The 72089-nt window shown below is 37.4% G+C and overlaps 3 protein-coding genes, 1 non-coding gene and 1 pseudogene across 4 annotated transcripts; 2 read left to right on the forward strand and 3 right to left on the reverse strand.

Moving 5' to 3' along the window:
* Positions 1–8052: 8052 nt before the first annotated feature.
* Positions 8053–22207, reverse strand: LOC112748152 (E3 ubiquitin-protein ligase RGLG2-like; annotated as a pseudogene).
* Positions 22208–26991: 4784 nt separating this feature from the next.
* LOC112750023 (uncharacterized) lies at positions 26992–31540 on the forward strand. Its single transcript, XM_025798513.3, has 4 exons — positions 26992–27329; positions 27682–27959; positions 28030–28157; positions 31188–31540. Exons 2-4 carry the CDS (start codon positions 27796–27798, stop codon positions 31205–31207), a joined length of 312 nt encoding a protein of 103 aa, XP_025654298.1. The 5' UTR covers positions 26992–27329; positions 27682–27795; the 3' UTR covers positions 31208–31540.
* A 17436-nt stretch (positions 31541–48976) lies between these two features.
* LOC112752804 (small nucleolar RNA R71) lies at positions 48977–49084 on the reverse strand. Its single transcript, XR_003177219.1, has one exon. It is a non-coding gene; the product is annotated as a small nucleolar RNA R71 (small nucleolar RNA).
* A 14838-nt stretch (positions 49085–63922) lies between these two features.
* On the forward strand, positions 63923–66505 carry LOC112750024 (uncharacterized). The gene is made up of 4 exons (XM_025798514.2): positions 63923–64931; positions 65111–65329; positions 65423–65514; positions 65608–66505. The coding sequence occupies exons 1-4, from the start codon at positions 64155–64157 to the stop codon at positions 66287–66289; spliced, it is 1770 nt and encodes a 589-aa protein (XP_025654299.1). The 5' UTR covers positions 63923–64154; the 3' UTR covers positions 66290–66505.
* Positions 66506–67344: 839 nt separating this feature from the next.
* On the reverse strand, positions 67345–69786 carry LOC112750025 (U-box domain-containing protein 19-like). The gene is given in 2 exon segments (XM_025798515.3): positions 67345–68082; positions 68085–69786. Coding segments are annotated over 2 exon segments (2085 nt in total). The 5' UTR covers positions 69682–69786; the 3' UTR covers positions 67345–67594.
* Between the last annotated feature and the right edge of the window lie 2303 nt (positions 69787–72089).

Consider the following 72089-nt stretch of genomic DNA (forward strand, 5'->3'; position numbering starts at 1 on the left):
ATCACTTACATCCATCCACTCTTCCCCATAAACCTACCTCATAAACTCCACCTACCTTCAAAATTCAAAATCAATTTCCCACCCAAAACCCACCCTTATGGCCGAACCTTACCCCCCTCCCTTCCCTATATATAGCCCTCCATTCTTCCTCATTTTCACACAACACAACCCTCTCTTCTCTTCTTGGCCGAATACACCACCCCCCTCTCCTCCATATTTTCTTCTTCTTCTTCATCTATTCTTTCTTTTCTTGCTCGAGGGCGACCAACATTCTAAGTTTGGTGTGGTAAAAGCATAAGTTTTTTGTTTTTCCATTACCATTGATGGCACCTAAGACCGGAGAATCCTCTAGAAAAGGGAAAGGGAAGACAAAAGCTTCCACCTTCGAGTCATGGGAGATGGAAAGATTCATCTCCAAAGCTCATCAAGACCACTTCTATGATGTTGTGGCCAAGAAGAAGGTGATCCCTGAGGTCCCTTTCAAGCTCAAGAAGAATGAGTATCCGGAGATCCGACATGAAATCCAAAGAAGAGGTTGGGAAGTTCTAACAAAACCCATCCAACAAGTCGGCATCCTAATGGTTCAAGAGTTCTATGCCAATGCATGGATCACTATGAACCATGATCAAAGTAAGAACCCGGACCCAAAGAATTATCTCACCATGGTTCGGGGGAAATACTTAGATTTTAGTCCGAAAAATGTGAGGTTGGCATTTAACTTGCCTATGATGCAAGGAGATGCACGCCCCTACACTAGAAGGGTCAACTTTAATCAAAGGTTGGACCAAGTCCTCATGGACATATGTGTGGAAGGAGCTCAATGGAAGATTGACTCCAAAGGCAAGCCGGTTCAACTAAGAAGACTGGACCTCAAGCCTGTAGCTAGAGGATGGTTAGAGTTCATACAACGCTCCATCATCCCCACTAGCAACCGATCCGAAGTTACTGTGGATCGGGCCATCATGATTCATAGCATCATGATTGGAGAGGAAGTAGAAGTTCATGAAGTCATCTCCCTTGAACTCTACAAAATAGCCGAAAAGTCCTCCCCCATGGCAAGGCTAGCTTTTCCTCATCTTATTTGCCATCTCTGTTACTCAGCTGGAGCTTTCATAGAAGGAGACATTCCCATTGAGGAAGAGAAGCCCATCACTAAGAAAAGGATAGAGCAAGCAAGAGAGCCCATTCATGGAGCTCAAGAGGCGCATGAAGCTCATCACCATGAGATCCCGGAGATGCCTCCAATGCATTTCCCTCCACAAAACTATTGGGAGCAAATCAACACCTCCCTAGGAGAATTAAGTTCCAACATGGGACAACTAAGGGTGGAACATCAAGAGCACTCCATCATCCTTCATGAAATTAGAGAAGATCAAAAAGCAATGAGGGAGGAGCAACAAAGACAAGGAAGAGACATAGAAGAGCTCAAGGACATCATTGGTTCCTCAAGAAGGAAACGCCACCATCACTAAGGTGGACTCATTCCTTGTTCTTACACTCTCTGTTTTTCGTTTTCTATGTTAAGTGCTTATCTATGTTTGTGTCTTATTACATGATCATTAGTAGTTAGTAACTATGTCTTAAAGTTATGAATGTCCTATGAATCCATCACCTCTCTTAAATGAAAACTGTTTTAATTCAAAAGAACAAGAAGTACATGAGTTTCGAACTTATCCTTGAACTTAGTTTAATTATATTGACGTGGTGACAATGCTTCTTGTTTTCTGAATGTATGCTTGAACAGTGCATATGTCTTTTGAAGTTGTTGTTCATGAATGTTAAATATGTTGGCTCTTGAAAGAATGATGATAAGGAGACATGTTATTTGATAATCTGAAAAATCATGAAAATGATTCTTGAAGCAAGAAAAAGCAGCAAAGAACAAAGCTTGCAGAAAAAAAAATAGGCGAAAAAAAATAGAAAGAAAAAGAAAAAGCAAGCAGAAAAAGCCAAAAGCTCTTAAAACCAAGAGGCAAGAGCAAAAAGCCAATAACCCTTAAAACCAAAAGGCAAGGGCAAATAAAAAGGATCCCAAGGCTTTGAGCATCAGTGGATAGGAGGGCCTAAAGGAATAAAATCCTGGTCTAAGCGGCTAAACCAAGCTGTCCCTAACCATGTGCTTGTGGCGTGAAGGTGTCAAGTGAAAACTTGAGACTGAGCGGTTAAAGTCAAGGTCCAAAGCAAAAAAAAGAGTGTGCTTAAGAACCCTGGACACCTCTAATTGGGGACTTTAGCAAAGCTGAGTCACAATCTAAAAAGGTTCACCCAATTATGTGTCTGTGGCATTTATGTATCCGGTGGTAATACTGGAAAACAAAGTGCTTAGGGCCACGGCCAAGACTCATAAAATAGCTGTGTTCAAGAATCATCATACTGAACTAGGAGAATCAATAACACTATCTGAACTCTGAGTTCCTATAGAAGCCAATCATTCTGAACTTCAATGGATAAAGTGAGATGCCAAAACTATTCAAGAGGCAAAAAGCTACAAGTCCCGCTCATCTGATTGGAGCTATGTTTCATTGATAGTTTGGAATTTATAGTATATTCTCTTCTTTTTATCCTATTTGATTTTCAGTTGCTTGGGGACAAGCAACAATTTAAGTTTGGTGTTGTGATGAGCGGATAATTTATACGCTTTTTGGCATTGTTTTTAGTATGTTTTTAGTAGAATCTAGTTACTTTTAGGGATGTTTTTATTAGTTTTTATGTTAAATTCACATTTCTGAACTTTATTGTGAGTTTGTGTGTTTTTCTGTGATTTCAGGTATTTTCTGGCTGAAATTGAGGGACTTGAGAAAAAATTAGATTCAGAGGTTGAAGAAGGACTGCTGATGCTGTTGGATTCTGACCTCCCTGCACTCAAAGTGGATTTTCTAGAGCTATAGAACTCAAAATGGCACGCTTCCAATTGCGTTGGAAAGTAGACATCCAGGGCTTTCCATCAATGTATAATAGTCTATACTTTGAACGAGTTTAGACGACGTAAAAGGGCGTTGAACGCCAGTTATATGCTGCTGTCTGGAGTTAAACGCCAGAAACAAGTCACAAACCAGAGTTGAACGCCAGAAATACGTTACAACCTGGCGTTCAACTCCAGAAAGAGCCTCTGCATGTGTAACATTCAAGCTCAGCCCAAGCACACACCAAGTGGGCCCCGGAAGTGGATTTATGCATCAATTACTTACTTCTGTAAACCCTAGTAGCTAGTTTATTATAAATAGGACTTTTTACTATTGTATTAGACATCTTTGGATCATCTTTGGATTATATTTTGATCTATTGATCACGTTTAGGGCTGGCCATTCGGCCATGCCTGGACCTTCATCACTTATGTATTTTCAACGGTAGAGTTTCTGCACTCTATAGATTAAGGTGTGGAGCTCTGCTGTTCCTCAAAGATTAATGCAAAGTACTACTGTTTTTCTATTCAATTCAACTTATTCCGCTTCTAAGATATTCATTCGCACTTCAACCTGAATGTGATGAATGTGACAATCATCATCATTCCCCCACGAACGTGTGCCTGACAACCACTTCCATTCCACCTTAGATTGAATGAGTATCTCTTGGATCTCTTAATCAGAATCTTCGTGGTATAAGCTAGATTGATGGCGGCATTCATGAGAGTCCGAAAAGTCTAAACCTTGTCTGTGGTATTCCAAGTAGGACTCTGGGATTGAATGATTGTGATGAACTTCAAACTCGCGAGTGCTGGGCGTAGTGACAGACGCAAAAAGAGGGTGAATCCTATTCCAGTATGATCGAGAACCTCAGATGATTTGCCGTGCTGTGACAGAGCATTTGGACCATTTTCACAAGAGGATGGGATGCAGCCATTTACAAGGGTGATGCCTCCAGACGATTAGCCATGCAGTGACAGCGCATCGGACCATTTTCCAGAGAGGATAAAAAGTAGCCATTGACAACGGTGATGTCCTTACATAAAGCCAGCCATAGAAAGGAGTAAGACTGATTGGAAGAAGACAGTAGGAAAGCAGAGGTTTAGAGGGACGAAAGCATCCCCATACATTTATCTGAAATTCTCACCAAGGATTTACATAAGTATTTCTATCCCTATTTTATTATTAATATTCGAAAACTCCATAACCATTCTATATCCGCCTGACTGAGATTTACAAGATGACCATAGCTTGCTTCATACCAACAATCTCCGTGGGATCGACCCTTACTCGCGTAAGGTTTATTACTTGGACGACCCAGTGCACTTGCTGGTTAGTTGTGCGAAGTTGTGATAAAAAGTTGAGATTACAATTGAGCGTACCATGTTGATGGCGCCATTGATGATCACAATTTCGTGCACCAGGTTGTAAGCTTCTATAACACCATTTTAAGACTTTTGGGCCTAATATTGAGTATTAGAACATGGGATATAACCTAAGGGTTCTAGTAGATGATTTTATGATAAATTAGAAAACAGAGGCCTAGGTTTTTGGCATGCTGAGAATGGTTTGGTATTAGGGGAAGGATGATTGATATATGAGATGAGGAATGATGAACTGTTGATATTTGGAAACTGAGTTATGAATGAGCAGTGGTTGAGATGAGTCGCGGACTCTGAATGAAATAATGGATCCATGTATATTGAAAATATTTTCTGAAAACCACTGAAATATTTTTTCACTGAGATTATGAGACGTTATGCGCCCGGCAAGGACGGCGGTTGGATCCCGCCTGTCGAGGTAACGGCGGCGTAAGGGCGGTGGTTCGTCCACTTGCGTTGAGATGTGAGGTCTGTGGCATGAGTATCCCACTCGCATCCCTTCGAATCAATAGAGCGTGCAGGCGCCGATACCTGGACAGTGATCTGGGCACTATATCTCAGGGGTTCCCATATGAGAAAATCCGAAGGGCGACGTCTCCATGGAGATGTGTCGGGTTGTCAGTTGAACCGACAATGTGATATCATAGCCAATAGGGCAAGCATTCATCATATGCATTTTCTATCTGTTTGTTTGCTTGGCCGACTTGTAATTGTATGCCTAATTGAATAACATGCCTATTTGCTTACTTGATCTACTTGCCTTGTACGCTTTTACTTGTGAATTACTTGCATTGTTATTAATTGTGCTTTCTACTGGGATTGAGGAGGTTCGGAAGGCGGTGGCGATGGGATCGTATGGAGGATAGGTTGGTGAAGGCTGTGGGACTATGGTGTTTGGTTAGAATAGTATTCTCCTAAGATAGAGTACCCTGTTTAGTTATGTTAAGGTTTCATATAATTATGCTTATTTGTTTTAGAATGCTTTAAATTGAATCTTGTGATGGATATGGAGCTAGGATTGCCTTTGGCATCCCGGGGTCTTATATCCTTTATCACTGGGAACTGTTACCATACTGAGAACCCCCGGTTCTCATACCACACTTCTGTTGTATTTTTCAGATGCAGGTCGTAACCCACCTCGGTGAGTTGCTTTGGATGGTGACAGAAGCGGAGGATCTTGGATTCTTTTGGAGTCTTTTTGGTTTATCTTGTTTGCACATCTCTCTTTTTGTATTTTGTCTTTGCCTAGAGGCTTGTATTATGAGAGAAAAACTTGTATAAGCTGTTTTTAAATTGTCAGGTTTCTGCACGGTTCTGTATACCTGTATATGGATAGCCGGCTTAAACTCCGCGAGCCGTGGCTAGATTCTTATGATATTATACTACTATCTTTTGATATATCTTATCTGTACCTTGTGTTTTAAGCTAGTACCTTCGTTAGTACGTTTTGCGCTTTTCAAATCCAAAATTTGAACTATATCCTTTATCGGGCTTCTAGATTATACTATTCTTTCTATATATATATATATATGTTATGTATGAGCTTAGAACTGTCGTAATCTCTGATTAACTTTCGCTTTACGATGCGAGGTAAAGCTTAGGCTAAATAGGGTGTTACATTTAGTGATATCAGAGCGGTTCGTCCTCGTGAGCCTGAGGAATGGACCGATTGTGCTTCATTGCATACTCTGATGCTATTAGGTTATCTGTTTGATATTGCATAGCATGCTTGTTTGTGAGTGCATGTTTGGGATAATTAAAGTACTAGGCTTTTGATATTGAGACTGATCACCTTGATATCGATTGTTTGGTGTAGACAGGAACCCTACATAGCCACTCGCGGGCGAGGTAGCGGTGGTGGCGTAAGGGCGGTGGTTTGTCCCACTTGCGTTGAGATGTGAGGTCTATGGCAAGAGTATCCCGCTCGCATCCCTTCGGATCAATAGAGCGTGCAGGCACTGCCGGTACCTGGACAGTGATCCGGGCACCAAAGTCATCTTTGTAGCCAAAGCCTACCCAAGCTAAGTATCACAGTTACACCAAAATATCTGACAAATAACAAGACATGCAAATTTACCAATAAAATTACCTAACTATCATAGTATAAATGCCTTTTCTTTTTAAACAAGGCATATGCCAAAACATTCAATAGCTAACAAAAGAGTAAATTAGTTCACCAACTACTACTACAGTCATAATCAAATACATTCAAAAGCAAAAACATACTATTCAAATATTTTCAACTCCCTGCTCAGCAGCACCATCTTCTTCCACCATAACCCCATTTTGGACTATCTTCCCTGGGTTCATTTGGGAAAAGTCCACCTCCGGGGCTAGAAATTTGGCCTGAAGAGAAGTCCTCTCAAATCCTTTAACAAAGGAATCCATAATTTCTCCCTGCTTGTTTTTCTCCATATCCTTCAATTGACCAGTAACCTCAATCACACAAGAACTCATAGCAGAAAGATCGGCCTCCTTTTTCTTCAAATCCTCCACTTCTTTTGCATAATTCTCTTTCATCAGCTTCAATTGTTTTTTAGTTTTGGATAGCTTAGTCTCCAGTTCCGAGATCTTAGCACTTTTAACCATCAGTTCTTCCTTTAAAGTCGGATCCTCCTTTTTCTCAGCAATTTTTCGATGCATCTCCTCTCGGCTGCGCCCCAAACTCGCCAGACGAAGCCCAACCACCTTCAACACATACGCAATAACAGATATATATACCCATATACATCAATTTATAACACACAAAACAAATGAAAAACACAAATACCTATAAATACTGGTCAATAGCAACGTCACCAACTTCGTCTGCCAGAGTTATATCAGCCGGCATTTGACAAACCTCGTCGGCGACGACCATATAAGGAAAGTTCCTGCCCTACAGCGACGAGCCATCACTTTGATCGGCAACATCATGTAACTTCCTTTGATTATCGTAAAACCTCTGCAACTATTCCACAGGCACCTCCATCCTATCATCCTCAGACTCATCCGACAAATCCACTACATCACCTTTTCTTTTCTTCAAAATCACCTTCGTCCTGCCTAGTTTAGGTTTAGGTTGGTTTACTGGTGCACGAAATTGTGATCATCAATGGCGTCAACAACTTGGTACGCACAATTGTAATCTCAACTCCTTGTCACAAATCCGCACACTACAAGAAAAAGGCGTATTTGTAACAAAAAAATTGTTACAAAACGTCAAAATTTTGAAACAAAAGTTTTTTGTAACAAAAAAGGGGCCATTGCAGTAAGTCCTGTTACAAAAAGTTTTTGAAACAAAAAATGGAACTGTTACAATTCAATACGATATTTTGTAACAATTTTTTCTAATACAAAAAACCAGAAGCCGTTACAAAAGTGGTAACAAATTTTGATCTTGAAGGTATTTTTCATGACAGTCTATTTTTTTCCTATCAAAAAATTTTGTTACAAAATGTAACATGATTTTGTAACATTTTTTTCTTTAGTTACAAAAGTAAATTAATTATTTTGTAACAACTTTTTTTTATTACAAATTACATGCATAATTTACTAAATTATTTTTTAAATTAACTAATATATTAACGATTTTAATAAGCAAGTTTACATGTATATAATATGCAAAAACATACATAAGTCAAACAAGATCCTTTTAGCTAAAATTGTTTTAAAACAAAATAACATTAGTGAGTACATTGATTAGTTCAACCAAAACATAAAAGTTCTAACATAGATTAGTGTTTCTATGCATCAAAATTTGTACTCAACCAAATCTAACCCTAAAATTGTACACAACCAAATCTAACCCTAAAATTGAATTTAAATAAAAAAATATTCAAAGAATTTTAGCTTAAACCAAACAAGTTTCTAATAAAGCTTAATTCTGGTGTGAATGATGCTCCTGCAGATGGGGCACGTCTCAAGATCTTGTCCACATTCGCAACATGTCTGTCATGCAAAAGATAAAAGGTGTCACATGCACTCTCCTTGGAACCTTATTAGAAATCAAAATAATTAGGCAACAAATTCAACATTTTATTCTTACCTGATGACCACATCCAAAGGCCAGATCTTTTGCATTGTTCAAACATATGGGGCAAAGCTGTACATAACCAACTTAATTCGTTAAATGTACATTGTCACAACTAGAATAATCAATGCATAAGATGAACGAATTCAAATTCATACTCTATCCTAGGCCCTACACCACATATCTACAATATGAACAATATGAACAATAAGAGTTGGAAAAGAAGCAACAAAACCAATCAGGTAACTGATGCTTTCTACACAAGTCATCTAATTTCTTAATTGAAGCATGGGAAGATCATGCCAAATGAAGGAAAAACTTAGGTCACTAAAAGCAAAAGAAACCCTAGTTTCTCGGAAAGACCTGATCATGGAACATGACACGAAAATTAATAGCAGAAACATTTTTTAGTTTTTACTAGATTGTCATAATTCGGAGTTGGGGCCGGATGAGTCGTGCCAGATAGGCTGCTGTCACTCGGATAAGTGGGAACACTTGGCTCAAAATTAGCAGCATGAGGTTTTGAAGTGCCAAAAGATGCTGACCCGTAAGGTTTTGAAGCACCAAGAGATGCTGAACCATGCATGGGTGGTGGAAGGGCAACTCTCTGTGGAGCATTGGCTTTCCGAGTGCTACACAAATTATAAGCAGAAATGAGTAGATGGAATCTATATTAAAACCAATAGAAACTGTATGGAACCAAAAAACTTACCCAAGTAGATTAAGCTCTATAGCTGCCTTATACTGAGAAGGAATTTCTATCAATGCTGCAAGAGCAAATGCGGCCTCTTTTCGTGAAGGAGGAACGTTCTTTGACATAATCTCTGTGAAATTCACAAACTAAAGAAGCAAAGAGAAAGCCAGAATATCAATATCCACTAACAAAAGTATCTAAGTTATTATTAATAAATAAATATGATGTACATTCTTTCTACGGACCTGAAAATTATCAAAGTCCCGAGCTGGAATATTGTCATCAAACTCTCTCATCATGTCCTAAGGTCTATCTCCAACGCCAACCAATATGATTGAAAGAGGATATTTACTGTGGCAAACCAGGCACATAAGAAAATGTATTTTATGTTTTGACGAAATAAAATATTCTAAGGCAAAAACTACCGCACAAAAACCTTGCCTCAACAATGGCATCTACAGTCTTCTGTTCCTGTGGACTTAGTCTCCCACCTTCAGTGTCAACACTTCTTGTAACCTGTATCAGATATTTTTGGAAGTGGGCATATAGATATAAGATTAAAAAAAAATTGTGTGTAAATCATACACATTGAACCTCAAAAGGCAGAACAAAATCCCACCTCAAGCACCTACTAAGCCTAGGCTTATGTTTGTATTAAAGCAATATGAGGAAGATGAGAAACTTCAAGGTGCATTGCAGTTGAGAGAGGGAACAAAAAGGAAGAAAGAAAGAACGGAAGGGAAACAAAAAATAATCGTGGAACTCGAGTCCTATGACTTGATATACTGGGTTTAGAATAGAATACCTGGCCATCTGCAATTATAACCAAAACATGGTACTAGCCTCCACTCTGCTCAACAATTGTCATGGCCATTTCAACAACTGGTGCAAACGAAGTGGGACCTAAAATAAATCCATAAGTGTGATTAGGCTCAGTACTACAATACCTAATATGATTCATCAGAGATCCCAGAAGATTAACAGAACATGAAGTAGAAATATAACCTGCAAGTCGAATATGAGGAACAATTTCCCTGTACCGACTCAACACTTCCTCAAACTCAGCACTCAGCGATGGGTTGGGGCCGTTCCACCGTCGAAGACGCAGGCCACCGGCGAGGAGAGGTGACCGCACGAGCAGAGCTTCGGCACGAGCAGAGCTTCGGCACGAACAGAGCACAGCCAGCAGAGGAGTCAACCAACAAGACGACGACAGAAATAGAGGTAGCAGATACAGAAGAGGCACGACGCGGAGGCAGAGAAGGCGGAACGCAGCGGAGCCAAGATGGCGAGGACGACACAGACGGAGGTGAGTAGTGGCGCAGAGGAAGCAGATTCGAGGAGCGACTGGAGGCGCTTGCGACGGAACAGACACTGAGGAGGACCACGACGCCGCCAGAGACGTTTCTCAGGGGCTATGCCGGTGACTCTTCCTCCGGCAGCAGCTCCATCTTCCCTCGCAGATAGGGTTTGTAGATGGCGCGATGAGAGTTGAGAGTGACTGAGTGAGGCTTAGAGTGAGTTGGGGGAAACTTAGGGTTTTTTTACAATTTTACATTCACTATCAGCCCTTGGATTTTTACAGATCTCCTTTAGTTTTTTAAATTTCACAAATTAGTTTTAAGTTACTTTAAAATTCTGATTATTAAAAATTATATACTAATTTTCTAAAGGCATATAAATTAATATTTACATCATTTAAAAATTAATGAATATGTAAAAAATAATATATAAAATATATTTTAAAAGAATTATATGAACAATTTTTTTAATTTCTGAAATAAAATAAAATTATTTTAAAAAATTATATAGACAATTTTTTTAATTCTTAAAGTTTTTAACATTTTGAAATAAAAATTATAAATTACATATTTTGTGACACAAAAAAAAACTTGTTACAAATAATGTTAAATTTTATGAAAAATTAATTTTTTGTTACAAAATAATTTGAGTTTTTTAGACAAAAAGATATTTTGTTACAAAACATTTGGAGTTTTTGAAACAAAAAACTATTTTGTTACAAAATACTACGAATTTTTGCAACAACTTTACTTTTTGTTACAAAATATTATAATATTTTGTAACAATACACCAGCGCGTTACAAATACTACCATAATTTGTAACAAAATAAAATAGATTGTTACAAAATATCTGGATGTTTTGTAACAACTTGTAATGTTGTTATAAAACATGGTTTTTTTGTAACAATCAGCAATTATTATTACAAAAAAATACTTTTTTGTAACAATTTTAAATTTAATACAAAATTTTTGTTACAAATGTTCCATTTTCTTGTAGTGGCACAACTAACCAGCAAGTGCACTAGGTCGTCCAAGTAATAAACCTTACGTGAGTAAGGGTCGATCTCACGGAGATTGTTGGCTTGAAGCAAACTATGGTCATCTTGTAAATCTCAGTCAGGTGGATTCAAATGGTTATGGAGAATTGATAATTAAAATATAAATAAAACATAAAATAAAGATAGAGATACTTATGTAATTCATTGGTGAGAATTTCAGATAAGCGTATGAAGATGCTTTGTTCCTTCTGAACCTCTGCTTTCCTATTGCCTTCTTCCAATCATTCGTACTCCTTTTCATGGCAAGCTATATGTTGGGTTTCACCGTTGTCAATGGCTACCTCCCGTCCTCTCAATGAAAATGGTCCAAATGCGCTGTCACCGCACGGCTAATCATCTGTCGGTTCTCGATCATGTTGGAATAGGATCCATTGATCCTTTTGCGTCTGTCATTACGCCCAACACTCGCGAGTTTGAAGCTCGTCACTGTCATCCCTTCCCAGATCCTACTCGGAATACCACAGACAAGGTTTAGACTTTCTGGATCTTAGGAATGACCGCCAATAATTCTAGCCTATACCACGAAGGTTTTAATCTTAGATTAGAAACCCAAGAGATATACATTCAAGCTTGTTTTCATGTAGAACGGAAGTGGTTATCAGGCACGCGTTTATAGGTGAGAATGGTGATGAGTGTCACATAATCATCACATTCATCATGTTCTTGAGTGCGAATGAATATCTTGGAGAAGAAATAGATTTGAATTGAATAGAAAAACAATAGTACTTTGCATTAATTCATGAGTAACAGCAGAGCTCCACACCTTAATCTATGGTGTGTAGAAACTCCACCGTTGAAAATACATAAGAACAAAAGGTTTAGGCATGGCCAAATGGCCAGCCTCCAAAACGTGAACATACAAGTTCCAAGATGAAAAGTATAATGGTGATCATTGGCTTCGGCCCCAGAGAGGGAACCAGAAGATCTAAGACGATCCGAAGATGAAAATACAATAGCAAAAGGTCCTATTTATAGAGAACTAGTAGCCTAGGATTTACAGAAATAAGTAATTAATGCAGAAATCTTCTTCCGGGCTCACTTGGTGTGTGCTTGGGCTAAGCATTGAAGCTTTCACGTGTAGAGACTTTTCTTGGAGTTAAACGCCAGCTTTTGTGCCAGTTTGGGTGTTTAACTCCAGCTTTTATGCCAGTTCTGGCGTTTTGACGCCAGAATTTTTATGCTGACTTGGAACGCCAGTTTGGGCCATCAAATCTCGAACAAAGTATAAACTATTAAATATTGCTGAAAAGCCCAGGATGTCTACTTTCCAACACAATTGAGAGCGCGCCAATTGGGCTTCTGTAGCTCTAGAAAATCCACTTTGAGTGCAGGGAGGTCAGAATCCAACAGCATCTGCAGTCCTTTTTCAGCCTCTGAATCAGAGTTTTGCTCAGGTCCCTCAATTTCACCCAGAAAATACCTGAAATCACAGAAAAACACACAAACTCATATTAAAGTCTAGAAATGTGATTTATATTTAAAAAATAATAAAAACATAATAAAAACTAACTAAAATATACTAAAAATAATGCCAAAAAGCGTATAAATTATCCGCTCATCACAACACCAAACTTAAATTGTTGCTTATCCCCAAGCAACTGAAAATCAAATAGGATAAAAAGAAGAGAATATACTATAAATTCCAAAATATCAATGAAACTTAGCTCCAATTAGATGAGCGGGACTAGTAGCTTTTTGCCTCTGAACAGTTTTGGCATCTCACTTTATCCTTTGAAGTTCAGAATGATTGGCATCTATAGGAACTCATAATTCAGATAGTGTTATTGATTCTCTTAGTTCAGTATGTTGATTCTTGAACAAAGTTATTTTATGAGTCTTGGCCGTGACCCTAAGCATTTTGTTTTCCAGTATTACCACCGGATACATAAATGCCACAGACACATAACTGGGTGAACCTTTTCAGATTGTGACTCAGCTTTGCTAGAGTCCCCAATTAGAGGTGTCCAGAGCTCTTAAGCACACTCTTTTTGCTTTGGACCACGACTTTAACTGCTCAGTCTCAAACTTTTCACTTGACACCTTCACGCCATAAGCACATGGTTAGGGACAGCTTGGTTTAGCCGCTTAGGCCATGATTTTATTCCTGTGGGCCCTCCTATCCACTGATGCTCAAAGCCTTGGATCCTTTTTATTTTACCCTTGCCTTTTGGTTTAAAGGGCTATTGGCTTTTTCTGCTTGCTTTTTTCTTTTTCTTTCTTTTTCTTTTCTTCTCTTTTTTTTTCGCATATATTTTTTTCTGCAAGCTTTTCACTGCTTTTTCTTGCTTCAAGAATCAATTTTATGATTTTTCAGATTATCAAATAACATTTCTCCTTTTTCATCATTCTTTCAAGAGCCAACAATTTTAACATTCATGAACAACAAATTCAAAAGACATATGCACTGTTCAAGCGTTCATTTAGAAAACAAAAAGTATTGTCACCACATCAAAATAATTAAACTAATTTCAAGGATGAATTCGAAATCATGTCCTTCTTGTTCTTTTGTAATTAAAACATTTTTCTTTTAAGAAAGGTGATGGATTCATAGGACATTCATAACTTTAAGACATAGACACTAAGACACTAATGATCATGTAATAAAAACACAAACATAGATAAACCTAAAGCATAATTTTCGAAAAACAGAAAAATAAAGAACAAGGAAATTAAAGAACGGGTCCACCTTAGTGATGGCGGCTTGTTCTTCCTCTTGAAGATCTTATGGAGTGCTTGAGCTCCTCAATATCTCTTCCTTGCCTTTGTTGCTCCTCTCTCATGGCTCTTTGGTCTTCTCTAATTTCATGGAGGAGGATAGAATGCTCTTGGTGCTCCACCCTTAGTTGTCCCATATTGGAACTTAATTCTCCTAGGGAGGTGTTGATTTGCTCCCAATAATTTTGTGGAGGAAGATGCATCCCTTGAAGCATCTCAGAAATCTCATGATGAGAAATTTTCTAATGCTCTTGTCCATGAGTGGGATCTCTTGTTTGCTCCATCCTTTTCTTAGTGATGGGCTTGTCCTCATTAATGAGGATGTCTTCCTCTATGTCAATTTCAGCTGAATTGCAAAGGTGACAAATAAGATGAGGGAAGGCTAACCTTGCCAAAGTAGAGGACTTGTCTGCCACCTTGTAAAGTTCTAGGGATATAACCTCATGAACTTCTACTTCCTCTCCAATCATAATGCTATGGATCATGATGGCTCGGTCTATAGTAACTTTAGACGATTGCTAGTGAGAATGATTGAGCATTGGATGAACTCCAACCATCTCCTAGCAACAGGCTTGAGGTCATGCCTTCTTAGTTGAACCGGCTTTCCTCTTGAATCTCTCTTCCATTGAGCGCCCTCTTCACAAATGTCTATGAGGACTTGGTCCAACCTTTGATCAAAGTTGACCCTTCTAGTGTAGGGATGTGCATCTCCTTGCATCATGGACAAGTTGAATGCCAACCTTACATTTTCTAGACTGAAATTTAAGCATTTCTCCCGAACCATTGTAAGCCAATTCTTAGGGTCCGGGTTCACACTTTGATCATGGTTCTTGGTGATCCATGCATTGGCATAGAACTCTTGAACCATTAAGATCCCGACTTGTTGAATGGGGTTGGTGAGAATTTCCCAACCTCTTCTTCGAATCTCATATCGGATCTCCGGATATTCACCCTTTTTGAGCTTGAAAGGGACCTCGGGTATCACCTTTTTCTTGGCCACAACATCATAGAAGTGGTCTTGATGCACCCTTGAGATGAATTTCTCCATCTCTCATGACTCAGAGGTGGAAGCTTTTGCCTTCCCTTTCCTCTTTCTAGAGGTTTTTCCGGGCTTTAGTGCCATAAATGGTTATGGAAAAACAAAAAGCAATGCTTTTACCACACCAAACTTAGAAGGTTTGCTCGCCCTCGAGCAAAAGAAAAAAGAAAATAGTAGAAGAAGAAAATGGAGGAGATGGAGGAGATTTTGTGGTTCGGTCAAGGGGGAGAAGTAGTGGTAATGATGTGTGAAATGAAGGAGTGAAGATGGGTTTATATAGGAGTGGAGAGAGGGGTAGGGTTCGGCCATGTATGGGTGGGTTTGGGAGGGAAAGTGGTTTGAATTTGAATGGTGATGTAGGTGGGGTTTTATGATGGATGGATGTGGATTGGTGAAGAGATTATGAAGAAGAGGGTAGGATTTAATAGGTGAGGGGTTTTTGGGGAAAAGGTATTGAGGTGATTGGTGAAGGGTATTTGGGGAAGGGTGTAATGGGAAGGTGGGGATCCTGTGGGGTCCACAGATCCTGAGGTGTCAAAGATTTCTCATCCCTGCACCATATTAGCGTTTAACGCCAGCTCTGTGCCCATTTCTGGCGTTAAACGCCAGTCTGGTGCCCATTCTAGCGTTAAACGCCCAGAATGGTGCCAGACTGGGCGTTTAACACCCATTCTGCTACCTTTACTGGCGTTTAAACGCCAGCAAGTTTCTCCTCCAGGTTGTGTTATTTTTAATACTGTTTTTCATTCTGTTTTTGCTTTTTCAGTTATTTTTGTGACTTCACATGATCATCAACCTACAGAAACATAAAATAACGGTGGAAAATAAATAGATATGATTAAATTGGGTTGCCTCCCAACAAGCGCTTCTTTAATGTCAATAGCTTGACAGTGGGCTCTCATGGAACCTCACAGATACTCAGAGCATGATGATGGCCTTCTAACACCAAACTTAGAGTTTGAATGTGGGGGCTATATTTGACTCTGCACTGAGAGAAGCATTTCATGCTTCCTCTCCGTGGTTACAAAGGGATATCCTTGAGCTTTAAACACAAGGGAGTCCTCATTCACTTGAAGGACCAATTCTCCTCTGTCAACGTCAATCACAGCTTTTGCTGTGGCTAGGAAGGGTCTACCAAGGATGATGGATTCATCCATACACTTCCCAGTGTCTAGGATTATGAAATCAACAGGGATGTAGTGGTCTTCAATATTTACCAAGACATCCTCTACAAGTCCATAAGCATGTTTCCTTGAATTGTCTGCCATCTCTAGTGAGATTCTTGCAGCTTGTACCTCAAGGATCCCTAGATTCTCCATTACAGAGAGAGGCATGAGGTTTATGCTTGACCCTAGGTCACATAGAGCCTTCTCAAAGGTCATGGTGCCTATGGTACAAGGTATTGAGAACTTTCCAGGATCCTGTCTCTTCTGAGGTAATCTATATGTCGAGTCAAGTCATCCAGTTATTTGGTGAGCAAGGGAGGTTCATCCTCCCAAGTCTCATTACCAAATAACTTGGCATTCAGCTTCTTGATTGCTCCAAGGTACTTAGCAACTTGCTCTTTAGTAACATCTTCATCCTCTTCAGAGGAAGAATACTCATCAGAGCTCATGAATGGCAGAAGTAAATTCAATGGAATTTCTATGGTCTCTGTATGAGCCTCAGATTCCCATGGTTCCTCATTAGGAAACTCCTTGGAGGCCAGTGAACGTCCATTGAGGTCTTCCTCAGTGAAAATCACTGCCTCTTCCTCCTCTCCAAGTTCGGTCGAGTGGGTAATGTTGATGGCCTTACACTCTCTTTTTGGATTCTCTTCTGTATTGCTTGGGAGAGTACTAGGAGGGAGTTCAGTAATTTTCTTACTCAGCTGACTCACTTGTGCCTCTAAATTTCTAATGGAGGATCTTGTTTCAGTCATGAAACTTTGAGTGGTTTTAATTAGATCAGAGACTATGGTTACTAAGTCAAAATGACTCTGCTTAGAATTCTTTGTCTGTTGCTGAGAAGATGATGGAAAAGGCTTGCTATTGTTAAACCTATTTCTTCCATCATTACTGTTGTTGAAGCCTTGTTGAGGCCTCTGTTGGTCCTTCCATGAGAGATTTGGGTGATTTCTCTATGAAGAATTATAGGTGTTTCCATAGGGTTCTTCCATGTAATTCACCTCTTCCATTGCTGGGTTCTCAGGATCATAAGCTTCTTCTTCAGATGAAGCTTCTTTGGTACTGCCTTTTGCTGCTTGCATTCCAGACAGACTCTGAGAAATCATATTGACTTGCTGAGTCAATATTTTATTTTGAGCCAATATGGCATTCAGAGTGTCAATCTCAAGAACTCCTTTCTTCTTATTTGTCTCATTATTCACAGGATTCCATTCAGAAGTGTACATGAATTGGTTATTTGCAACCATTTCAATGAGTTCCTGAGCTTTTGCAGGCGTCTTCTTCAGATGAAGAGATCCTCCAGCAGAGCTGTTCAATGACATCTTGGACAGTTCAGACAGACCATCATAGAAGATACCTATGATGCTCCACTCTGAAAGCATGTCAGAAGGACACCTTCTAATCAATTGCTTGTATCTTTTCCAAGCTTCATAGAGTGATTCACCTTCCTTCTGTCTGAAGGTTTGGACTTTCACTCTAAACTTACTCAATTTTTGAGGTGGAAAGAACTTTGCCAATAAGGCATTGACTAGCTTTTCCCAAGAGTTCAGGCTTTCTTTAGGTTGTGAATCCAACCATGTCCTAGCTCTGTCTCTTACAGCAAAGGGGAAAAGCATAAGTCTGTAGACCTCAGGGTCAACCCCATTGGTCTTGACAGTGTCACAGATTTGCAAGAATTCAGCTAAGAACTGATGGGGATCTTCCAATGGAAGTCCATGAAACTTGCAATTCTGTTGCATTAGAGAAACTAATTGAGGCTTCAGCTCAAAGTTGTTTGCTCCAATGGCAGGAATTGAGATGCTTCTCCCATAGAAGTAGGGAGTAGGTGCAGTAAAGTCACCAAGCACCTTCCTTGCATTGTTGGCATTATTGTTATTTTCGGCTGCCATGGCTTCTTCTTGTTTGACAAGCTCTGTTAGGTCCTCTACAGAGAGTTGTACTTTAGCTTCTCTTATCGTTCTCTTCAAGGTCCTTTCAGGTTCAGGATCAGCCTCAACAAGAATGTCTTTGTCCTTACTCCTGCTCATATGAAAGAGAGAGGAGAAGAAAGTATGGAATCCTCTATGTTACAGTATAGAGATTCCTTCAGATGTCAGAGGAAATGAAGAATAGAAGGAGGAGGTAGAGAGGAGAGAATTCGAACATATAGAGAGAGAGTCCAAATTGCTGATAGTGGAGGAGTGTTAGTCCTTAAATAGAAGGATGTGAGAAGAGGGGAAGAATTTTCGAAAACAAATTAAAAAGATTTTGAAATAATTAAAAGAAATTTTGAAAAATTGATTGATGATTTTCGAAAATTAGAATTGAAAAAGTAGTTAAGTGATTTTTGAAAAAGATTTTGAAATTAGAAATCAAAAAGATATGATTGAAAATTATTTTGAAAAAGATGTGATTGAGAATATATGATTGAGAAGATATGATTGAGAATCAAATTAAAAAAAGAAAGTTTTAAAATTAAAGTTGATTACTTGACTAACAAGAAATTAAAAGATATGACTCTAGAATTTAAAATTTGATCCTTTCTTAATAGGCAAGTAACAACTTGAAAATTTTGAATTAAATCATTAATTGTAGCAAGGATTTTTGAAAATAGTAAAAAAAAATAGAAAATGAAAAAAAATTGATTTTGAAAAGATATGATTGAAAAGATATGATTTGAAAAAGATTTGATTTTGAAAAATTATGAAAATTTGAAAGAGATTTGAATTAAAAACAAAATCTTACCTCTTGTGCCATCCTAGCGTTAAACGCCCAGAATGGTATCCATTCTGGCGTTTAACGCCCAAAATACTACCCTTTTGGGCATTTAATGCCCAGCCAGGTACCCTGGCTGGTGTTTAAACGCCAGTTTTCCTTCTTCACTGGGCGTTTTGAACGCCCAGCTTTTTCTGTGTAATTCCTCTACTGCATGTTCTGAATCTTCAATTCTCTGTATTATTGACTTGAGAAGACATAATTTTGAAATTTTTTTTTTTGAATTTTTAATGATGAGAAACAATCAAAATGCAACTAATCATGGAAAACTAAGATCAAACAAACAAAGCATGCAGGACACCAAACTTAAAAATTTTCATATTAGAGACACTAACAAATTGAGAATGCATATGAAAAACAACAAAACACACAAGACAAGAGAATTTAAAGATCAGAGCAAGGAAGTCATCAAGAATAACTTGAAGATCAATGAAGAACATAATGCATGTAATTTTCAAAAATGAGAAGAATGAAATTGACACCAAACTTAAAATTAGACACTGGATTCAAACAAAAAACACAAAATATTTTTGGTTTTAAGATTTTATAAATTTTTTGTGATTTTTCGAAAATTATATGGGAAAGAATTTCAAAAATTTTTAATAAAAATTCTAGGAATCATGCAATGTTAGTCTAAAACTCCGGTCCAGGAATTAGACATGGTTTACTAGCCAGCCAAGCTTTCAGGGAAAGCTTCGGTCAAAACACTAGACATGGCCAATGGCCAGCCAAGCTTTAGCAGATCATTACTTTCAATAGCAAAATTGACAGAAATCAACAAGCTCTTATGATGATAAATTGAAACCTCGGTCCAAAAGTTTAGACATGGTTTCACAACCAGCCAGACTTCAACAAATCATCATGAAACTCTAGAATTTATTCTTAAAAAACTCTAAAGAACAGAATAGAAATATTATTTTTTTTTCTTTTTTTTCGAAAAATAAAAAGTAAAAAGCTTAAACATAAAATAAAATTACCTAATCTGAGCAACAAGATGAACCGTCAGTTGTCCAAACTCGAACAATCCCCAGCAACGGCGCCAAAAACTTGGTGCACGAAATAGTGATCATCAATGGCGTCAATAACTTGGTACGCACAATTGTAATCTCAACTCCTTGTCACAACTCCGCACAACTAACCAGCAAGTGCACTGGGTCGTTCAAGTAATAAACCTTACGTAAGTAAAGGTCGACCCCATGGAGATTGTCTGCTTGAAGCAAGCTATGGTCATCTTGTAAATCTCAGTCAGGTGGATTCAAATGGTTATGGAGAATTGATAATTAAAATATAAATAAAACATAAAATAAAGATAGAGATACTTATGTAATTCATTGGTGAGAATTTCAGATAAGTGTATGAAGATGCTTTGTTCCTTCTGAACCTCTACTTTCCTATTGCCTTCTTCCAATCATTCATACTCCTTTCCATGGCAAGCTGTATGTTGGATTTCACCGTTGTCAATGGCTACCTCCCGTCCTCTCAGTGAAAATGGTCCAAATGCGCTATCACCGCACGGCTAATCATCTGTCGGTTCTCGATCATGTTGGAATAGGATCCATTGATCTTTTTGCGTCTGTCACTACGTCTAACATTCGCGAGTTTGAAGCTCGTCACAGTCATCCCTTCCCAGATCCTACTCGGAATACCACAGACAAGGTTTAGACTTTCCGAATCTCAGGAATGACTGCCAATAATTCTAGCCTATACCACGAAGGTTCTAATCTTAGATTAGAAACCCAAGAGATATACATTCAAGCTTGTTTGCATGTAGAACGGAAGTGGTTGTCAGGCACGCGTTCATAGGTGAGAATGGTGATGAGTGTCACATAATCATCACAATCATCATGTTCTTGAGTGCAAATGAATATCTTGGAGAAGAAATAGACTTGATTTGAATAGAAAAACAATAGTACTTTGCATTAATTCATGAGGAACAGCAGAGCTCCACACCTTAATCTATAGTGTGTAGAACTCCACCGTTGAAAATACATAAGAACAAAAGGTTTAGGCATGGCCGAATGGCCAGCCTCTAAAACGTGAACATACAAGTTCCAAGATGAAAAGTATAATGGTGATCATTGGCTTTGGCCCCAGAGAGGGAACCAGAAGAACCAAGACGATCCGAAGATGAAAATACAATAGCAAAAGGTCCTATTTATAGAGAACTAGTAGCCTAGGGTTTACAGAAATAAGTAATTAATGCAGAAATCTTCTTCCGGGCCCACTTGGTGTGTGCTTGGGCTGAGCATTGAAGCTTTCACATGTAGAGACTTTTCTTGGAGTTAAACGCTAGCTTTTGTGCCAGTTTGGGCGTTTAACTCCAGCTTTTATGCCAGTTCTGGCGTTTTGATGCCAGAATTTTTATACTGACTTGGAACGCCGATTTGGACCATCAAATCTCGGGTAAAGTATGGACTATTATATATTGCTGGAAATCCCAGGATGTCTACTTTCCAAAGCAATTGAGAGCGCGCCAATTGGGCTTCTGTAGCTCCAGAAAATCCACTTCGAGTGCAGGGAGGTCAGAATCCAACAGCATCTGCAGTCCTTTTTCAGCCTCTGAATCAGATTTTTGCTCAAGTCCCTCAATTTCAGCCAGAAAATACCTAAAATCACAGAAAAACACATAAACTCATAGTAAAGTCCAGAAATATATTTTTTATTTAAAAACTATAAAAACATAATAAAAACTAACTAAAATATACTAAAAACAATGTCAAAAAGCGTATAAATTATCCGCTCATCATTTACCTCTCCAACACCAACTACTTTCTCGATCTTAGAAGTCGAACCCTCCTTATTCAGATTCTTACTCTTTACCCGGGCTCTAAGGTTGGCCGCGGACACACCGGGATGCTTTCCACCTGAAAACAAACAAAACCGAACAATTAGAGCCATACTTCAAATCTTATTCACACAATAGTATTAACAAAGCTCACCTAAATAATCTACCACAGCCTGCCTATTCTCCTCCATTGCAGCAAATCAAACACCGACAACAACTCCTTCCGATCAATAACTTCTACCAAATATTCAATGATACATTCATCCCTTGAGCTAATGATTTCTGGCCCCAGAATATTTTGAGGCTCCGAACACCACCAAAGCAGGAATTTCTTCCCTAAGTGCTCATCAACGTAAAACGGGAACTCCCCCTCAGCACTAGTCACCTTCACAGACATCTTCTTAAATTTCTTAAAGGACGATTTATACAACTTAAAAATAGCAAACCTCAGGGAACTATTCAAGTTCACCCACCCCCTCCCTTTTAGACACATTTTGCCTGGAATAAAGAAAAGAACAACTCCACAGAATGAATCTCCTCCAAAAATTCCATCAGAATTTCTAACCCACACAGAAACGCCCATCTATTAGGATGGAGTTGGGAGGGAGCACAGTTCAATTGCTTCAAGACCTGACACTCAAACTCACTAAATGGCAGCTTCATCTTCAATTCCTCCAACACACAGCTATACATATAGAAAAACTCAAAACCCTCCCCCTATGAAAAATACGATCACTAGAAATACAAGGAAGTAGCTCAAATCGAACACTAGAACCACCCCTCACAACTTTACTCTTGTCTATCTCCTTCACAGATTTTTTATCCAAGAACAGTGAACATCATTTTCTAACATCATTGCTCACCCAGTCATATGACCAATCAACTTTATCTTTCTTCTCTTTCTCAAAACCCATTTGGAAAAAAGAAAACGAAGAAAAAGAACAGAAGTTACAGAGATAAAGAGAGAAATAGCATACCTCTTTTGCTCATTTTTACTCAAATGCAATTGATAAACAAATACACTTTGAACAAAACACAAAACCCCTTGGATTCCAAAAAACCTTTAACTTCCCACTACAAAACGGTTCTCAATTCCACCAAACAATCAAATCAGTCATATCAAAAGCCATCATGCGTATAGGGAACACACACGTTCATTAATGAACATTCAAAATTTTTTCTCTCTCTTACTAACATGTATTTAATATTTCAAATGAAGAATCTTGAACTGGGGGCTACAGGGCCAATGCAACCGCCAACCTATAAGATCACTCAGTAGCCGACTTATGATCCATTAAAAGCTCAACCTGCTTCATTAAACATGTTCCCAGGCTTAGCTTGGGGGTTATGATCCGACCGTTACACATCCGACCTCATAATTCGGCATTATTACAAATAAATCGGCTCCCTACGACTATAACTCGGCGACATGCGTTATGATCAAACTCAACGGACTGCATTTTGGAATAAAAACGTCCAATCATGCACTAAACTCTAATAACTACTCTTCAATGCAGATGATCAACAGCAGCATAACCGACCTATTCTACTCTACCTATAAAGGTATGGTATCTCATCCTTAAAGGTCGAATTGAATTCAAAATACTAACTTAAGCATCGGAGTGCCTTTTGCAAGTACACTCCCCCATTCCCACTCGCTCTCTCCACAAGCGTGTTACAAGCTCGGACTCTCAAAACTCACAAGTTCGGTGCTGAAAGCTATAACTCGGCACACTCATCAAGGACCGAGCTCTCTTAAAGGATCCATACAAGAATAGATACTTTGTTAATTCTTTTTTGAATTTTTAATCATTTTTACGTTGGTTAACATTTTTTTCACTTATTATTAGATTGACATATAACATTAAAAATGTAGCAAGATAAGAATATTTGTTAATTAATTTTTTAAATAATTTGATAACTCAATAAATATCTAAACTCTGTGTTATATAATTTTCAATGTTTCAATTTTCATGATTACTTCTTTCTCTTTTTTCTTCTGCTTCATGGTCAATTTAAGGTTTAATTTATTATTTTTTCCATAAATCTTCTATTTTTTAAACTATTTTATTTTATTAAGTTTTTTTAATTTATTTGATTGTATTTTTTTTTACTTTAAAAATTTTAGGGTCAAAATATATTCTGTTTAAACAATTATAATCATATGATAAAAAAGCAGTTCAAAAGAATAAATTTGTATTTAGACAATTTATTGAATATAATTGAAATAAATCTATTAAAATACAATAAACAAAATTATTAATTTAATATTTATTGGTAGATAACTACAAAAAAAATATTGCATAAATAACAAAAAATGAATTGATAATATATAGGTCAATTTAGGTAATCAAAATAAAGTAAAATAAATAATAAAAAAATATACAATTCTACCTCTTGTTTAGTGGTACAAAAATAATATATAATAATATAATAAAAAAGAATCATTATCATCAACCTATTAAATTTGACTAATATCAAGTGAGGATTAAGACACAAACCAAAACGATGAATTCAGAAGTTTTTTTGTCTCTTTTTATATAGTGTTTCACTATGAATAGTATTTAAATGACAACAAAATAGTAAAAAAATTCGCATTAGTTATGAAAATAATGTCATCTTTATAGTACGATCACATTATTTTAAAACATGCAAAATAAAAGAATAAAGTATAGTTTAATGAATGTGCACAATAAAACAAAGATAAAATTTATATATTAACAGTCAAATATGAAAAGTAATGACAACCTTCTATTCCAAAGTACTATATGAAATTGTAACTTAAATTTATAATTGAGTTAATAGTCAAATTAGTCCCTCAAAGATAAGACATTTTTTAAATTCATCCCTAAAATTTTTTTTCAATCAAACTGGTCCTTCAAAGATTGCGAATTGATCATATTTGTCCTTCAGTCACTCCATTAACAATTTTCTTCAAAGATTGATGTTGTAAAATATTAATTGATACATATATAATACTTGATATGTCTAATTGGATATTGACTAAATATGTTTATGAAAATTTATTAATTTAGTTATTTTTCTCAATTACAAAAATCCAATTCCTAATATGACCTAATGACTAAATTGATAGATTTTTGTAAATATATTTAGTCAACGTCTAATTGAACATGTTATGTGTCATATATGCTATCAGTTAATATTTTATATCATCAATCGTTGACGAAAATTGTGAGTGGAGTAAATAAATGACAAATATGATTAATTCGTAATTTTTTAAGGATCAATTTGATTGAAAAAATCTTTTAGGGACGAATTTGAAGAATGTCTTAGTTTTTAGAGACTAATTTGACTATTAGTCCATTTATAATAAGTGAACTACCAATCCAGCCCTGTCCATTTTTCAGAATGACAACGTAATTTCTCAAGAAAAAAATGATATACTTTGGTCCCTATCCTTTATTTCGTGACACAATGCGGTTCTTGTGACTGTTTCTCCGTCAACTTTGAACGAAAAATACTGACGTATCAAGTTCAAAAATGGACAGGGATCTATTTGTCTATACATTTAAATTGGTTATGGGTTTATTTGTTCTTATTTTTTAAATAAATCTTTTTCAAATTATTTTTTATTTATTATATTAATATTTCTTTTTTAATAAATTATTAAAAATAATATAATAAGTACAAACTAATTAATAAATTATTCAAATTTAAAAATATCATTTATTATGAAACTAAATAAATAACTCTCAAATCTAATTTTTAAATATATAAATAATAAATAATAAATATTAAAATATGGTTAATATATTAATAATAACCCTATGATATTAGGATTATTAATTTAATGCAAAGATAAATGGAATTATTAATTTAGTTTAAAGAAATAAAAAATTAAATTTATTATTACACAAAAAAATTTTACTATATATCAAATAATGTGTTCATTAGTTTTTATTTTATTGTGAAAATTATCTAGATCATAATACTTGATTTTGAGTAAAATATATGTACATTTTAATTGAATTTTAATATACATAAAATTTTAATCAATCCACATTATTCTTACATTAATAAATCTCTATCGATCTGTAGTCTTATGACAATATATATGTATTATTAATAGATTAGTAATATTATTGATGCTTTGAGTTTGTTGAGTCTATAAATGGTCTCCATAATATATTTTTTTAACCGTATTAATATAATGAATATTAATATAATGAATAAACAAATAATTTTAAAAAGATATCGTTTAAAAAATAAGGACAAATAAATTCCTAACCAATTTAAATTTAGACATAATTAGGTTTCTGTCCATTTTTGAACCCGACACGTTAGTATTTTTCGTTCAGAGTTGATGGACGGCGTTGTGTCACGAAATAAAGGATAGGAACCGAAGTGAATCATTTTTTTTTGAGGGATCACATTGTTATTTTGAGAAATAGACAAAGATCGGGTTGGTAGTTCACTCATTTATAATTATTAGTTAAAAGCTTATAATAATGTACTATTTTTTATTATATTAGTTAAAATAATTTTATTTTGATATTATTTTTTAGGATTAATATCAAATTTTGATAATTTGAATAAAAATTTTGAATGCTTTATGTCTTAATTTTTTTAATAGAATAATAAGACGACTTAACACGCATAACAAAAAATATTATTTTTATACTTTTAGATATTCAAAAGACATTAAATTAAATAAACTTATATAATGTTTATAAATAATTACTTTATAAATATTTTTTATTTTATTACACATAATAATAACATAATAAGTTTTTTAATATCTTATTTAATTCAAAATTTATAAATTTTATATTTTCTAAAAATTAAATAATTTTTAAATTTTTTATATTTATTTTTAAATATTTTTTATTTTTTATTTTTAAATTATTTTATTAAATTTATAATTTTAAAAATAAAAATATAAAAATTAATCTCTTAAAAACAATAAAAAAAATAACAGTCACATAATTATCAAAATAGAAATATGTTTTTAACTTTTTTTTTGTCTTTTTAAAATACGTGTCGCATATACCTCTCTTATCTCGTTTACACTATAAACGAAATATATGCAAAATTATCTCATTTACATATAAACGAGATAAAAAAGATATTTATTCCGTAAATATTTTTAAAATTATTTATTTTAATAATTATTACATTTATTTAATTTATAAAAATAAAAAAATCCGTTATGTTCAGCTCGATTTTCGGTTTTAAAATAAAAAACCTGAACTAAAGAAAAAATATTGCGAAAATCCCAAAATACCCTTAACCCTAACACTCCCCTCACTAACCCTAACACTGTAACACACACTCTCCTTAGTCCTCACAGTTACAGCCCCCCGCCCCCTCCACTCTCCACTCTCCACTCTCCCCCGGCGGACAGCGTCACAGCGCCGTTGCCTACTCCCATTCCTCCGTTTCGCAGCCGGAGTCGCATTCCTCCGTTGCAGAGCCGTCTACTTCCTCAGTCCGCTGCCGCCATCATCCTCCACACCTTCCTCCACGCTCTCTGAATCTCTAGAATGGAGATGCCTCAGGTAATTTTATTTGTTTCCAAATTATTTGTTTCTAATTTCTAATTTTATCTTGTTATAATTTATCACATTTCATCTTTTGAATTTGAATAAAATTAAAATTAGCTTTTGCTGAATTTTTATTTATGGGGTTGCTGAATTCTGATGAACAGAATTTGTATTCCTGGGGGGTTGCTGCTGAGCTGTTTTTTTTTCCTGTTCTGAACTGATTTTTTTTCCTTCTGATTTCTGCTTATGATGAATTGTTGTTGGTTCTGATTTTTGGGGCAGGGTTTTGGTTATGTTCTGATTTTTGGTTATGATTATTTGTTCTTGGTTCTAATTATTTGGTTCTAATTTTTTTTTTCCATCACAGGGAAAGTGAGAACATTGGTGACACAGAAAACAGTTTAAAAACCGGAAAACCAAGCCAATCCAATTAGTGCTCGATATTTTCTTTCCAAGGGCATTTTAGTGCATAGCAAGAGACATGGCTGTGGCGGCTAATTGTGCAAGAAAAACCCTCCAACTAGCTTCTTCTTCCTCCGCTGGAACCCTCTTTTCTCGTCGATCTTTTCCCCTTGTTAAACTCAATGGCTTACCTTCTTCTCCTTCTAGAACTTATACCCAAAAGCGCTCACACTCCTTTCCAAGGTGAGCTCATTTCCCCCTTCGTTTATGTGCCCCTTACCTGAATCATAACAGTTTTGGTTGTGTCTTTTAGGGTTCCGGAGCAGTTAGCAGGTGTTGCACAACTAGTGTCTCTGACGCCATTACATAGCGCTACTGCCTCTGCCTTGTTCACTTCTCTCCTCTCTTTGCACAATACTAACTGGGGTTGTCTCTCTGAAGGTACCATTTCTTCCTTCTCCCACTTTTCTTCACATTTTACCTCACCTATTATGCTCTACTAAGTTTATACCATCCACTTTAATCTTATCATTTCTATTATCAATACCATAGTTATGAGTGTAGTTTTTACTTTTTTATGCATTTTCATCCAATTATAGCTCCCCTAAATTCCTAATGATAATTGAAAAACATGCGTGCACTGTCCCAAAATTCTGTCATTCCTACCACACTGAATTTCGGAATTTGCTCCTCCTCTGCTCTAGCGCTCCTTCATACTTCACCTTCCTCTTCCAATTCAAACCCAACCACCTTCTCGAACCTCACTACCCTCCTACAAGGTCATGTTCCCCGTTCTCACCTTCTCCAAATCCATGCACGTATTTTCCAACTTGGCGCTCATCAGAACAACCTCATAGCTACCCGTCTCATTGGCCACTACCCTTCTCGCATTGCTCTCCATGTGTTTCATTGTCTCTACAGTCCAAATATCTTCCCTTTCAACGCCATTATCAGAGTCCTTGCTGAAGAGGGTTGCTATCTCGACTCCTTTTCCATGTTCAAGGGTCTGAAACAGCATCTACTTTCGCCCAATGGCTTGACCTTCTCGTTCCTCCTCAAGGCATGCATTCAGTCCAAAGATGCTTGCTTTGTTGAACAGGTTCATACCCATGTTCAGAAGACGGGCTTCCTATCTGACCCTTTTGTATGTAATGGCTTGGTTGCTGTATATGCCAAAGGCTTTAGTGATTTAGTGTCTGCACGTAAATTGTTCGATGAAATTCCTGACAAAAGTGCAGTTAACTGTTGGACTTCCTTGATTGCTGGTTATGCCAAGTCTGGCCAAAGTGAGGAGGTTCTGCAGATTTTTTATGCAATGATTCGCCAGAATTTGCATCCCCAAAGTGATACCATGGTCAGTGCTTTATCAGCTTGTTCCAGCCTTGAGATGCCTAGAATTGAGAAATGGGTTGGGGCTCTCTCAGTATTGGTTGATGACGACATGAATCCTAAAGAACTTTGCCTTGATTCAGTTAACACTATCCTTGTTCATTTGTATGGTAAATGGGGAATGATTGAGAAGAGTAGAGAAAGGTTTGACCGAATTTCTGTAGCAGGAAAAAGAAGTGTAATTCCTTGGAACACTATGGTAAGTGCATATATTCAAAACGGGTGCCCTGTGGAGGCTCTAAGTCTTTTCCGCATGATGGTTAAAGAACAAACCGTTAGTCCTAACCACATTACAATGGTGAGTGTGCTTTCGGCATGTGCTCAAATTGGTGATATGAACCTTGGTGGTTGGGTTCATAATTACTTGATATCTACAAGACATAAAGATACGATTGGGTCAAACAGAATTCTCGCCACAGCTTTGGTTGATATGTATTCTAAATGTGGCTGTTTAGATAGGGCAAAGGATGTTTTCGAGCATACAGTATCCAAAGACGTCATCTTATTCAATGCAATGATCATGGGTCTTGCAGTAAATGGTGAGGGAAAGGATGCAGTGAGACTCTTCTACAAAATGCCAGAATTTGGCCTACAACCCAATGCCAGTACAGTTCTTGGAGTTCTATGTGCATGCAGTCATTGTGGGATGTTGGACACAGGGCGCAGGATATTCAAAGAAATGATTTATTCCACTTCTCTCAAATTAGAACATTATGCCTGTTACATTGATCTTCTTGCAAGAGTTGGATGCATAGAAGAAGCTCTTGAGGTTGTGGCTTCCATGCCTTTCAAGCCAAACAATTTTGTGTGGGGTGCATTGCTTGGGGGTTGCTTGCTCCACTCTAGAGTTGAGCTTGCCCAAGAGGTTTCGATGAAGCTTGTTGAAGTAGATCCAGATAATTCAGGAGGGTATGTGATGCTGGCCAATGCACTTGCATATGATAGCCAATGGAGTGATGTCTCTGCACTGAGGTTGGAAATGAAAGAGAAGGGAATCAAGAAACAGCCAGGAAGTAGTTGGATTAGTGTTGATGGAGTTGTACATGAATTTCTTGTTGGCCATTCCTCACATCCTCATATTGAGGCCACATATCATACATTGAATGGATTAGTGAAGCATATGAAAGCATCAACCCATTGTCAGCTCGTGTGCTATTACTAGATATGTTGTCAATGTTTAGGGTTCAGTTTAAAAATTTTAGTTAATTTGTTTTTTCTTGTAATGAATTCCATTTCACCAAAAAAGAAAAGAAAAGAAAGGTCATCTAATAAGTTAGCTGTTAATATTCAGTTAAGTTGAGAGAAGAGTCTTACGAAGTGTTGTTTAATATTAGTTTTCTATAATTTACAAAAGAAACACTTGGCCAACAGATGGGGCTTCTTTAAGTTATAGCTATTCTAAAATGAAGGGTAGGTAGCTAGTTTGATAGAAGAGAAGTGCATAAAACTCTACAAGACAAAAGAATTGACTAGCTATAATCTAACTGAGCCAGGTAACATGGCAGGGAGTGTAATTAGATTAAAAGGAATATTGATAAATAAACCTTGAGGATGATATTTTTGTCTTTTTCAAGGAAGTATACTTTGGTTTTATAAATATGTTGGCACTTTATGCTTCTATACCTCTACATTCTGCTTTATATGATGGCCATTTTGTTACTTCATAACTTTATGAGCATTCCTTTCCTGGCTTCACCAAATCATCAAAATAAAGGTGATACTGTGTTAGGATTTTTACATTATGGGGTATTCTGTTGTAATCATGTTTAAAACAGTGATTATTGAATATGTTCATTATTATGTTTCACTTTTCATTAGTATCTAGATTGTGCTTGTCATGTTTGTGTAGGGCAATGCTTTTAGTTCTGCAAAAACCTCCTGGTCCTGGGTTTGAAACCTTTATACAGTTAGCAGCATTATTGACTCTTAGATGACTAATTTGAACACTGAATCTAATCTAATAATAAACCTTGTGTTTCAGAATTCAGATTAAAACCCAGGATACGTAAAAGTAAAAAGAGACTGTCTATTAATGTTATTAACCCAAGAAACCTGACAGTTATTTTGTTTATGGTGGGACAGGTTTTGCAACACCTCTATAGCAAGCAGCTGAAGATGATAACTTTGCCTTCAAGTTATCCTGTTACCATTAGGTGCGGGTTTGTTTTAGTACTGGTTTCTGTTAGATACTATGATTAATAATGTTATTTGATTAAATTTTCTTAACTCACTGAAAGTGTCAAAGTGTATACTCTAGTCTTGTCATTTGAAAGGTGCCTCAATTTCGGGAACCTTCCAATGTAGAATGTGTGCAGTTTTTTTAAGCAATTTTGTTATGCTTGAACCGTCATTAAAAACAGCAACAGACAAATGCTACTGGTGAGTTTATGATTGATGAGGTTGTGAGCCTATGCTAGAGTAATTTTTTCACCTCCTCTACATTGAGTCATGTTATCCATACTCATCTTTTCATAATATTTTTTGTAAACCAAACCAACCCATTCTACTGCACTATTAGATAGTGTGTGAGACATCCCATACGGCATGTGCCCCATTTTACATCTAATTTCTCAGTTATAACATTTTCATATGCAATTCAACTTTCGTAATAATGGATGCATATCAAGTATTTAGAATGACATAGCTTACTGTATGTGCTGCATGTTGGAGCCAATAGTTTGTTGAATGATGATAGAAAAGGTTTGTTGACTTATTGAACCAATAGATTCACGAAATGCTTTTCGGTGATCCAAGCCTTGTTTTTATTAGTTTGATGTGAAAGTAGTTGATATAAGGAAGATACACATTAAAGATTGCCAAGCTTCTTAAAGCCAAAATAAGTAAATGATCAAAATCAAAATTCAAAAGTAGACGGTGCAGTAGTTGTTTTGCATGTATATATTTCTATAGGACTCAAAATAATGAAAGATAGGATACGTTTTATCTGCTATTCGACATCTCGACCGTGGGGCCCGTTCTCCAGATATTGACGCGCCAATTTGCGGTCACACACAGATGAAGAGTGAAGACCCATCATTTATTTCAAATCATTCTAAGCTTTTTTTTTTTTTTCTTCTTTAATTTATAACATTAAGCATTTCAGAAGCGAGCAAAGCTGCAAAGGTCTATGAATGCCACACGGGTGTGGATTTTCTCCTCCCATCGTAAAGAGAAAAGACTTGCTAAATATGAAAATGATATTTCGACTAAAAGGAAAATGAGATCAGACCGAATCGAAAAAAAAAAGAAAAAAAAAAGCTGAAAATGAGGCGCGTTTTTTTTTTTTATATCGTAATAAAATGGAGTTAAGATTTAAAGTGGTTTCTAAAGTTGGGAAATGGATTCTCTCAATTGTATGGATTCTCTCCATTGTTAAAAAAAATTGAGAGTGTAAAGTGTGATCTCTAACCTTTCATTGCTCTCTCTCTCATATTTATTCTTGGTCTCACTTACAAAATTAATGGTGAGAGATCACACTTTACTCCCTCAATTGTAAAAAAAATTGACAGGATCCCTTCTCCTAAAGTTGCACTCGAGTCTCAAAGTGATCCCTAAAATTAATAATTACTCAAAAGGGACTCATAGTCGTCCTTAAGACAATTTTCGTCCATCTCTTGCCACTGGAAAACTAAGCTGGACTAAAACTACGTTGCTTTGTACTTAAAAAAAAAAACTTTCAAGTCTCTCCTCCCCAACCCTACCCTCTCACACTAAGCACTCAACACTGTTCTCTCACTCACAACGGCAGAGGCAAGCTTTCCTCAACATTTTCTGTCGTTGCCTCTCGTCAGCCTCCATCTCGGTGCTGCGCCGCTCGTCCGCTTCCTAACCTAGTCTTTCACACTCCCCAATCTGCTTTCCCTCACCACCACGAAATCGAGGTGCTCTCCGACCACGCCGTCCTGATTTCGCACTTTTCCCTGTTTTCAAGCGCTCCGTCAACCGCCTCCACTCCTCCGTCGCCACCGTCATGCTCTCGAGCACGTCGCACTCGCCAGCGACTCCAAGTCCCACCAACAGCTCCACAACAGCGGCAGCTTTTCGTTCCTCGAGAATGTCTCTCACGGGCAACTCCAGGCGCTCTCCACCGTCCCAGCTAACAGCCCTTCCCTCTCTACTCGTCGCCGTCTGCGCTTTTCTTTTGTCTCCTCTCTATCTTCCTCTGCATCATTCTTCTCTTCTCTGTGGCCAAGGTGAGTTTTTTTAATTTTTTTAGTTATTTAATCTTTATTGTTTAATATTTTAGGTGATTGTTGCTGTTGCTGATGCTGTTTTAATGTAGCTTCAATAGTTAATTTTTTGTTGTTTTTCATTCTGTAATTATTACTGATTTTTTTGTGATGGTTGCTGTTTAGGTTGATTGATACTTGCTATTTAGGTTAATTGATCTTGTCTGATTGTTGTTGGTTCTTTTATTGTGATCTTTTGTGATTATTGGTTTTCTTAACTCTGTGATCTTTGCTGGTTCTGATGATGTTGCTACTATGAAGTTGAAGAAGAAGAAAAACAGTGTAAAGAAAAGAATTGGTGAAGATAATTGGGGATTAAGTTTTTTTATAAATACAAAACTACGTCGTATTGGGGATTAGATTTTTTTTTTATAAATATAAAACAACGTCGTTTCAGTCCAGCTTAGCTCTCCAATGGTAAGGATGGACAGAAATTATCTTAGGGACTACTATGAGTCTCGGAGTGTAATTTCGGAGACGAATTTAAATAATTATTAACTTCACTTTGAGGCTCAAGTACAACTTTAAAAACTACTTTAAGACTTAATTCTAATAATGTGTGATATGCTCCGTTATTTTTGTTATTGTGCGATTTACACGGCTATGGGACTGCTTTTTCTTTTCAGAGAGTGGTAAATAAATTTTTATTTCGTAAAACACAAAACGTCAATCACGTCTTGAGTAAACAAATTTCTTTTACAATTTTTAAACATAAAATGGCATTGACGTGTTGCTTTCTTTATGTTTTTTTAATTAAAAAAAAATAAAAATGTCACTAACGTGATATTTTAACAATTTTTAAAAATATAATTCGGTCAAAACATCACTACCATATTACAAAAAGAGTAAAAACATTAATAACGTTTCGTGAAAACGTCAACGACATTTTATTCTAAAAGAATTAAAAAAATATAAAATTAACTATAAAAGAAGCATTGTATTGTGCTAAAATACAGTAGTGGAGTTGTTCTTTATTTGGAGAACTCAGATTCTCCATATTCAGACAGTGAAAAACTGTGTGATAAGTGTATAAAATAGAGTGTTATGTTAGTTTAAAAATATACTATAATGGTCAGATTTTACCTCATATACATGAGGACGTGAGCTTTTTATGTGAAAATTCATATGTTATTGTTGTTCCTCTTTCAATAACATATGAAGAACTTAAGAATATACTTTCTCAAAGTGTAGATCATCAAGTGCTAAAGAAAGTGACAAATATTTTGTATAAGTAGTCTGTACTAGTATTTGGTGATTTCGTTCAATTTCAAATAATGCATGTGGCTGATAAAGCTAGTATGCAAGGAATGTTTTTTCGAGTCATGTTATGGTTACTTTGCTGAAATTAATTGTGTTGTTCACATTGCGAATGGAGTTTAAGCTAGTACATCATCATCTATAAAATAAAATAATGCGTAGAAAATTACATTTTACATGTCCACGAACACAACTATATAACAATTCACTTAAAGATACATTTCTTCACAGTTTGCGCCACTTGAGAATATCCTTTTTTGACCCTCTTCTTGAACAATGACAGGCTCCATCTAGATCAACTCGTACGGGCAGGGTCAATCTTAAAGTCATAACTGTTCCGAGGGTTACCTGAAACTGAAGGTCGATCTCGGAGGAGATCTGCTATTGTGGTCAGAGCGGTCGTGTCCGACTTGCTGGATCTGGTGGTGTTGCTGATCCTTGATCACCAGAGGGTGGTGGTACCTGCAAGAGACTCCGATGCTTAAGTTAGCATGGGCTTTGAGCATGTATTTTTTGTAGAATCAGAGTATGAATTATACCTGGGTGCTCCAGTGTATTTATAGTGGTTTTGGGCTGACCTTTCTAGATAAGATAAGTTAGTTATCTTATCTTATCTTTGAGTGAAGTCATCTTATCTTTTAGGGCTTAACCGCCTTTAGAGTAGGCTGCGCTCCTTCGTCTGGGCCTACTTGGGCCTTCATGGCGATTTGGCCGAACTCTTTAAGGAGAGGTCGGTGGCAGTCCAACCTTAAGAGGTCGGTTGCTTTGTCTTCAGTTGGCCCGGGTCACAAAGCTCGACCTAGGATATGAACAGTGCCCCTGCTCGAGTTCAATCTTACCCTTAAGGTCGTGTCTTTTTAGACTTCGACCCTTTGAGGAAGTCGAGTTCGAGCATTTTGCCTTTGAGTCGATCTTTGTATAACTCCTGCTGGGATTCCTTGAATGCGAAGCGTTTTTCTTTTTTCCTTTTTAATTGCGGCGCGCGTTGCGCTTTCTTGGGAACGTGCGAGGGTTTTAAAAGCTCATTAATTTCCCTTCACCGTTTCCTTTTTTTCTCTCTTTTGCCTTTCATTTTGAATTTCAAAGGATAATTTTACAGTTTCTTTCTCTCCTTTCTCTTCGTCTCTTTGCTCATTGTGGTGCTTCTTTCTCTTTTTTTTTACGCTCTTAAGCCTTCCATTTCCTGAAAGCGATTGTTTGACGCGTCGTTCTTTTGTCTTCGAGCAATTATCATCTTCTCCTCTGCAGGTTGGTTTTCCTTCCTTTTACTTTTTGGCAATCATTCTTTTCTGCATGCTTTCACTTGTCGCATATTTTTGTAAAGCTTTGATTTTTGTTTGAGTCTTGCTTTCAAAAGTTTGAGTCTTTCTGCAAAAGATTGCATCTTTGTTCCTGATCGTCGCTGTGATGTGCGCCTTTTTGTATTTCTGGTAGTTTTTGCTTCCTTAGGGCTTTTTGGCTTGTCGTTGTTCCTGTCTCTTTTCACTCTTATATGACTTCTTTCTGTATAAAGCTTTTGGTTGAACTATTTGTATAGAAAGGTTGTAGCTTTTGATGATTTTTGCGTGGTCTGTTGATGATGATGGCTTTCTTGCTGTTTGTATGGAGTGACGTTACCAGAGAAGAATTTATCTCTTTGTGTTTTTTATTGAGAGGTGTTAGGGCATAGACTGTCGACTTTCCTTTTTCTGAATTCTTGCATTGTTGTTTCCTCCAAAGGGTGCCCCTGGACTTTAGCGTGAGTCCTGGGGTTTCCCTTTTACTGCCATATCTTACACTTTGCTAATTATTTTTTATTGTCCGAGTTGTTTCCTTATTTGCCCGAGTTGTTTGGTAGTAATCCACTTCTTCTTTTTCTTACTGTAGGGATAATTGGCCTATGTATTCCCGAAAAAATATTGTTGAGATGTCTACTAAGAACCCTGACTGCATGTCTGAGTGGCTGGACTCCATAGTCTTAATGTGTGTTACCGTGGCTAACCCTGAGTACTGTGTGAGACTTAGGAGGTTCCATAAGATTTGTAGTGATAGGGACGAGGAGAAGAATTATGAGTTGGTGTCGCCTGACCCTGAAGAGAGGGTTAGTTTCCCTCTCTTGACTCAGGGGGGAACGGCCCTTTTTCTATGCTTATGACTACATTTTTAGTCAGTTGAATATCACCATCCCTTTTACCGATTTTGAGACCGACCTGTTGTGGTCTTGCAATGTAGCCCCTTCTCAGCTCCATCCGAACTCATGAGGTTCCATAAAAATTTTTCAACTGTTGTGTCAGGAATTGGGTGTCCGACCTACCCAAACTCTCTTTCTTTATCTTTTTGTGTTGACAAAGCCTGGGGTAGCTAAAAAGAAAGCCTCTTGAATTTCTTTCCGAGCTAATCAAGGGAAGAAAGTTTTTTCTATGTATGATGAGTCCTTTCGCGACTTCAAGAACTATTACTTCAAGGTCCGAGCTGTTGAGGGAGCTCGACCCTTCTTTTTAGATGAAAATAATGAACCCACCTTCCCTTTATCTTGGCAAAAGGATCCAGTAGTAGTTAAGTACTCTTGGAAGAGCTTGAGTGAGTTAGAAAAATCTATTGTTGGTGTTTTAGAGGAGAACTGGGGAGAGCCTCCTCATCTGGATACGAAGAGGTTTCTAGGAGATCTTTTCCTCCTTCATGCCGAACTGGGTAGTGTTCGACTTCGTTTTGTAATGGCTTTCGTCTGTTTATTTGCCGATTTATCTCTTATGGATTTGTGATGTTGTTTCCCTGGTTCCCTTTTTCAAAAATGGTAAAGTACATTGATTCCATGAAGACCTTTTGTAGGGCTAAAAAGGCGACGGCTGTACAAAACCTGTCGACAAAGGCTTCGGGATAAGGATCTTCTCAGGTGCAGCAGCCGACTTCTGATGCTTCTGGGCCGAGGAAGATTATTCCGACTCCTCAAGTCCGGACGATTCCTTCTGACCCAGTTCGGCCATCTTCTAGTGCTGCCACTGTAGCTGGTCCTCCCCCAAAACGTCAAAAAATTACTGTTTCTTATGATCTGAATGCCAATGACTTTGATGGTGTGGGTTTTGCTACTGAACTGATTGCTCCCCATGGTAGTATTCCTTTGGATGATGTGTCCATTCTTCGTCATCTTGATTTTGTTGTGAGTAGTAGTATCCGAGTGGCCAATGTTAGGGCAGCCCTTTCCCGGGTTATCAAGGAGTCCCCTATTCGTGCCACTAAGGCTTTTGTGGAGGAAGCCAAGGCTGAGTTTGACAGGATTAAGGGCTTGAAGGATGAGGTTGATGCTAAGGTAACTAAGCTGGAGCTGGATGTGGAAAGGGAGAAATCCCGAGCTACTGCTGTTGAGGCTGCTACAAACCTGGCTAAGGAGGCGGCAAAAAAAATATAAGGAGAGTTATACTCGCACTTATGGTGAGTTGATGGATTTTAAGGAAAGGCTTGAGTCTGCCCAGGCTGATTATACCGAGCTCCAAGGTCATTTGGTGGGTAGTGTGACTGATGCATATGAGAACTTGAAAGCCCAAGTCCGAATTCTAGCTCCCGAGCTCAACCTGACTCTTTTTAGCTTGGACAATGTGGTGGAGGACGGCAAGATAGTGCCTGCCCCTGATGATGAGGATGAATGCCCTCCTCTTGTACCACCAGGAAAGGTCGCAGCTACCTCAGCCTCTTCCGTCCCTTCTGAAGCCAACCAGCCAAAGTATGATCCTGACGTGCAGATCTTAAACAGGTCAGATGGAACTGTTGATGCCGTTCCGATTGCGACCATTCCTCCAGCCAAGGATGCCACTACTGGGGAGAATTTAGATCCTTTATTCTTGTATTATATTTCGATTTGTGGACTTTTGAACTTTTTGTGTAAATCTTTGGTTGACTTTCTCTGACACTTTTGGTTGCTTTTCTTAGCAACCTTATTTTGCAAAATAGAATACTTTAAACTCTGAGGCTGCTTTTCAGTAGTAGACTTTGGAGTCTTTGAATATTTTATTATAGATATGCTTTTGTTAGTGTGTTAGTCACACGTTTGTAACTTTTGTGGATTTCTTCCTGTCCGATCTCTTTTACTATGGGGGTTTTGCCCTCTTTGGATTATGCCTTGCTTTCTGCTTGAGCGAGGTCGTCCTTTGGTGTCCGGGCTGACTTGTCTGGTGACTTTTTAGTGTTCTTTATAGAACCTTTTTAGTTATCGACTTCCTTGTAGCCCTGTTCCTTTGTTTGAGCGGAGCTGTTCCCCTTTTGAGCCTTAAGTTGTTTCTCAACCCTTTGGCTTATTCTTTTATATCGTGCTTTGCGCCTTTTCTTGGCTAACGTTCGACCTATAGGACTTTGTTATCCGGGCCTTTTAGTCACATTCCAACAACATTTTAGGTAGTGTTCCGATTAGGAACCTTTTCTTTATAGTTTGTTTGGATGACTTTTTAGCGCCGTCTCAACTTGTGCTTTTGCTTTCTAGGTAGTGTCCTTTTTGCAAGACTTGTACCTTTATAGCGAAGCAGCTCGGACCTTTTGGAGGTGTCTTTGTCCCTTTTTAGTGATCCTTTCTTTGGTCCGACTTCTCTGTCGAGCCTTATTAAGTTATTTTTAGTAATCCATTTTTAGTCAGACCTCGTCAGGTCACTTTTTATGGGTTACTTTTTATAACTTCTTGCATTAATCTTGCTTCTATCGCTTTCACCTTGCCGACTTCTTTGTAATTGGACGATGAATTTGGTTTTCACCTTGCCGACCTCTTCGTAATCGGACGATGAATTTGGTTTTCACCTTGCCGACCTCTTTGTAATCGGATGATGAATTTTGCGTTTTATGAGCTTAGATTAATGAGTCTTGGTAGGAAACGTTTTAAAGAATCTGAAAATTTTATTCAAATGATAATAAAAGATAGAAATATGAACAAGGGTGTATACATATGAGTGCTTACCCTTCTAGATCTCAGCCTGGCGCCTCATTAAAAAACCTTTTCAGGAAAAAGAGTGCACCTTGACCCAAGATCTTTTATTGTTTTCTAACTATAGTACCTTCTTAGATTACAGGCGTGCCATGACCTGGGTATCTCTCGTCCCTCGAGGTCGGACACCTTGTAGTAACCTTTTCCCAGTACTTCTGTTACTCGGTATGGTCCTTTCCAGTTAGTTGCTAGCTTCCCTTCTCCTGACCGACCTGCTCCGATATCATTTCGGATTAAGATGAGATCATTGGTGGTAAAGCTTCGCTGGACTACCTTCTGATTATATCTCATAGCCATTTGACGCTTTAAGGCTTCCTCTTTAATCCGGACTCTTTCTCGGACTTCTGGAAGTAGTCGAGCTCTTCCCTTTGAGCCTGGGAGTTGGTATCTTCATTATAGAGGATCATTCTAGGAGATCCTTCTTCTATCTCTATGGGAATTATTGCCTCCATTCCGTAAGCAAGTCGGAATGGTGATTCTCCAGTAGTTGAGTGTGGTGTTGTCCGATATACCCATAAGACTTGCGGGAGCTCTTCAGCCCAAGCTCCCTTGGCGTCCTGTAACCTCCGTTTTAACCCGGCCAGTATGACTTTGTTGGCAGTTTTCGCTTGTCCATTAGCTTTTGGGTGCTCTACAGAGGTGAACTGGTGCTTGATTTTTGGATCATCTACCAGATGTCTAAAGCCTGTGTCAGTGAATTGGGTACCATTATCTATGGTGATGGAGCATGGGATCCCAAATCTTGTGATAATGTTTCTGTATAGAAATTTCCGACTCCTTTGGGCTGTGGCATTAGTTAATGGTTTTGCCTCAATCCATTTTGTTAAGTAGTCTATGCCTACAATGAGAAACTTGACTTGTCCGGACCCCTGTGGGAAGGGCCCCAGGAGGTCGAGCCCCCACTTTGCGAATGGCCAGGGTGAAGTAACGCAGATGAGCTCCTCGGGTGGAGCTATTTGGAAGTTAGCGAGCTTCTGGCATGGTGGGCATGTCTTGACAAACTCTGTAGCTTCCCTTTGCAAGGTCGGCCAGTAGAAACCAGCTCGGAGTACCTTTTTAGCAAGGGCTCGTGCTCCGAGGTGATTGTCGCAAATGCCACTGTGGACTTCTTCGAGAACTTCCTTTGTAGCGGAGGTCGGGATGCATTTTAGGAGAGGTGAAGAGATTCCTCCCTTATATAGGACGTCTTGTATTATGGTGTAGTACTGAGCTTCTCGTACTAGCCTCTTTGCCTCTTTTTTGTCTGCTGAGAGCGTTTCTGACTTGAGGTAGTTGATTATGGGAGTCATCCATCCTTGATCCTGTCCTGATATAGCTAGGATCTTTTTTTCCTCCAAGGTTGATGGACTTCGGAGTGTTTCTTGGATGAGACTTCTATTGTTGCCCCCTGGTTTGGTACTGGCTAGTTTTGAGAGTGCATCAGCTCGAGCATTCTGCTCTCGGGGTATGTGTTGGACCTCATATCCCTTGAATTGTCTGAGCTGTTCTTTAGTTTTATACATATATTTTTTCATAGTGGGATCCTTAGCTTGATAGCTCTCTTCTATTTGCGAAGTGACTATTTGGGAGTCGCTAAAGATAGTCAGTCTTTGAGCTCCTACTTCCCTAGCTAGTCTCAAACCAGCCAGTAGTGCTTCATATTCAGCTTGATTATTTAAGGCAGGAAACTCAAACTTTAAGGAGAGCTCGATTTGAGTTCCCTGATCGCTTTCTAAAATGACACCTGTGCCACTCCCGGCTTTGTTCGAGGAGCCATCTACATAAAGGCTCCACTTTGTGGGGGTGCCCGGGGTGTCTGTATATTCTGCGATAAAGTCGGCCAGGTACTGGGATTTAATAGTTGTCCGGGCTTCATATTTGATGTCGAATTCGGACAACTCGACTGTCCATTGTAGGATTCTTCTAGCTAAGTCTGTTTTCTGTAAGATCCTTTTTGTGGGTTGGTTGGTCCGTACTCTGATGGTGTGAGCTTGAAAGTATGGTCGGAGTCGTCGGGAAGTGAGTATGAGGGCGTAGGCAAACTTTTCTATCTTTTGATAGTTTAGTTCAGCCCCTTGTAGAGCCTTACTGATGAAGTAGATGGGTTGTTGCCCACTTTCGTCCTCTCTGACCAACGCTGAGGCTGTTGCCCGACTCCCTACGGCAAAGTATAGTATGAGCTCTCCACTTTCCCAAGGTCGAGTAAGGACAGGTGGTTGCCCCAGAAATTTTTTGAAATCTTGGAAGGCTTGTTCGCATTCTGGGGTCCACTCGAACCTCTTACCCTTTCTTAATGTTGCATAGAAGGGGAGAGATCTTAAGGCTGATCCAGCTAGGAATCTAGACAGAGCTGCTAGTCTTCCGTTAAGCTGCTGGACCTCTTTGACACAGGTCAAACTTTTCATGTGAAGTATAGCCTGGCACTTATTTGGGTTTGCTTCGATTCCTCTTTAGGTGAGCATGAAGACTAGGAATTTGCCAGCTTCTACCGTAAAGGTACACTTTGCAGGGTTAAGTCGCATGCCATGCTCTCTTATGGTGTCAAACACTTTAGCAAGGTCGGGTAACAATGATTCCTCACTTTGTGTTTTTACCAGTATGTCATCTACATAAACTTCCATTAGATTTCCAATGTGATCGGCGAAGACTTTGTTCATCAGTCTTTAGTAGGTAGCCCCTGCGTTCTTGAGTCCGAAGGGCATAACTATATAGCAATAGTTTGCCTTTGGGGTTAGGAATAATGTCTTCTCTTGGTCGGGTTGATACATTGGGATTTGGTTGTATCCTGAGTAAGCGTCCATGAAGGAGAGGTATTGATAGCCTGATGAAGCATCAACTAATGTGTCGATGTTCGGGAGTGGGTAGGGATCCATTGGGCAGGCTTTGTTGAGGTCGGTGTAATCGGTGCACATCCGCCACTTTCCATTTGACTTTTTGACCAATACCACATTGGCTAGCCATAGTGGATATTTTACTTCCCTTATGAACCCTGCCTCCAGCAAGGCCTGTACCTGCTCCTCTACAACCTGCGACCTTTCCGGGCCGAGCTTCCTATGCTTTTGTTGTACTGGCCGTGACCCTGGGTATACGGCTAACTTGTGCCATATTAGTCCGGGATCGATACCAGGCATGTCAGCGGCCTTCCATGCAAAGAGGTCGGAATTGTCTTTTAGGAGTTTTATTAGCAGTTCCTTTAAGTCTTCTCTCAGATTTGCTCCTATATTTGTTGTTTTACTTGGATCGTCTCCAATTTGAACTTCTTGAGTCTCACCTTCTGGTTGAGGACGGAGTTCTTCACGAGCTCAGATTCCCCCGAGTTCTATAGTGTTGGTTTCTTTCCCTCTGGGGTCTCCTTTAAGGTTCAGACTTTCGTTATAACAACGTCGCGTGAGTTTCTGATCTCCTTTTATGATGGCGATCCCTTCCGGAGTGGGGAACTTCATGCATATATGTGGAGTGGAGACCACGGCGGCGAGCTGGTTTAACGTTGTTCAACCTATTAGCGCATTGTAGGCCGAGCTCATGTCGACTACAATATAGTCTATACTCAGTATCCTAGACCGAGTTCTTTTCCCAAAGGTTTTATGCAAGGAGATATATCCTAGTGATTGAATTGGGGTGTCTCCCAGTCCGAACAAGCTATTCGGATATGCTCTGAGCTCTTTTTATTGTAGGCCAAGCTTGTCGAAGGCGAATTTAAACAAGATGTCCGTGGAACTTTCCTGGTCGATTAGTGTTCTGTGGAGGTTGGCGTTGGCCAGTATTATGGTAATGACCATGGGGTTATCATGCCCTGGGATGATGCCCATGGCGTCTTCTTGGGTGAAGGTGATATTGGGGAGGTCGACCGACCTGTCTCCTCCTCCAACATGGTACACCTCTTTGAGGTGTCTCTTGCGTGACGACTTAGAGATCCCACTTCCTGCGAATCCCCCATTTATCATATGAACATGTCTTTCCGGAGTGTGAGGTGGGTGTTCGACTCATCCGACCTCTTCATCCCTTCTTCTTTTTCTTGGCTCATCTGTTTTATTAGCTAGAAACCGATCTAGTCTCCCTTCTCTTGCAAGTTTTTCAATGACATTCTTTAGATCAAAGCAGTCATTGGTAGAATATCCATAGATCTGGTGATATTCGCAATACTCCGTTCGATTTCCTCCTCCTCTTTTATGCTTGATTATTCGAGGGGGCGGGATCTTTTCAGTGTTGCATATCTCTCTGTATACATCCACAAGTGACACTCTGAGCAGAGTGTAGTTGTGGTACTTTCGAGGTTTCTCAGCAGGCTGATCCTCTTTTTTTTCTAGACTCTTTATCCTTATCTCGAGGTGGGTAGGAGATTCCGGATTTTGAGGTTTCTCCTAATCGAGAATTTTCCTCCATATTGATATACTTTTCTGCCCGTTCTTGTATCTCGTTCAGAATGTTGGATGTTTTTTGGATATTTAGTGGCTAAAAGGTCCCTCTCTCAGGCCGTTGATGAGCCCCATGATGGCCATTTCTGTTGGGAGACTTTGTATGTCGAGACATGCTTTGTTGAACCTTTCCATGTAGTTGTGAAGGCTTTTTCGATCTCCTTGTTTAATTCCTAATAAGCTTGGGGCGTGTTTGGTCTTGTCATTCTGGATGAAAAACCGGGCGAGAAACTTTTTGGCTAGGTCATCAAAATTTGCGATTGATCTTGGAGGCAAACTGTCGAACCACTTTATCGCTGTTTTTTTCAGGGTAGTCGGGAAAGCTTTGCATCAAATTGCATCTGAGGCGTCTGTGAGATACATCCTGCTTCTGAAATTGCTGAGATGATGGCTTGGATCAGAGGTACCATCATATGGGGTCATGTCAGGAGCTTTGAAGTCCTTTGGGACTTTAGTTTTCATGATCTCCTTAGTGAATGGATCTTGATCCTTACGGGAGTTATCTTCATGGTTGGAATGAGCAGTTTTGGTTTTGAGATCGGCCTGGAGCTTTGCGAGCTTGTCCTCTAGCTCTCGGCAACGTCTCACTTCTCTTTGGAGGTCTCTCTCAGCCTCGCGCTGATGTTCGGCCTTTTGTTCGAGCTGTTTGAGGCGATTCTGCTGTTCACGGAGAGCATCTAAGATTTCGGTGTTTCGAGATTGCTTGTCTCCCTTAGTTTGAGGCACATCCTTTGATATGGCATCCGTATTTTTAAGCGGGGTTCTTTCTTCCAAACCGGAGTTGTGACCGTTGTCAAGGTTGTCCGCCATGACGATAGGATGACTTCCATGGTCCCCGGCAACGGGGCCAATATTCCGAGGGTTACCTGAAACTGAAGGTCAATCTCGAAGGAGATCTGCTGTTGTGGTCGGAGCGGTTGTGTCCGACTTGCTGGATCTGGTGGTGCTGCTTGATGAGTGGATAATTTATACGCTTTTTGGCATTGTTTTTACATGGTTTTCAGTATGATTTAGTTAGTTTTTAGTATATTTTTATTAGTTTTTAAATAAAAATCACATTTCTGGACTTTACTATGAGTTTATGTGTTTTTCTGTGATTTCAGGTATTTTCTGGCTGAAATTGAGGGACTTGAGCAAAAATCAGATTCAGAGGCTGAAGAAGGACTACAGATGCTGTTGGATTCTGACCTCCCTGCACTCAAAGTAGATTTTATGGAGCTACAGAACTTCAAATGGCGCGTTCTCAATTGCGTTGGAAAGTAGACATCCAGGGCTTTCTAGAAATATATAATAGTCCATACTTTGTTCGAGTTTAGATGACGCAAACTGGCGTTCAACACCAGCTTCCTGCCCTATTCTGGAGTTAAACGCCAGAAACAGGTTGCAAAGTGGAGTTAAACGCCAGAAACAGGTTACAAACTGGCGTTCAACTCCAAGAGAAGCCTCTACACGTGTAAAGCTCAATGCTCAGCCCAAGCACACACCAAGTGGGCCCCGGAAGTGGATTTCTGCATCATTTACTCATTTCTGTAAACCCTAGTAACTAGTTTAGTATAAATTGGACTTTTTACTATTGTATTTACATCTTTGGATTATCTTTTGATCCTTTGATCACATTTTGGGGGGCTGGCCATTCGGCCATGCCTAGACCTTGTTCTTATGTATTTTCAACGGTAGAGTTTCTACACACCATAGATTAAGGTGTGGAGCTCTGCTGTTCCTTGAGTATTAATGCAAAGTACTATTGTTTTTCTATTCAATTCAAGCTTATTCCTATTCTAAGATATTCATTCACACCCAAGAACATGATGAATGTGATGATTATGTGACACTCATCACCATTCTCACCTATGAACACGTGCCTGACAACCACTTCCGTTCTACATGAAGATGAGATAGAATGAGTATCTCTTAGATATCTAATACAGGGGACCGAGTCCGAGATATTAGAGTCTTCGTGGTATAAGTTAGAACCCATGGACGGCCATTCCTGAGATCCGAAAAGTCTACACCTTGTCTGTGGTATTCCGAGTAGGATCCGGGAAGGGATGGCTGTGACGAGCTTTAAACTCGCGAGTACTGGGCGTAGTGACAGAAGCAAAAGGATAGTAAATCTTATTCCAGTATGATCGAGAACCGACAGATGATTAGCCATGCAGTGACAGCGCATTGGACCATTTTCACAGAGAGGACGGGATGTAGCCATTGACAATGGTGATGCCCAACATATAGCTTGCCATGGAAAGGAGTAGGAATGATTGGATAAAGACAGCAGGAAAGCAGAGATTCAGGAGGAACGAAAGCATCTCTATACGCTTATCTGAAATTCTCACCAATGAATTACATAAGTATCTCTATCCTAGTTTATATTTTATTTATCTTTTAATTATTAAATCCCTATAACCAATTGAATCCTCCTGACTGAGATTTACAAGGTGATCATAGCTTGCTTCAAGCCGACAATCTCCGTGGGATCGACCCTTACTCACGTAAGGTTTATTACTTGGACGACCCAGTGCACTTGCTGGTTAGTTGTGCGAAGTTGTGACAAAGTGTGATTCACGTTTGAGAGCACCAAGTCTTTGGCGCCATTGTTGATGATCGCAATTTCGTGCACCAAGTTTTTGGCGCCGTTGCCGGGAATTGTTCGAGTTTAGACAACTGACGGTTCATCTGGTTGTTCAGATTAGGTAATTTTATTTTAATTTTAAGCTTTTTGTTTTTATTATTCTTATTTTCGAAAAAAAATAATAAAAATAAATATTTTCAAAAATATATGTTCTTCAGAATTTTTAAGAAAGAATTCTAGAGTTTCATGAAGCATGTTGAAGCCTGGCTGGCTGTAAAGCCATGTCTAATTCATTTGGATTGGGGCTTCCACCTATCAGCATAGAATGAAGTTGGATGAAGTATCAGCTGTTGTATGTCTGATTTGTATGCTAAAGCTTGGTTGGCCATTGGCCATGTCTAGTGTTTTGGACCAGAGCTTTTTCTGAAAGCTTGGCTGGCTAGTAAGCCATGTCTAATTCCTGGACCGGAGCTTTAGACTAACATTGCAAGATTCCTGGAATTCCTATTAAAAATTTTGAAATCCTTATCTTGCTTTTCAAAAGAATTTTTGAAAAATCCAAAAAAAAATTTATAAAATCATAAAATCAAAAAAATAATTTGATGTTTCTTGTTTGAGTCTAGTGTCAAATTGTAAGTTTGATGTCAATTGCATGCTTTTAATTTTTCTTTAAAATTTTGAAAACTCATGCATGTATTCTTCATGATCTTCAAATTGTTCTTAGTAAGTCTTCTTGTTTGATCTTTAAAATTTCTTGTTTTGTGTATTTTCTTGTTTTCCATATGTATTTTCAATTTGTTAGTGTCTAAACATTAAAAATTTTTAGGTTTGGTGTCTTGCATGTTTTTCTTTTCTTAAAAATGTTCAAATATAAGTCTTGATGTTCATCTTGATCTTCAAAGTGTTCTTGGTGTTCATCTTGACATTCATAATGTTCTTGCATGCATCATTTGTTTTGATCCAAAAATTTTCATGCATTAAGTCTTTTTATTGTTTTTCTCTCTCATCATTAGAAATACAAAAATAAAAAAAAATATCTTTCCCCTTTTCTCTCATAAATTTTCGAAAATTTGATTTGATTTAGTCAAAAAAATCTTAAAATCTAGTTGTTTCTTATGAGTCAAATCAAATTTTCAATTTAAAAATTCTATCTTTTTCAAAAACCAAATCTTTTTTCAATTTTTCCTTCATATTTTCAAAAACTTCATGATTGATTTTCAAAATCTTTTTCTTATTTTGTTTCATAATTTCAAAATCTTTACTAAAAATTAATGTGATTGATTCAAAAATTTTAAGTTTATTACTTGCCTATTAAGAAAGATTCACTTTTTAAATTTTAAATCATATCTTTTTGTTTCTTGTTAGTCAAGTAATCAACTTTAATTTTCAAAATCAAATCTTTTTAAATTTCTTTTTCAAATCTCTCTCAAAATAAGTTTCAATCACATCTTTTTCAAAATCAATTTCAAAATCTCTTCTAACCTCTTATCTTTTCAAAAATTGATCTTCAAATCCTTTTCAATTAATCTTATCTTTTTGTTTAATTCTTATCTTTTTCAAAACTACCTAACTAATTCTCTCTCTCTAATTTTCGAAAATCACCTTCCTCTTTTTCAAAATTCTTTTTAATTAACTAATTGTTTTAAATTTCAATTTTATTTTATTTCTTTTTTTTTATACTTTCGAATTCTAATTAATTAATTTAATAAAAACAAAAATATTTTCCTTTTATTTTAATTTGAAATTCGAATTCTTCATCTTCTCTCATCTCTTTCTAATTATTTATTTATTTACTAACACTTCTCTTCATCTAAAAATTCGAACCCTCTCTTCCTCCTGGTGTTTGAATTTCCCCTCTTCTATTCTTTTCTTCTTCTACTCACATAAAGGAATCTCTATACTGTGACATAGAGGATTCCATATTTTTTTTCTATTTTCTTCTTTTTCATATGAGTAGGAACAAGGATAAGAACATTCTTGTTGAAGCTGATCCTGAACCTGAAAGGACTCTGAAGAGGAAGCTAAGGGAAGCTAAAGCACAAATCTCTGGAGAAAATCTGACAGAAATTTTTGAAAAAGAAGGAGACATGGCCGAAAATAATAACAATGCAAGGAAGATGCTTGGTGACTTTACTGCACCAAATTCCAATTTACGTGGAAGAAGCATCTCAATCCCTGCCATTGGAGCAAATAATTTTGAGCTGAAACCTTAATTAGTTTCTATGATGCAACAGAACTGCAAGTTTCATGGACTTCCATCAGAAGATCCTTTTCAGTTCTTAACTGAATTCTTGCAAATCTGTGATACTGTTAAGACCAATGGGGTTGATCCCGAGGTCTACAGGCTTATGCTTTTCCTGTTTGCTGTAAGAGACAGAGCTAGAATATGGTTGGACTCTCAACCTAAGGATAGCCTGAACTCTTGGGATAAGCTGGTCACGGCTTTCTTAGCCAAGTTCTTTCCTCCTCAAAAGCTTAGTAAGCTTAGAGTGGATGTTCAAACCTTCAAACAGAAAGAAGGTGAATCCCTCTATGAAGCTTGGGAGAGATACAAGGAACTGACCAAAAAGTGTCCTTCTGACATGCTTTCAGAATGGACCATTCTGAATATATTCTATGATGGTCTGTCTGAGCTATCAAAGATGTCACTGGACCATTCTGCAGGTGGATCCATTCACCTAAAGAAAATGCCTGCAGAAGCTCAAGAACTCATTGACATGGTTGCAAATAACCAGTTCATGTACACTTCTGAAAGGAATCCTGTGAGTAATGGGATGCCTCAGAGGAAGGGAGTTCTTGAAATTGATACTCTGAATGTCATATTGGCTTAGAACAAAATATTGACTCAGCAAGTCAATATGATCTCTCAGAGTCTGAATGGATTGAAGGAATCATCCAACAGTACTAAAGAGGCATCTTCTGAAGAAGAAACTTATGATCCTGAGAACCCTGCAATAGCAGAGGTGAATTACATGGGTGAACCCTATGGAAACACCTATAATTCCTCATGGAGAAATCATCTAAATTTCTCATGGAAGGATCAACAAAAGCCTCAACAAGGCTTCAATAATGGTGGAAGAAACAGGTTTAGCAATAGCAAGCCTTTTCCATCATCCACTCAGCAATAGACAGAGAATTCTGAGCAGAATCCATCTAGCTTAGCAAATATAGTCTCTGATCTATCTAAGGCCACTTTCAGTTTCATGAATGAAATAAGGTCCTCCATTAGAAATTTGGAGGCACAAGTGGGCCAGCTGAGTAAAAGGGTCACTGAAACTCCCCTTATTACTCTCCCAAGCAATACAGAAGAAAATCCAAAGAGAGAGTACAAGGCCATTGATTTGACCATCATGGCCGAACCTACAAAGGAGGAGGGGGACGTGAATCCCAATGAGGAAGACCTCATGGGACGTCCTCTGACCAATAAGGAGTTTTCCTTTGAGGAACCAAAGGAATCTGAGGCTCATCTAGAGACCATAGAGATTCCATTGAACCTCCTTCTGCCCTTCATGAGCTCTGATGAGTATTCTTCTTCTGAAGAGAATGAAGACGTTACTGAAGAGCAAGTTGCTAAGTACCTTGGTGCAATCATGAAGCTGAATGCCAAATTATTTGGTAATGAGACTTGGGAAGATGAACCTCCCTTGCTCACCAATGAACTGAATGCATTGGATAGGCAGAAATTACCTTAAAAGAAACAGGATCCTGGCAAATTCTTAATACCCTGTACCATAGGCACCATGACCTTTGAGAAGGCTCTGTGTGATCTGGGGTCAGGAATAAACTTAATGCCACTCTCTGTAATGGAGAAACTTGGGATCTTTGAGGTGCAAGCTGCCAGAATCTCATTAGAGATGGCAGACAGCTCAAGAAAACAGGCTTATGGACTGGTAGAGGACGTGTTAGTAAAGGTTGAAGGCCTTTACATCCCTGTTGATTTCATATTCCTAGACACTGGGAAGGATGAAGATGAATCCATCATCCTTGGAAGACCCTTCCTAGCCACAGCAAGAGCTGTGATTGATGTGAACAGAGGAGAATTGGCCCCTCAATTGAATGAGGACAACCTTGTGTTTAAGAATCAAGGATCTCCTTCTGTAACCATGGAGAGGAAGCATGAAAAGCTTCTCTCACTGCAGAGTCAACCAAAGCCCCCACAGTCAAACTCTAAGTTTGGTGTTGGGAAGCCACAACCAAACTCTAAGTTTGGTGTTGAACCTCCACATTCAAACTCTAAGTTTGGTGTTGGGAGGTTCCAACCTTGCTCTGATTATCTGTGAGGCTCCATGAAAGCTCACTATCAAGCTATTGACATTAACGAAGCGCTTGTTGGGAGGCAACCCAATGTTATTTAATTATATCTATATTATTTTTTTCTTTTGTTATTTCGTGTTTTATTAGGTTGATGATCATGTGGAGTCACAAAAACTACTGAAAAATCAAAAACAGAATGAAAAACAGCATTAAAAACAGCATACCCTGGAGGAAGAGGAGCATTCTGGCGTTTAAACGCCAGAAACAAGCATCTACCTGGCGTTAAACACCAGAAACAGGCTATATTTGGGCGTTTAACGCCAGAAACAAGCAGCAGTCTGGCGTTAAACGCCAGGATTGCACAGCAAGGGCGTTTTACACGCCTAATTGGAGCAGGGATGTTAAGCCCTTGGCCCCACTGGATCTGTGGACCCCACAGGATCTGTGAACCCCATAGGATCCCCACCACTTCTTCTCTCCTCTTCACATCTTTTCATAACTCTCTTCCCCAAATAACCTCCACCAATCACCTCCATTACTCCTCCAAAACCATCTTACAACCCACCCACACCCACCCACTCAAATTCAAACCATCAATCTTTCCTTTTCACACATCCTAACCACCTAAACCCCCCTGGCCGAACCATTAACACACCTCTATCTTCTCCATCTCTTCTTGTTCTCCTCCTTTCTTTCTTCTTTTGCTCAAGGACGAGCAAATATTTTAAGTTTGGTGTGGTAAAAGCGTTGCTTTTTGTTTTTTCATAACCATTTATGACACTTAAGGCCAGAGAAACCTCTAGAAAGAGGAAAGAGAAGGCAAAAGCTTCCACCTCTGAGTCATAGGAGATGGAGAGATTCATCTCAAAAGCTCATCACTAAGAAAAGGGTGGAACACCAAGAGCTATGAGCAGTGGCGAAACTTGAAACAAAATTTTGGGGGGGGGGGCAGATAGAAAATAATTGTCAAAATGTTTTTTATATGGACCCCGTTTAAGATATGCTCGTCTAATCTCATATCTATGGTTTGGGTGATATTGCCAAATTTAAAGCCGTTTCTCAAGATCTCGTTCCAAAAAGTTAAGGTTAAAGTCATCAGATGTAACTTTTTGAACTTTTAAAGGTTATACTTATATCTCACTTTCTTCGTGATTCATTAAAGTAGAAGAACTATCTACATGTGTTGATATTGTAAAAGTTATATGTTCTCCTTCTTAAATATTAGCCTTCCTCTTAAAAAAATATATCAATTCTTTGATTTTTCATTATTATTTTATATAAAAATTTGAATATATATCCTATAAAATATGTAAAGAAGAAGTTAGAAAGAAAAATATTAAAATTTATAATATTTATTGAATTTTTTTTATCAATTTATACAAATACAATAATATTAATACTTATTGAATGTTCTATTATTTTTTATCATATAAAAAATTAAATTAAATAAATAGTAAAATATAAAATAATATTAAATTAAATAAATAAAAATATCTAATTTTTTATATTTGAACTTAAAGATAGAGAGAGTGTTATTTATTGAACTTATTAGATACTTTAAGTCATAGTAAAGTATTTAAGTCAATTGAACTATTTTTTATTTTTTGAAAAAGTACTATTAAATTTTTTATAAAAAGTTTGGGGGGGCCATGGCCCCCTCTTGTCTGAACTAAGCTCCACCACTGGCTATGAGGGAGGAGCAACAAAGACAAGGAAGAGACATAGAGGAGCTCAAAAGCACCATTGGTTCTTTAAGAAGAGGAAGATGCCACCCTCACTAAGGTGGACTCATTCCTTAATCTCCTTGTCTATTTATTTTATTGTTTTTCGATTTTTGAGCTTTATGTTTTATTTATGTTTGTGTCTTTACTACATGATCACTAGTGTCTAAGTGTCTATGCCTTAAAGCTATGAATGTCCTATGAATCCATCACCTCTCTTAAATGGAAACTGTTTTAATTACAAAAGAACAAGAAGTACATGGTTTCAAATTCATCCTTGAAACTAGTTTAATTATTTTGATGTGGTGACAATACTTTTTATTTTCTGAATGAATGCTTGAACAGTGCATATGTCTTTTGATATTGTGGTTTATGAATGTTAAATATGTTGGCTCTTGAAGAATAAGGAAAAAGGAGAAATGTTATTTGATAATCTGAAAAATCATAAAAATGATTCTTGAAGCAAGAAAAAGCAGTGAAGAACAAATCTTGCAGAAAAAAAAAAAGAAGAGAAAAGAAAAATGGCAAAAAAAAAAAGAAAAGAAAAAGAAAAAGCAAGCAGAAAAAGCCAAAAGCTCTTTAAACCAAAAGGCAAGAGCAAAAAGCCAATAGCCCTTAAAACCAAAAGGCAAGGATAATAAAAAGGATCCAAGGCTTTGAGCATCAGTGGATAGGAGGGCCTAAAGGAATAAAATACTGGCCTAAGCGGGTAAACCATGCTGTCCCTAACCATGTGCTTGTGGCGTGAAGGTGTCAAGTGAAAACTTGAGACTGAGCGGTTAAAGTCGAGGTCCAAAGCAAAAGAAGAGTGTGTTTAAGAACCCTGAACACCTCTAATTAGGGACTTTAGCAAAGCTGAGTCACAATCTGAAAAGGTTCACCCAGTTATGTGTCTGTGGCATTTATGTATCCGGTGGTAATACTGGAAAACAAAGTTCTTAGGGCGACGGCCAAGACTCATAAAGTAGCTGTGTTCAAGAATCAACATACTGAACTAGGAGAATCAATAACACTATCTGAATTCTAAGTTCCTATAGATGCCAATCATTCTGAACTTCAATGGATAAAGTGAGATGCCAAAACTATTCAAGAGGCAAAAAGCTACTAGTCCCGCTCATCTGATTGGAGTTAAGTTTCATTGATATTTGGGATTTATAGTATATTCTCTTCTTTTTATCTTATTTTATTTTCAGTTGCTTGGGGACAAGCAACAATTTAAGTTTGGTGTTGTGATGAGCGGATAATTTATACGCTTTTTGGCATTGTTTTTACATGGTTTTCAGTATGATTTAGTTAGTTTTTAGTATATTTTTATTAGTTTTTAAATAAAAATCACATTTCTGGACTTTACTATGAGTTTGTGTATTTTTCTGTGATTTCAGGTATTTTCTGGCTGAAATTGAGGGACTTGAGCAAAAATCAGATTCAGAGGCTGAAGAAGGACTGCAGATGCTGTTGGATTCTGACCTCCCTGCACTCAAAGTGAATTTTCTGGAGCTACAGAACTCCAAAATGGCGCATTCTTAATTGAGTTGGAAATTAGACATCCAGGGCTTTCCAGCAATATATAATAGTCCATACTTTGCTCGAGTTTAGACGATGCAAACTGGCATTCAACGCCAGCTTCCTGCCCTATTCTGGAGTTAAACGCTAGAAATAGGTTGCAAAGTGGAGTTAAATGCCAGAAACAGGTTAAAACTGGCATTCAACTTCAAGAGAAGCCTCTACACGTGTAAAGCTCAATGCTCATCCCAAGCACACACCAAGTGGGCCCTGGAAGTGGATTTCTGCATCATTTACTCATTTCTGTAAACCCTAGTAACTAGTTTAGTATAAATAGGACTTTTTACTATTGTATTTACATCTTTGGATTATCTTTTGATCCTTTGATCACATTTTGGGGGGCTGGCCATTCGGCCATGCCTAGACCTTGTTCTTATGTATTTTCAACGGTAGAGTTTCTACACACCATAGATTAAGGTGTGGAGCTCTACTGTTCCTTGAGTATTAATACAAAGTACTATTATTTTTCTATTCAATTCAAGCTTATTCCTATTCTAAGATATTCATTCGCACCCAAGAACATGATGAATGTGATGTTCATCACCATTCTCACCTATGAACACGTGCCTGACAACCACTTCTGTTTTACATGAAGATGAGATAGAATGAGTATCTCTTAGATATCTAATACTGGGGACCGAGTTCGAGATATTAGAGTCTTCGTGGTATAAGTTAGAACCCATGGACGGTCATTCCTGAGATCCGAAAAGTCTAAACCTTGTCTGTGGTATTCCGAGTAGGATCCGGGAAGGGATGGCTGTGACGAGTTTCAAACTCGCGAGTGCTGGGCGTAGTGACAGACGCAAAAGGATAGTAAATCCTATTCCAGTATGATCGAGAACGACAGATGATTAGCCATGCAGTGACAGCGCATTGGACCATTTTCACAGAGAGGACGGGATGTAGCCATTGACAACAGTGATGCCCAACATACAGCTTGCCATGAAAAAGAGTAGGAATGATTGAATGAAGACAGCAGGAAAGCAAAGATTCAGGAGGAACGAAAGCATCTCTATACGCTTATCTAAAATTCTCACCAATGAATTACATAAGTATCTCTATCCTAGTTTATATTTTATTTATCTTTTAATTATTAAATCCCCATAACCAATTGAATCCGCCTGACTGAGATTTACAAGGTGACCATAGCTTGCTTCAAGTCGACAATCTCCGTGGGATCGACCCTTACTCACGTAAGGTTTATTACTTGGACGACCCAGTGCACTTGCTGGTTAGTTGTGCGAAGTTGTGACAAAGTGTGATTCACGTTTGAGAGCACCAAGTCTTTGGCGCCATTGTTGATGATCGCAATTTCGTGCACCACTGCTGATCCTTGATCACTGGAGGGTGGTGGTACCTGCAAGAGACTCCGATACTTAAGTTAGCATGGGTTTTAAGCAGGTATCTTTTGTAAAATCAGAGTATGAGATATACCTGGGTGCTCCAGTGTATTTATAATGGTTTTGCGCTGACCTTTCTAGATAAGATAAGTTAGTTATCTTATCTTATCTTTGAGTGAAGTCATCTTATCTTTTAGGGCTTAGCCGCCTTTAGAGTAGGCTGCGCTCCTTCGTCTGGGCCTACTTGGGCCTTCATGGTGATTTGGCCGAACTCTTTAAGGAGAGGTCAGTGGCAGTCCAACCTTAAGAGGTCGGTTGCTTTGTCTTCAGTTGGCCCGGGTCACATAGCTCGACCCAGGATATGAACAATAACCTTTATCGTGAGCACCTACATGATAACGAAAATAACAAATATAGTCATGATCAATTCACATTAATATAAATACCAATCCTAATCAATCATAAATATAATCCTAGACAACATAACAACAACAATTAAATTACCTTAACCATCCTTATTAACCATATCCTTACCTAAACTAGGATGATCAACCTCATCCTCACTTGCACGAGTCTCATCAACCACATCGTCGTTATCCTCCTGGTCACCCTAATGCATATGAATACGTGTTGGGGTTCGGCGACATCCAATCCCCCTATGGACACTCCTAACTGAATCAACAGAAATTCTCGCGCCTAGAGTCCTTAGAATAGGACCGCGGTAGATGCCTCACATCCAAAAGTAATCGTCCAAAAACAACTTGAGGCATTGGCACTTATAGAGGATCCTGAGTACAGAATAAATCATTCACCCACTGAAATGACTTAGAACCTTGAACCCAATCAATAATGTGTCTATATTGTTCTTCATCTTGTGTCACTGTACTTAGTAATTATGACAATAAATATTGCGGTGCCTGTGTTGGTATGTATTCCTTGCACATGGTAGAGGGTTGACCATATGGCTGTATGGAAGGTTGTGTATATTTCTGTGTATGGTGAATATAGTTGTGAGTATGATGGCATGTGTGGTTAAGTGGAAAGTTGTGCAATATCATTCGTCAGCACTATGTTATATGACGCTCCAAGTTTTATAGCATCTACTGGGGGTCTTGATGAAAGCCAAACTGTCTTTTAACCTTATCAGTTGGATGCCAATCCACGGCCTCAAAGCATATTAGAGGCATAGTTGCACTCTATAGATCTGCACCATGTTGATCTCAAATAGAGTAAGATAATGGGCAATCCTGTTGGGATTGTATGCATCCCACACAAACTGTGAAAATACATCAAATCTCAAAGGTATAAATACACAATTATCAAAATATTCAACATAAGTGAAAGTATAAATGAAAAAATACATACCCCATCCAAAAAGAGATCATTCAACCTTCTCCTAATGTCAGGAGTTATCTAACTTTTATATTGATCGATGGTGGGTTGATAATCATTCCACCTGACATATCATGTTTATCTTAAAAAGTACTTACTACAGCAAATAAAATGAAATGCACATCTTATTTAAATTTTACCTACGAGTGAGTGAAAAGTTAGTATCTGCCGGTAGAGGCCCTACTAACAGCATTCATATCCAAGCCCACACAAGGAGCAATGCTAGAAGACCATCCACGTCCTTGCAATCATATCTTGATGCCCGATATAATGATCAATACATGTCTATAAGGCATGCAGAACATTAACTAAACTTATTAATCTAGGAAAACTCACGTAGCAATGGCATATACTTCCAGTGTATAGTGATTCCAGACTTGTCACTGAATAATGTTGTACCAAATAACAACATGATGTGACATTTCACATAAATTTCCTTACTTGGTCAGTCAGTGAAATGTTGGCGCCGCTTTAGGGTGTGGAACCATGCTAGCTTAATTCCGCTTCTTCTATGGTCGCTCGGCCTAGGAGCACTGCTGAATTAGTTCATGCACTCATTCTCTTATGCACTTGTGCTGTGATTAGTTGATCCAATCACCGAAAAACCTTGATCTGAGTTTGAAAATCATGGTGACATCCTCCAAAGTAATCGTGCACTCATCGTGCAAAAGATAAAACATGTGCGTTTCAAGACTATTGGCTTATTTGTGATATACACCGCTTTTGATATAATATTAAAAAAAAATCGAAAAAGCCGAATGTGAAAAATGATTAGGTGGTGTAGATGGAATAAAAAAATGGCTATTTCTCCTAAAGTAATGTGATTTCTATTTATATATATACGCTTTTTAATTTAGATATGGAGGGAGAATGGTGTAGGACGTGGTTATGGAGTGCATGGGTACTTTACGCAGCTGTGATGTCAGAATTGAAGAAATCGAACAGATCAATTTTAGGCTAGGTAATTGAACGGTTTGATTTAAGGAGCACAAATCGGACTGTCCGATTTGCGTCCATCCAGCCACGTGTGACGCATACGCAGCGTCCTAACACTGTGCCTCTATACCAACATATCCCTTTTCCTGAACACACTCTCTCCCTCCGAAGTCCCTTTTTTGAACCTACTCAGCCACCATTTTCTCTCTTCTTCTTCTTCTTCACTATTTTAACTCCTTCTTCTTCTTCAATTAAAAAAAATTACAATGCCAATGAAGCAAAAATGTAAAGATGTTGATCGTTCTGAACTTCATATTATCAATTATCTCTGCCATTCTAATTATGTAAGTTTGTTTTTTAAATTTTTTATATTACATAATTATTATTATTATTGTTAGAAATTTAGGAATATATGTTTAAATGATATATGTTACAAAATTATTATTATTATTGTTAGAAATTTAGAAATATATGTTACAGAATTATTATTGTTAGAAATTTAGGAATATATGTTTAAATAATAGTTATAAATATATATGTTTAAATTTAGTTAGTGAATATTTTAATCAATGATAATGTTTGAATTAAACTAATGTGATAGATTAGTAAAAAAATATATGTTTATAATTTTTTATAATAATTTTGGGAATTACAATTAATTATTATTAGAGTTACGTTAATTGTTATATAATTTTTTGTAATAATTTTGAAAATTATGATTAATAATTAGGTTTTGTAAAATATAATATATATTTTTGTTCCAGTAATAATTATTTATTTATTGTTAGATATTTAATTGATATAAATATATTATTGTAGTTGAGGTTTTAATAAAGTGAAACATTATTAGTTAAATAAGAATTAGATTTATTTATTAGTTATTATTAATAGTAACTTAGTATTTATTATTAGTGAAATAGAAATTGTTACCCGGTAAATTATTTATGAATAAATAAATAAATAATTATGTAAGAAACAATTCAATAAAAATTTAGAAAATAGTTGACTAAAATATTTAATATGAATAATAATATCATAATTTTTAAAAATAAAAAATTATTCGAAATAATTTTTAGTATTATTAATAAAATTTAGAAGTTAAATTATTATTATTCTGGCGTTTAGTAAATTGGATTTAGTAAAATCAATTATTTTTTGGTATTTTCAATAATTAATGATAGTTGTTAGGTATTTAATTAATATGTTTTGTGTATTTAAATGTGAAATTTTTTTAATAATGATAGTTAATTAATTGGTAGGTTAGTTGAATTTATGCATACATGCTAGTTACTAAATTAGCTAATTAATAGTAAGTTTAGCATTAGTTTAATAGAGGGTAAAGTATATTTTTTGTCCCTGAAGTTTGGCAAATGTTTCAAAAATACCCCTAAATTTTATTTTATTTCAATTTTGTCCCAAAAGCTTTCGATTTGCATCAAATATACCATCGACGGCTAAATTTTCAAAAAATTTAAGACCAATTTAATAATAATGCATGAAAATTATACTTGATTTGTTTGTGTTGAGGGTTGTTCTTATGAAATTGTTGTTGAATTGGTCTTAAATTTTTTGAAAAATTAGCCGTCAGGGATATATTTGATGCAAATCGAAAACTTCTGGGACAAAATTGAAACAAAATAAAACTTAGGGATATTTTTTAAACTTTTATCAAACTTCAGGGACAAAAAATATACTTTACCCGTTTAATAAATTAATTACTATTATTAGAAAATTATTAACTTTTAGTAGTAAATTAGTAATTATTAATGATTTGACTAATAATTTGCTATATTTTTGTAGAGTTCACGGAATTTGACATGTAACCACCTACTGACTCCGGATCGGTACAACCATAATGTGGAGGAGCATTTACGGTTTACTGGGTTTTATCATGTTTTTCAAATTGGAATGGTTCAATGTCAAAAAGGACTGGTAAATGCTCTAGTCGAGAGCTGGCATCCAGACACACACACATTTCACCTTCCGGTTGGTGAGTGTGCTGCGACAATAGAAGATGTGGCTATTATTCATGGTCTTCGGACAAACAATTTTTCAGTGACAGGAGTGACTATGAGTAGTTTTGAAGCCTTAGATGATGAGTGTTTGCATCAATTTGGGATTGCACTGAGAAAGTCAGACTGTAGAGGAAGCTTCATAAAATTGAAGTGGCTTCGGGATTTAAAAAGAACATTTACAGTTGATTGACGAAAACAGTATTTAGAGGTATGTGAAGTGTCACATTATGTTGTTATTTGGAACGATCTTGTTTGGAGACAAGTCTGGGGCATCTGTGCACTGAAAGTTTCTGCCTTTGCTTCGTGATTTTGGCAGTATCAGACAGTATAATTTGGGATTGGCATGCCTAGCACACTTATACAGAGCGTTATGTAGGGCATCTCGTTTTGACTATAAGGAAATCGATGGTCCACTAACATTTCTGCTAGCTTGGGCTTGGATCCGTCTACCATATCTTGCACCAGTTCCTAGGAAACCCCGTAATGTGTCGCTTGCAAATAGATAACATTATCGACTTACATCGTATCTTCATATTTAGAATCCAATTGTGTTAATGAAATAAATCATATTAGGTGGGGTAATTGGGAGTGTGGAAACCGACACTATAGATATCTTAGTCTTGCTCACTTTAGGAAGTCATTGGATGATCTTCAAGAAGGCCAGTTATGTTTTCATTAAAGAAGTATTTATTTCGGGTTTAGTCTTATTATTATTTGCCTTGTAATCATCTGTTTCTTTTATTGTGGGCAGTTTGTGTGGGTTGCCTATGGTGTTGATCGCTTGGAGCCAGATATAATTCCTGCAGACATCTACATGCACTCAGTTGTGGGGAGCGCTACGGTACCATTGGTATCATTTGAATGCATTGAGTGCCATGCAACTGATAGGTTTAGGCGATAGTTTGGTTTCATTCAGGGAGTTCCTCATCAGGAATGGAGTCTAGACAAGGCACACGGAGAAGTCCTGACTGGTCCTAAGAATCTTGGCTGGGCCACAGCCACGACTCATTCATTTTGAGTGATGCAGTGGACAAACAGATATAATCACGTTCTTACTGAGCTTTCCGTGCCTCCACATCATTCCTTAGAGATTTACATGTACTGGTACCGTACAAAATATGGCAACCACTTGAATTTGTTGGATCTTGTGGTGTAAAAGAATGATGAGGGTAGTCCAGTTAGGGATCATGACAATCAAGAGCAGGAACCACAGTCACCGCCACCTCCACCTCCACCTTCACAAGAACAACCCATAGTCCTCGGTCCCATATGTACCTCAAATACAATTTACCCCGTCATACCTACTACATCAGCAGTATTGGAGTACTCCGCAGTTTGACACAGGAGATGGAGCTTCATTTAGCCAGTTACTTGGGTTCATGGCTGCAGATCCAGGCCAATCACAATCTAGCCATTAGCCTGATATGATGACGAGTAGGTATTCCTTGGACGCGAGGCATCCATGTCGCACTTCCTTGAACCCTGTTAATAATGAACTTCGACATACTCAACGTTACCTATATTGACGACAAGCTTTTGCAGGTACGGTGCCTTAAACTTTCTCAAAAAATTCGACTCTATATGCCTGATGCAAAACATGTGAAAATATCTAGCAGGCGACCAAGCTCCGTTACTACGGACAACAGCTGCATTGATGGATTCGTGTCAATTAGATATCAGTCTCACACCATCCCGAGTCACAACATATTGTCGCGGGTTACTAAGAAAAAAGTGCCACGCATCAGAAGTCTCTCCCTCCACAATAGCAAATGCAATTGGAACGATATTGTTGTTACCATCTTATGAAACTGCAACCAACAAACAACCCTTATACTTTCCGTACAAGTGAGTCCCATCCACCTGGACAACCGGTTTACAATGTTTGAATGCTCTAATGCAGGGGTAATAACTCTAGAAGACTCGATGTAATACTCAGATATCAATTACCAAGTCATTGCCTTGATATGCAGGCATAGTTTCACAATGGACGACTACTGATGGCTGCTTATGACACATGGCCTCAAACCATATGGGCAAAGCTTCGTACGATGTTTTCCAACCTCTAAATATTTTTTTCACTGACTTTTACTTAGCCAACCATGCTTTCCGATAGCTGATGGTGTAATTGAACTTCAACTACACTTTCTCAATAACTGATTTCACCTTTATCGAGGGGTCAGCCTCAACCAATGACTTTATTGCTTCTGCAATTGTGTTCGAATCCAGTTTCGAATGATCTTGATAAATGGTGGCTCTGGTACAAGTGTGACTACCATTATACCTCCTTATAACCTAACAGTACTTTCTGCTGATCATACTAACCCTGATAAGCCAATCACAACCTAACCCATACTGTGTACACTTGGCATAAAATGTCAACGGTTCTGACTCATACACCCAATAGTCTACACCTCTTCGAATGGTATTTTTCTGGAACTGAATTCCATTCCCACGAAAAATTTACCATCTGCCACAATAGAAATTTTTACCACGACGACAGCTAAACCATAAATATTTAGTAAGTGAAATTAAAAGTAAAATCTATCTATAATTTATAAATGAATCATATCAAGAAATTAATACTAATTAATAACTAAATAAAAACATAAATACATAAATAAATACTAATTAATATTTAACTAAATCAATAACTAACTAAAAAGATTATTATCTTAAATTTAACTAAATAAATACAAACAAATGCTAATTAAGTATATTTTCACATGTCGCGTAACTTTTTGGTTCATCGATCAATATAAATTATTACAAAATTCTAATCCTTCGTATAAATATAGGTAATCACGTACCTGCATTCATATATTTTGGAAACTCCGGGGTATGCATGGCTTCTAAATCCAAAGCTTGCATGAAAGATGGCTCCTCAAACGGATGTTCGTTTGCTAGTGCATTTGCCACGTCTGTCACATTTGCCTCCATAGTGTCGTCACCTTGATCTTCGTCTCCGTCTGGATCAACAACTTCATAATTGCTTTCAAACTCTTTTTCACTATCACTATTGTAATCTTCCCGTTCAATATTTCGATTAGCTTCAGATTGTTCGAACTCAATATACAACTCAATGAATGACATCTGAGCGCGACCTTCAATGTACATTAAAAACATCTCTTGCATGCTCGCTTCATCGGTTATATATTTGGTTTGAAATTGAATGAATCCACCAAATACCAGTATAGGATACCTGTATAAAATACATGATATTTTTCTAAACTTTCAAAATCTATATTCTCACAAATCACACCTTTTAGTTCTTCAAATGAGATTGTTAATGGAATAACAATATCTAACGAATTTTCACAAATAAATTTCACTCTTTCATATGTTTGTAACAAAATCTGACCAAAATAATATACTTTTAATAGGACTCTATCTTCCATTTTTCTCACTCACATGAATATGAACTTCACTCTCAATTTTTTTAAACTCATACAAGATGATAAAGATAGATATGGGTGCAGGAACTGAGGGAAGAAAATGAAGAAGAAGGAGAGGAGATCTGCAAACTCGTATACGATTATATATATATAACAAATCGGACCAACCAATTTGTATTGATGCATTAAAATAACATATATAATAATCAAATCGGACCATCCGATTTAATATTATTAAAATTGGACAGTCCGATTAGATACACCAAATTTCAAATTTTCCTTCCCACATAAATCGATCCGATTTGTGTACCTAATTTTTTTAATAAAGAAATTAGATGGCAGACTAACACCATCAGTATTCATAACGAGGCACAACACACAGTGCTTCCATATAAAAAAAAAAAAGCCATATATGTATGTATATATATTATCATCATAATAATTTTTTTTTGGACTTGTTCATCATTTTTTTTCTAAACATGGGATTGTGTAGCCATAACTTGCTAAGATCACTAGTCATGATAAAACTCTCCTAAAACTTATTAGTTCAAGTGGCAAAAAACTCACCTTAGAGAATACCATATTAGTTAGTCTCTACTTTCTATTGTTAGATATATTTTGCAAATATCAAATTTCTAAGAGGTGAGATAAACAAACAAAAGAAAATCAAATGATTCAAATCCAAAAATAATCCATAAATGTTCACCTATCTAGTTGTCATTATTCCCCGGGAACCCTTACTAGTTACAGGGTACTGTAAACACACAAGATTAACGCACCAACATAAATATGACCGTTGGTCCCCAACGTTCCGAAATAACTTTACGAATTTCGAAAAAGAAATATATCCTCACTCCTCAGTCCCTACTTACCGTTGAAAAACGGCCACCTCCTCCTTCCCCCTGTTCCTGAAAGCAAAACTTCAAGAACAAGAACACCATTTCAAGAACCACCCTCACTCGCACCCAAGACTCTCCATGCAAATTTCTTTCAACCTAACCCAAAACAGAAGAAAAAGAAGCATCAGCAGCATAACTTACTAATAATGGCAACGCTGGCACCTGGAATCCTCCAGAAGCTTCTAGAAGGCCTGAAAACAGGCGAAAAGCCGACGAGCGAGCACCGTAGCTCCCTCCTACAAATAACCGACATAGTCCCTGCGGAGCTCGACGAGAAGAGCCTCTTCCCCAAACACGGCTTCTACATCAAGCTGTCCGATTCCTCGCACTCCATCTACGCCGCACTCCCTTCTGACCAACACGACTTCGTTTTGAGCAACAAGATGCAGCTCGGCCAGTTCATCTACGTTGACAGGCTGGAACCCGGTTCGCCCGTTCCCATCGTTCGGGGCGCCAAACCGCTTCCTGGAAGACACCCTCTTGTTGGCACTCCTGAGCCTTTGATGGGTTTAAGAGAGAGGGGTTCGCACAGAAAGGAAAATTCCGCTTCTGTCCCTAGACGAGGCTCTTGGGAAACTGTGTCCTCTCCCATGGTTGTTAAGCCTGTGAACTTGGATTTTGACCAGTGTACCCCTGTTAAGGGATCTGTGGTCAGGAGTGTCAGTTCTTTTATCTCGCCGTTGGTTAGAGTCAGGGCTGGTGGTGGTGGTGGCGCTACGCCAGTTTCCGGTGTGAGGAGTTCGGTTGGTGGAGGGGTTCTTACGGCTAGAATGATGGAGTCTAAGGGAGAAAGAGAAAAAGAGAGTCCTGGTTCCTTAATTAGGAAAAGCTGTGTGGTGGGAACTTCTGCTACCAAGGTTTTGAGAAGCAGAAGTGTCTGTGAACGAGAGCCTAGGGTTCCTATTAGTCCCTTCAAGCTAGCTGTAGGTACATTCTTCCTCTTTGGTTATTAATATTTAATAATCACATTGCTTAATAACTAATAGTTCATAAGTAGAATTTCTGGTGTAGTTTTAAATGAACACTATTTTAGCGTAGAATTTGAATTTATTGTACAATTTTCTGAGGTTGCTATGGGGTGAATTTCACTGGTATATTGCAGGAAAAGAAAAGCACTACTCCACCACCGAGGTTGAGGAATGCAAGGGCGGCATGTACCCCAAGTGTTGCCGGAGATTCACAGAGTCAGGACTCATCAAATTCGTTAAACATGGCTTCTCAGCCGTTGCTTAAGTCTACAACTAATAATTCAGCTTTTGATAACTCCAATGGCCTTAGCCTTCCCATGAATTTACCAGGAAAGCTGAGCTCACTAGGGAAGGTAGTAAATTCGAAAAAAGGTTGCTGATTTTGCATTCCTCAATGGTTGACTTCCAAATTTACAATTGTGGCATCTATGTTCTTTCCTTAACAGGAAGCTGTGCAGCAAAGAGAAGTGGCGCAAAAGATTGCCCTTCAAGCATTAAGAGATGCTTCAGCTACTGAAACTGTAGTCCGGTCCCTCAAGTATTAACTCCTTCCCAATTTGATTTTGTATAAGCTTTGCTCTTTCTCTACTAAATTTGTAATAGCTGATAAAAATTCATTTTCTTCCTTTAGGATGTTCTCGAATTTATGCAAATCAGCTCGAGCTGATTCTCCTGCGGCCTGTTTCGAGCGGTTTATTGAATTCCACAACGAAATTGTGCAAGGAATTAATGACATGGTGTCCATTCAAGCAGCTACTTCAGCTTCAGAATTGGCTCAGAAACCAAAGGGAGAAGAGGAGCCACAGGTTTTACATGAAGTCACACACAACTCCATGGACCAATCATCCAACAAAAGAAAGTGTGGTGTGTACAAATCAATGGCTGCAATTCCTGAAAGGCAAGAAAACAAGACAAGCACTGGGAGGGTTCTCAGATCAAATATCAACCAGAAGGAGATGCTGGAGAAGAAAGGTTCAAAACTCGGAGCACTGGAACCAGTTGGTGAGAATGACGAGAACAAGAAACCAGCAACAGCACCATGTAGCAGTTTGAGCAATACAATAAAGCTTGCTAAACAGATTGAGACAGAAGCTGGGAACTGGTTTATGGAGTTCATTGAGAAAGCATTGGAAACAGGGTTGAAGAAAGCAAAGGGAGAATCAGCAGGTGATGTTAGAAAAGTTCCTCAGTCTCTTGTACTCAAAGTTATGAACTGGGTTGAGGTTCAACAGTTTGATAGCAACAAGCGACCTAGTCATCCCAAAGCTGCACAGATAGCTCGAAAGTTGAGGATAAAGATAAAAAATCCTTGATAATAGTTGTTGTTGTTGTTGTTGTTCAATTTGATGAACACCGCTTCAACGTTTGTGTGTACTACTGGTTTGAAATAGCAGTTGTGAGATGTCTTGTTTCGATTTGAGCAATTTTTTAAGATCTTATTGTAATAATAGCCATTATATTTGTTTGTAATAATAGTCATGATTCATTAATCACTATATTATACAAGTTTATCTGGTTCCACTTCGAAATTTTAGCCACATCTCTTACTAGCTATGCCTAAATAAAAGCTCAGTTCATACACAAATCAGTTACCATATTAGAGTAGTAAGGTCATTTAAAGGCTGTGTTCTTGTTAAAACCGTCTTCTGAGCTAATGTGATCAAGGGCTAACAAAGCTATGGACATCATTAAAACACACCTCTAACCTCTCAAATTGTCTTATTATAATCTCCTTTTTATACGATTTGAGATTATATGCCATCATACCATCCCTGTGTCTAGGCTTACTGCTTGATGTTGTTGGTCATGGATTCCTTCCTCAGGTTCTCAATGGCTCCACTTGCTCATCAGAGAGTAATGAATTCAGATTATATCTTATAACTTGGTACAGTAATAAATATTTTAATTTGTGGTTACTGGCTACTGATTGTTTTGCAATATATAATGTTTACAATATGGCAACTAATCACATGTTCTAGTACTTATATAAAGTATACAGATGGCAGACAAAACAGTGAAAGCTCAGAAACATTAGACTACCTCTGGATTCAGTATTTAATTTTGGTCAATTTGTTGAACTGATTGCAATCCAAATTTTACAATGCCTTCGGAAAATCTATGGTCTTTATATTTGCGCAAATTGTAGTTGCATCTCAACAAGAAAATAACGAGTTTCCTTGGAAGAAAAGCCTTGTATACTCTCATCATCGTTATCATTAACATGCTCATTGCTTAATGCTTATAGTATATTCAAATTGTCTTTCTTCCACATATTGCTGTTTTTCTCTTAATGCATTGCATAGGTCTAACCAGCTTTTTATTGTGTTAGGACTATGTGAGTAAGGAAAAGCTTACCAAGACACAATAGTGAGTCACAAATCTGAAATTAGTCTGAAATGTTACGTTCATACGTGATACAAACTTTTTTCTTTCATACTTACAAATGAATAGCCAGCTTCATTAAAAAACTGAAGCTGACAAATTTATTAGCTCTTTAAAATGTGAGCTAATATATTCATGAGTGGAAAGACCAAGAAATGTTACAAGTTTACAACAGTATCTACAATTGATACTTAAAGAAATAAAAGAATACCCAGGTGAGTAAAAAATACTGGGTTTTACCACACGTGAACAAATTGTTCTTGTGGAATAACTGAAGGCTTGAAGCCAGAGGACCTCCTTTCAGAAAAATCATGGAGGACCTTGATGAGGGCACTGGCCTTCTTGCTTGCTCTAGATGTGCCTTCACTGAGTTGGGAATATAAGGACCCCATAAGCGAAGTGCTCTTTACCAAATCAGCAACCACATCCACTCCTCCATGCATTGATAGAGAAAGCAGCAGAGTCACACAGTGCTCCTTCCCCATCCTTGAAGTGGAAGAACTAAGAATCTGAACAGCTATATGCAGAACTCCCCATTGAAGAATCGCCATTGCTCCATCACTCTTCTCTGCAAGAGTTGCCAGAATTGCTAGTGAATCTGTGAGAAGATCTTCTTTCTCACATGTTCTTAATATGTCAATAAGCAAAGGGATTGCCCCTGCAGCAAGTACCCTCTTATGGTTCTCATGTTGGTTCATGAGGATGCCATACATTGCAACCAAGCATTCTTTTTGGTGCGATCCGAACCATCTTTGATCAGCCTCACCAATGAAGGAATTGCGTCTGGTTCCTCCCCTATCAGTTTCCTATACTCAGCATCTGATGCAAGGTAGAACAACACCGCGGCAGCGTGCTGGCGAGCTTCAATCTTTAGCCCGTTCTTCAGGACCCGAACAATGAGTGCTAACCCCAAACTCTCAGCCATTAGAGCTCTACTCTTGGGGTACTTTGAGAGGTTCAGAAGTGCTGCAATGGCATTCTCTTGCGCTGACGAATCCCTAAGTGACAACATCTTCAACAAATGAGAAACCGAACCGGCTTCCACCAAACAAGACCTATTAAAAATGCTTGTTTTGGAAAGAAGCCTCATCTCAAACGCGGCTCGGTTTTTCTCTTCAATGGCTGTTCCATTCTCAAGCCTGGCACTGAGAGAACTAGCCAGCATCTTCATGGCACCCTCTGCAGCAAAACTCCCTGGATGCAATGTCCTAGTGATGTCGCTACTCTTTCTTTTACCCAAATCGCTAATAAAAGGAATGCCATTAACATAGCAATGCTGCTGAATCAGCCTCTTAAGCACCAAATTTGGGACCAATTCCGTGCTTATAAGCCTCTTACCTGTCTTGGGACATATTGCATTCCCACTCCTGAACCATTTGAGAATTGAGGAACGATCATAAGTGTGACCTGTTTCTATAGTCACTGGATCACTCATCAGCTCTAGAGAGATTGGACATCTAAAATCATCAGGGTTGAGCCCACTCAGAATTTTCTCATCTTCAACACTGATTTTTCTTCCGGCTTCAGGTTTTGGGTTGCTGTTACCACCTTCACCATCAACAACTTCCATCACCAAGCACCTACAATAGCACATGAACCCCATCAAGCTACATAAAAATCCAACCTTTGACTTCTCCTCACTGTTACTCTGAAACCCAATTTCAGCAGCAAGAAACTTCACCTCTTTGTTACACTCACTCCACTTCCTAACCCCAATATAATCAAGAACCAACCTTAGATCACCCTCATTCGGTTCAACCCGGTTCTCAAACCTGGTCAAAACCGACCTAACACAAGTCAAAGCCTTTTTATCGTCAACCTCAACTTCAAACACTGCATTCCTCGCTTGCCTCATCAACAACACAACCTGGTCTCTAACTTCCTCGGACACATCGACAGAATCAAAAGGGAAAACATCCAAAGCCGTGGCAATTGATCGTGACAAAACCACAAACTGTGTGGCGACTCGATCCGACTCCATCAACATCGTCAACCTTGCACCTTCACGTGCAGCATCTTCCAATAGGAAAAGAAGCTTCTGGAAGGTCAAGTGGAGCTCGGAAAACGAAAGCGTAGCCGAATCCGGAAGTCCTGATTGGTTTTCCCGGATCTCGTCGATGAAAGGTTGGAGAAGATGAACCAAACGAATGGCGTTCCTCGCGTTTCGCTTGTTGCAAGGGAAGGTTCTCCATTGGAAACTCGAGATGGAGCGAGAGAGGACTATGAGGGAAGAGATTACGGTAGAGAGAGAAACATTCACGCATGGATGAACCGCCGGAAAAGTAAGAATCCGGCGACCCGACCCATTTGTTTTACCGATCATGGAAAGAAAACAAAGGAAGACAGAAAATCTGGGGAAAAAGGCAAAAGTGAAAAAAGGTTTGTTTTGGATTTTGTGTTTGGATTTTTGGATCACTGTTTTGTTTCTTTTGGGGTGTGTGTTAAGATTCACGTACGTTTGGGTGTATTTATAGAAGGTTAAGGGAAGGAGGACACGTGTTAAAAGATCATAGGGTGATGCGGTGTAATGGGATCTTGAGATGGAGACACGTGGGGGTTCATGGATCTATAATGGCGGCTTTCGTAGATTTCTTCGTTTTGGGATGGAGACGTTGGAAAGAGCAACACGTGGCGCGGGATATATGGAGGGGAGGCGTGATTTTGAAGGTGCTTGGAGAGTGAGTGCCGACAGCTACAGAGGTTGACAACGTGGGATTATGAATTCAACACGGCTTTCAATTATTTCATGTATTATTATTATTATTCAACTATAGTTATTTCATTATTATATGTTATTTAATTAAAGGATTATTTTAATAAAGTCTTTGATTAAATTTAAAAATTTATTATTACAATAAAATTTTATTTAAACTAAGTCCAAACAACTTTGTAGGTATGGAATATGTTATTTTCGTGAACTATTAAATTTATTGAATAAAAATTAAAAAATATTGATAAATTTTAATAAATATAATATATATTAGTACATAAATAAATAAATACAGAGCATATCAAGATCTAAAAAATTATGAGAGCTTTTTAACTAAAGTGAATAAGTATAGAGTAAAATTTTTATTATATTAAAATAAATTCATATTAAGGTGTTACTTTTAATTACAAATTATAAGATATAAAATAATTAAATTTTATTATATTATTTGACATATGATTAGATTATTTCATATCAAAACTAAAAACAAGTTAAATAACTATCTTTTTACCAATATTATTACGTGATCTAAATTTATATAAATATTATTAAAAATATTTTTATTTAAAATATTATTATTACATATGTAATTACATAGAAAGAATTAACTTCTTAGAAAAATTAAAATTTATTTTCTTTTCTAATTTTTTGATTTGTTTTGTTTATAATTGAAAAAATAGAAATAGAAAATATACAACATTATTGTTTTTTTTAATATATGTTACATATATTGTAGAAATTGGTCCAATTAAGATAGCGACATAGCGTAGGTATTTGGGGTTTTCAAGTCGTATCGTCATTCTTAATTTCTTTACGTAGTATTTTTTTTATTGTTTAATGAAATTAGTAGAATTTTAAACATGATGCCTCAACTAAGTATGGTTACAATAAGAAGATCAAATATGATATATAAGTTATTATAATTCCATACTTAAACAATTATGATTAGTTTATGACAGATTAAATTTTGATAATTTAGGTCTACATATCATCTTTAGTTTTTGCATTATGTAGAAACAAAATTTTACATATATTTATAGAAAGTAAAAATAATAATGGATAATTTACTTAATTAAATCAATTGAAGTTAAATATTATTAGATTGTCCTAAATCTAAATGCACTAGTCACCAAAAAAAAAAAATCTAAATGCACTACAATTTTGTTTTCTAACCTTTTTATATAAATCATAGCATTACCATTAGTTTTAAGTTATAATGCACGAAGACTAACATGGACACGGGACATGACATGACACGAGATATATTAATACACGAATTTTAAAATCTTATAACACACGGGAATACGTATACATATAAAATATATAGTATTTTTTAGATAAAATTGTAATGATATTTTAATATTTTATTGATATTAAAATATAAATAAATTTTTTAATTATTTTTAATGTCTTATTTTAATTATATCAAGTATTTAAAATATTTTTTATTTTAATAAATAATAATATATACTATATCTAATTTTATTTCAAGAATATATATATGTTAAGAATAAGTTTGGACACGCTGACACATGATGGTATTTAGGTGTGTCCAAGCGTGTCCAGAGAAAAATTTTTTATTTTTTATTAAGACACGGTTGGACACAACAGACATGCGTGTCGAGTGTCGGTAAATGTCGTATCCAAAATGTATCCGACATGCGGACACGACAACTCAGTGAAATGTTCGTACTTCATAGGTTTTAAGTTTTAAACCAAAAAAAAAAAAAAACCTAAAAAATAACCAGATTTATGCATTCATTTCAAGAATAAATTGTTGTTGTATATTAGGTTTTATGCTTTTCAAGTACCACAAGTAAAAGCCATAGGAGGACAACGATTTATGGCCATATATATGCGCACTACAAGAAAATATATCACGATTCATGCCGAAAGGAGTTTAAACCTATATATTTAAATATATTTAAAAACTTAATATATTTAAAAATTAACATCAATAGTTTTAAATAATTAACAATAAAAGTTATAAAAAATTATCACAAATAATTAAATAAGTAATA

The sequence above is a fragment of the Arachis hypogaea genome, chromosome 15, assembly GCF_003086295.3.
Source record: "Arachis hypogaea cultivar Tifrunner chromosome 15, arahy.Tifrunner.gnm2.J5K5, whole genome shotgun sequence".
NCBI classification, from domain to species: Eukaryota; Viridiplantae; Streptophyta; class Magnoliopsida; order Fabales; family Fabaceae; genus Arachis; species Arachis hypogaea.

Excerpts from the sequence above, each read along its gene's own strand:
- LOC112750023 (XM_025798513.3), top strand. The coding sequence starts at position 27,796 with ATGGCTGTGGCGGCTAATTGTGCAAGAAAAACCCTCCAACTAGCTTCT. Across the intron at positions 27,960-28,029 it reads CGCTCACACTCCTTTCCAAG|GGTTCCGGAGCAGTTAGCAG; the intron begins GTGAGCTCATTT and ends TGTGTCTTTTAG. Across the intron at positions 28,158-31,187 it reads CTGGGGTTGTCTCTCTGAAG|GTTTTGCAACACCTCTATAG; the intron begins GTACCATTTCTT and ends ATGGTGGGACAG.
- LOC112750024 (XM_025798514.2), top strand. The coding sequence starts at position 64,155 with ATGGCAACGCTGGCACCTGGAATCCTCCAGAAGCTTCTAGAAGGCCTG. Across the intron at positions 65,330-65,422 it reads AGCTGAGCTCACTAGGGAAG|GAAGCTGTGCAGCAAAGAGA; the intron begins GTAGTAAATTCG and ends TTTCCTTAACAG. Across the intron at positions 65,515-65,607 it reads ACTGTAGTCCGGTCCCTCAA|GATGTTCTCGAATTTATGCA; the intron begins GTATTAACTCCT and ends TTCTTCCTTTAG.